The following is a 71,599-nucleotide window of genomic DNA, read 5'->3' as shown; positions in this document are numbered from 1 at the left end:
AATATAACGATATCTTTATATGTCTAAGTCATTGGTGCTCTTTACATTTACCTTTCTTGACTCGTTGTCCCTGTCCCTAGTTATTAATTTCAATTTTTGTGTTAATATATCTTTATGACTGTTTGATCCACATAAAAGCAGCTGTAGATTATAAACCGGTTGATTAACAGCAAAGAGCAATCACTTTTTGCAACGACGGGAGGAGCTGTTCTTGTTACAGACGCAATACATGATTTCCAAAAAAAAATTAAAAATTTCATGACCAAGTGGAGTGAAGAGGCACAGTGGAGAACTGACGGTGCTCCTTTAAATAAAGATGTAAAAAAAATAACAGCAATTCAACAGCGATATTTTATAAACTTGAGGATGTTTTCAAAATGATATATTCCGACATGATCTCACTATGAATATTCAGAATATTAGGTTAACCTAATATAGATTGTGTCTCAAAACTCACATTCTTTTTGTCTTCCATCTTTTGTAGTTCGGAGGGGGTTTGAACATTGCTGCTGAGCTGCTTTAAAAAAAGAAAAGATAATGTTAGTTTTTGGACTGTAAAATGACGAGGGTCCAATGCTGCTTTCTGAAAAAGAGCGAGTAAAAAACGCCGTGGCTTGCACCCCTTTTCTCTCCCCCTAACAGTGAATAAATAGAATCTGCTTTCTGTCCACAGCCAGACCTCACTTGGAAAAAGACTTTAGCACGAGAGATGCCAGAAAAAAACAAAACTGTGGTAGAATTAGAGATAGAGAGGCTATGTTTGGGTGAATGACAGACAAGTTCTGCAGGAGAAAGTTCCTGGCACTGCTCCCGAAAAGTCACACTATTTTGACGTGGGTGTGGAGGGCAGCCAGACATCATGAGAGCCTTCGAGAGCCCTGTCATAGGTGATGAAAGTGATGGCGATTACTACAATGTGTGTGTAAAGAGTTATGTGGAAGAAGTGTAGCTGTTCAGATGTGTGTGTGTGTTAGTCAGTAGGTCAGGGTGGTACCCTTGGCCTTGTAAGGCAGGGTTATCTGGGGTTATATATTTGATCCCCGTCTGCCCTGTTACAGTCTCAGCAGCAGCTTCCTCTTCACCTGGCCTCCGTAAGTCTGCACAACTGGCTGTATTTTTCTATTCATGCTGTATTTTTCTGTTGTTTAAACCGAACGTAAATATATACGTGATGGAAGGTACTTTTCTTTTGGAAGTATATCTAACACTGATAAAATCAGATACACTTTTAAACCTTTTCACTAACTAGTTTGAACTAATGATCCAAAATACTAAATAATGATGTTAGTAAGCTACTGGAATTCAGACTTAATTCATGTTGCAATATCTTATTCATCGTTTTCTCTGCCCACTTCAGGTCACTGAGGTATTCTGAAGTCTCACCTGTCATCTGAGCTGAATCCACCGGTAAATTCTCCTTTCCTAATGCTTACATAGCATTTCATATCGTAGACTTAGACACTGGTCTGACTATGTACTTCTATCCAAATCCAAAAAATGATTTTCCTTGAAACCAAAGGCTGAAAAGTAAAGTCAAAATTTATGAGGTTGAAGTATGGGATACGGACAGAGTGAACCTCATCTCTACCTGTGTGTAAATCAGTGCAGCCATGGGGGATTCAGTGACGTCTGTGTTTGGGATGGCTGCCTCGTACCTGAGGAAGTCGGACAAGGAGCGCATGGAGGCCTCCACGCGGCCCTTCGACATAAAGAAGGAATGCTTCATCCCCGATTCAGTGGAAGAGTTTGTGAAGGCGACCATCGCTAGCCGAGATGGCGACAAGGTCACCGTGGAGACGCAGCACGGGAAGGTCAGAGGTTACATTTTATTGTTCAGGCACGTTTATATTATTAACATCGCATACTTTTTTTTATCATTGCTGCAATGATAGAATTACAACCTGAAGCCTGACCTTAACATGTATAAAACCTATACAAAACCTGTATAAAAATAAGTGTTGGCACGTTGCTCAAATACAGTCATTTTAATAATGTGGGGGTAACCAGAAGAAAGGCTGGAGACAGAGTTTGTAAATTGGTGGTGAATATAAAAGTTATGTCTGACCCACAAACATCAGTGTGAAGGCAATTACCTCACATTGAATACATTTTTTCTGTCTCCAGTAAGAATAAATAAGAATAAATTGTATAAAGATAAAGCTGTCAACAATGTGCGGCAGGCTTTGTGTTACACACACAGGGTGGTACATGCAGGAAGCAAAATCAGCAACAGAAACCTTCTGAACGGCTTACTTGCTCATAAAAATACGACAACACACACACACACACACACACACACACACACACACACACACACACACACACACACACACACACACACACACACACACACACACACACACACACACACACACACACACACACACACACACACACACACACACACACACACACACACACACACACACACACACACACGTTGCTTTTTGTCCAGTTGGTGTTTTTGTTTTGTTTTATTTCAGATTTTACTTTATATATGTTGTTTTGGCTGATGTGTCACTGTAATTGACTTCACTTGTTCTGTAAACACTTTTTCACTCCAAAAAAATAAAAATGAATCCAAGAAGTGCATTAATGTTCCTTAGACTGTGGTGGTCAAAGCATCCGAGGTTCTGCAACAGAATCCTCCAAAGTTTGACAAGATCGAGGACATGGCCATGTTGACCTTCCTCCATGAACCAGCTGTGCTATTTAACCTCAAAGAGCGTTATGCGGCATGGATGATCTATGTGAGTAACCCACAACCCAAGAAACAAGTTTTATGTATGCTGTCACTCATTAAAGATGTGTCCGTGGTTAATTTTGCACCTATACTTAAATAAATATTGTTGCAATGGCATTAGTTCTCTCTATAAGTTGTGGACAAAAACAAAATAATGGCAAATGGTTGATGTGGTGTAATTTACGGGATACAGAGCTTAAATATAACAACAAAAACGATGTGCTTTGTAAAGATACAGTGGAGTAAAGTCTACCTCAGCAGAGTATGAAGTGTGTGTCGTTATCCAAGCTTCTCCTTACTTTGCCTTTTTTTTTTACTTACTTTGCATGTTCGTTTTCTCCACTAGAGATCTGAGGTTTCACTCTTTTTACTGACTCAAGTCTGTAAAAAGTCACTTGAGTCACGTAGCGGAGCAGTGAACAACTTAACCCAACTCTGAGATATAGAAAATAACTCTAATTTAACACTGATTGAAAATCGATCGAGTAGTAGTAAACTATTAAAAAGGGATACATTAAAATGCATGGACAGTTGAGTGTCGGCAGAGTGTGGCATGGGACTTGTGGGTGAGTGAGTGAGTGATTTGTGCATTGAGTCAGACCCTCAGCTCAGGGCAGAGGCCGGCTCCTGTCTGTGAGAAAGATTACTGAGTTAAAAACCATTGCCAAAGTTGACGGCATTGTCGAGGAAGTGTAGCGCCCGCCCTCCAGAACCCCCTCAGGTAAACACTTGCCATTGTTTGCACCGTTAGCATTGTTAGCTGTTAGCTGTTGCTGTCAGCCATGGCCATGTTGAGAGCAGCTGAGAGGCAACATAAATGCTCAGAATCCTGTATATTGCACCTATAAAAAAGTAATCTTTTTTTCTGTGTCTCACAGACCTACTCTGGACTCTTCTGTGTGACTGTCAACCCCTACAAGGGGCTGCCAGTCTACAACCAAGAGGTGGTTGTTGCCTATAGAGGAAAGAAGAGGGCTGAAGCTCCTCCTCACATATTCTCCATCTCTGACAATGGCTACCAGTACATGCTGGCAGGTAAAACCTAATAACACAAATACCGTTAACTTCTGTTACATGTAATGATGCTGAGTCTTTATACTAACAAAGTTGTACTCTATGCTTGTTTTTGTAGACCGCGAAAACCAGTCAATTTTGATCACGTATGTAATGTCTTATACTTGAAACGCATAAATGACACTATATGCTCGAAATAAAAAAAAATATTCTTCATTACGTCACTGTAGGTTTTTATCATTGACTTTCCAATTTCAGTGGAGAATCTGGTGCAGGAAAGACTGTCAACACAAAGCGAGTCATCCAGTATTTTGCAAGTATTGCAGCTGGAACCGTAAAGAAAGACCCCAATGCCAAGGACAAGGTAAATAAGCTCTGTCAAAGGTGTGAGTTGTCAGAGGGGTTCTGGTTAGTCTTAAACTGGCTAAAACTACAGATGACGCTACTACACCTTTTCACTGAAATACAATATACTTGTCTTACTTGCTTAGTTAAATTCCTGGTGTAAAGTAACAACAGTGCACTGGCGACAAATCAAACTTATGTCAAATAACAAATTCACCAACAACGGCTTAAACTCTCTTCAGGATTTCCACTTTTAACAGCTTCTGTGTTGCATAAGTTGGAGGTTAAGAAGTTCCTCAAAATTTCATAAACTGCCGCTAGAGGTTGCTGAAGTCTTCTATGTGTAGCGTGAAACATTAATAACAGACTAGTGCGGTGCACGTCCGGAATGGGCTGCTTTAGTCGTTTGTCGAGAACCGGGGTAGTGTAATGGGAAAATATGTCATAGTCTCATGTGAAGGTTTACAGAATGTAAGTCCTAAAAGAGCAGACACCAAACTGTAGTTTCAGTAATGACTTTAATTAGTTTAGTATCCAGGTGTCTTGTTATCTGTTATCATTGTGCACTGTTTCTTTCTTCTTCGTAAGACAGAGACACAGAGAGGCCTTGACTAACAGAGATCCTCTGTTTGAAATACTTTTGACTTCCTTTGCTGACGCGTTATCTGAAGTTGTAAAGGCGTAAACCTTTGCATGCAGATATGATGTGTGAGGGTAAAGAATGTCTATTCTGTCTCTGCAATGGTCATTTTAACGATGTCACAGTGGCTTCAAAGGAAGCATCTGTTGTGAGTTTAAACTGTTTATTGTAAGGCAAACTGTGAACAAAGGGATTTGCAAACACGAGATAAAGCATCTTCCTGACTGTCTTAAATGAAGTATACTAAGGCTCGAAGGATGACCTGCCTTTTATTGTGTTCTTTGTGTATTCTTGTTAGCTAAGCAGATAACAGGAAGCTGTCTGAGTATAAATGTTCATGCATTGTGACTGTTAGGCAGAGCACTCATACAGATCACTGCAATGTGTCTGTGAGACTGTTCTCTTTGCTTGCAAGCAAATAAATTGACTTTACAAACCTTGATCGTTCATCAAAACTCTGTTTTACTTTATATTGATAGAAAACCTCCACTTTCTTCTCCCGACTAGTCATAAGAAATATTCCACAACAGTAGCTGCTTGCATCCGCCAAGTGTGAAGTTGATTGGATGAACAGTTCTCTAGATATGCGAAGGACAGTCATATATACAAACACAGACAGACAGACAGAGAGACAGTCAGAGATTCCTTCCTTTATAGTTAGATGATGCTGGTACAGCACAACCATCTGGCCAAGTTGCACCACATTCGACACTGCACTCTTTTGTATCTTGAGCAATCCAACTGCCTAGTGTTACATTGATTGGATAAATAGTTCTCTAGATATGGGGAGGACAAAGACACACAGACAGATAGAGATTCCTCTCTTTATAGTTTGATTGAGCATATGCAATGTTCCTTTTTGACAGGGTACCCTGGAGGATCAAATCATTCAGGCCAACCCTGCTCTGGAGGCCTTTGGTAATGCCAAGACCATCAGGAATGACAACTCTTCCAGATTTGTGAGTGTCTAACCTTTATGTGACTAAATTGTGAATATTATATATTCAGTTTCCATAAAAACACAATCAGTGGAAGGAGCAGATATTAAGGTTTTCTTTCCAAAAACTGTATCCTTTCAGGGTAAATTCATCCGAATTCATTTTGATGCCAGGGGAAAGGTAGCCTCTGCTGATATTGAAACATGTAAGAACAAACACCCTCATCCTACATTCACTAATCCTGTAAATGTCATCTTATTCATGTTTTATGGCATACAGTAGTAATATAGTTGACATGACAATGACAATGACATGACAATTTTTCTGTCTTGTTTTTGTCACAGACCTTCTGGAGAAGTCCCGTGTGACCTTCCAGCTCAAGGCTGAGAGAGATTACCACATTTTCTACCAGATTCTGTCCAACAAGAAGCCTGAACTCCTGGGTTAGTGGCTCAGCGGTGGTTGGCCACCACTGAAAGAAAAAGTGGAAAACAAATGGAAAACCATAGCTGTCATTTGCTTTTCATTGTTCCACTCTCTCTCTGTCCTCCAGAGATGCTGTTGATCACAAATAATCCCTATGACTACGCCTTCATCTCTCAGGGGGAAACCCAAGTGAACTCCATTGATGATTCAGAGGAACTGATGGCAACAGATGTCAGGCTCTCACTCGTTCCCTTTTTTTTCACAATCATACATTGAACTCTAATCATAATGACACAATGAGTTACATGGGACTCATATCGAAACAACCCTGTGTAAAAAAAAAATGCAGGGGGGCTGTGATGGTTTAGTGACCGTCATAACAATGACATACAATCCACAAAGTCCAGGAGGAGTAACAGATTAATGTGTTTAAAGACTTATTAGATGCCAAAAGACTGCAAACAGGTTTATAATAAAGTTTTTTCCATCTCTAGAAAGCTATCACGGCAGCAACTATTTCATCTTTTCTCACAACGATCGCGAGGAATACTGTATGGTTAAAATACGGTATGGTAGAAATACGGTATGGTAGAAATACGGTATGGTAGAAATACGGTATGGTCAAAATACGGTGCAGTAGAAATACGGTATGGTAAAAAGAAGGCGTTCAGGTTAGAATGTGATCTACCAGGAATGTGCACTTGCATGTATTTGATTGGACAACAATCTTGCTGGGGGTTTAACCAGGTTAAAATTTTTTAGGACGACCGTGTTCTTTTGCAGGACCTTTCTGCGTTCTGGCAATATTAATGAAGGAGGGTGCTGCATGTTTTTAAGTCACAAATTTATAATTTTGGTCAAAATTATATTACCGGCACAAATGTTTAGAAGTTATCATGTGCTCCTCCAAAGGAAGCCTTTGACGTTTTGGGATTTACTCAAGAGGAAAAGAACTCTGTATACAAGCTGACTGGTGCCATCATGCATCACGGCAACATGAAGTTCAAGACCAAGCAGCGTGAGGAGCAGGCAGAGGCTGATGGCACTGAAGGTGAGACAAGCTCTGTTTGTCAGGTTGGCTCAGAACCAACCAAGCGAGACACTGTTAACAGCCTTCACTTTTCCTTTTCAGATGTTGACAAAGTCGCATATCTGATGGGCCTGAACTCTGCCGACCTCATCAAAGGTCTTTGTCATCCAAGAGTCAAAGTAGGAAATGAGTGGGTCACCAAGGGACAAAATGTCGCTCAAGTAAGAAGCAAAAAAGTCAACTTAAATTGTTGTTATACACAAGGTTCTATATCCAGGAAAACTTTATGCTTTCTATATGACTACTTCTGAAGAGACTGAAAAGTTGCATGAAAAAAACGTTTTATTAATTAGTATGCTTGATATTAAATATGTTGCCTGTCCCCAAGGTGACCTATGCCGTTGGAGCTCTATCCAAGGCTATTTATGAAAAGATGTTTTTTTGGATGGTTGTTAGAATCAACCAGTCACTGGAGACCAGGCAGCCTCGTCAGTACTTCATTGGTGTACTGGACATTGCTGGATTTGAAATCTTTGATGTAAGTTAACTCATTAGCACACAATAAACCAGCGCACTCTTTCAACAGCTAACAAACATTAGCAACATGTTGCTTAACATTTTCATGCCTGATTTAATTTCTGTTCAATATCGATGTCATTCCAGTTCAACACCTTTGAGCAGATGTGCATCAACTTCACCAATGAAAAGCTGCAACAGTTTTTCAACCACCACATGTTTGTGCTGGAGCAGGAAGAGTACAAGAAAGAGGGCATTGAATGGACTTTCATAGATTTTGGTATGGACTTGCAGGCCTGTATTGACCTGATTGAAAAGGTAAGAGACTTGACTATTACATGTTCAGACATACATGAAGATTGATTGATTTATTTTCTTCAAACCGCTCATGTTTTTGTCCCTTCAGCCCATGGGTATCATGTCCATCCTTGAAGAGGAGTGCATGTTCCCCAAAGCCTCTGATGCCACCTTTAAATCAAAGCTCTATGACAACCATCTGGGGAAATCTGCCAACTTCCAGAAGCCCAGAATTGTCAAAGGAAAACCAGAGGCTCATTTTGCCCTGATGCACTATGCTGGAACTGTTGATTATAATATTGTCAACTGGCTGGTGAAGAACAAGGATCCTCTGAACGAGACCGTTGTAGGACTCTACCAGAAGTCTAATCTCAGGGTGTTATCTGTCATCTTTGCAAATTATGCTGGAGCTGAATCAGGTACCTTGGCATGAATATCTTGTTTGGAAATTGCATGTTTTTCTTGTCTTGCTACACTTACTTACACTTTCAGGTTATCTTTCTGAACAGCTGGGGTTGACAAAAAAGAGAAGAAGAAGAAGGGATCATCGTTTCAAACTGTGTCCGCTCTTCATAGGGTATTGTGATTTACTTTTTAAATTCTTGGATATGGTATTTTGTTTGATGCTAAATAATAATAATAATATATGCTTTATTATATTAATATCATCAGGAGAACCTGAACAAGCTGATGACCAACTTGAGGTCCACTCATCCTCACTTTGTCCGCTGCATCATCCCCAATGAGACCAAGACTCCTGGGGCCATGGAGAACCCTCTGGTGATGCACCAGCTGCGCTGTAACGGTGTGCTGGAAGGCATCAGGATCTGCAGAAAGGGCTTCCCCAACAGGATCCTCTATGGAGATTTCAAACAGAGGTATTATTTAATTTAAGTCAGATACTGTACAATTCCAAACAAATGTTAAATAATGTCCTCCAAGATTTATTTTCTTTCTTTTCCAGATATCGCATCTTGAATCCTGCCGCCATCCCTGACGGCCAGTTCATTGACAGCAGGAAGGGAGCTGAGAAACTTCTTGGGTCTCTGGATATTGATCACAATCAGTACAAGTTTGGACATACAAAGGTATCATCTGAAGTTGTTCTGACATTGGGGAAAAGTGAAACATTTTATTTGAAGATGAAGAGGATGGCAAAAAATTAAAACACCTATTGGGGTTGTTAGGTGTTCTTCAAGGCTGGTTTGCTGGGTCTACTTGAGGAGCTAAGAGACGAGCGCCTCTCCAAAATCATCACTGCTATTCAAGCCAGATCCCGTGGTCTGTTGTCTCGTATTGAGTATCAGAAGATGGTGGAACGCAGGTAACCTTTGTGTCCAGCTGATGTCCAACGATTCAAAGATTAATGGTTTGTGATTTGTACAGCTAACTAAAGCATTCTATTATATTTAAAATGTGTATTTTAGAGAAGCATTACTAGTGATCCAATGGAATGTCCGTTCATTCATGGGGGTCAAGAATTGGCCCTGGATGAAGCTCTTCTTCAAGATCAAACCTCTGTTGAGATCTGCTGAATCAGAAAAGGAGATGGCCAACATGAAGGAAGAATTCCTGAAGCTGAAAGAGGCTTACGCAAAATCTGAGGCTCGTAGAAAGGAACTCGAGGAGAAAATGGTCTCTCTTCTTCAAGAGAAGAACGACTTGCAACTCCAAGTCCAAGCGGTGAGAATCCCACTCTACTGCCATTTTCTTTTGAACCTGTCATGAAGGTATGTGCTAATGAGATCAAATGTTTGTCAGGAGCAAGATAATCTTTGTGATGCTGAGGAAAGATGCGAGGGGCTGATCAAAAGCAAGATTCAGCTGGAGGGTAAATCCAAAGAGCTGTCTGAGAGACTGGAGGATGAGGAGGAGATGAATGCTGAACTGACTGCTAAGAAGAGGAAGCTGGAGGATGAGTGCTCTGAGCTGAAGAAAGACATTGATGACTTAGAGTTGACTCTGGCTAAAGTGGAGAAAGAGAAGCACGCCACTGAGAACAAGGTATGACATCTAACTTAACCATTTGCTTCATATCAGCAGCTTAATGCGGCATCCAGTAACCCATCTTTTCTTGGTTCATAGGTGAAGAACCTGGTGGAAGAGATGGCTGCTCAGGATGAAATCATTGCCAAGTTGACCAAGGAAAAGAAAGCCTTACAGGAAGCTCATCAGCAAACGCTGGATGATCTGCAGAGTGAAGAAGACAAAGTCAACACTCTGACCAAGGCCAAGACTAAGCTGGAGCAGCAAGTGGATGATGTAAGAATCCATATCAAAATTGTACTACTTAGATGATATTGTAAGTATTGATAATCAAGCAATTCACAAATGTTGTAATTACATTTATTTGCATTAAGCTTGAAGGATCTCTTGAGCAAGAGAAGAAGGTTCGAATGGACCTTGAGAGAGCCAAGAGAAAGCTGGAGGGCGACTTAAAGTTGACCCAGGAGACTGTGATGGATTTAGAAAATGACAAGCAACAACTCGAGGAGCGCCTGAAAAAGTACTAATTCATCATGACATTGTTAATTAACTTTGGTCATTTAATACAGTGTACATGGTTTCAATTAGCTAACACTGGTTTAAAAAAATGCTCCAGGAAAGACTTTGAGATCAGCCAGCTGAACAGCAAAATTGAAGATGAACAGGCCCTGATTATTCAACTCCAGAAGAAGCTGAAAGAGCTGCAGGTACAAACGTGCATTCGTGGGTCTTAAGGGAACGTTAATGTTTTCCCAAAGTATTGCTACATTTTGACACGTTCTGACACTAGGCACGTGTCGAGGAGCTGGAGGAAGAGCTGGAGGCAGAGCGAGCTGCCCGAGCCAAGGTGGAGAAGCAGAGAGCAGACTTGGCCAGAGAGCTGGAGGAGATCAGTGAGAGGCTGGAGGAGGCCGGTGGAGCAACATCCGCCCAGATTGAGATGAACAAGAAGAGGGAGGCCGAGTTCCAGAAACTCCGCAGAGACCTCGAAGAGGCCACTCTGCAGCATGAAGCCACTGCTGCCACACTCAGGAAGAAACAAGCCGACAGTGTGGCCGACCTGGGAGAGCAGATTGACAACCTGCAGAGAGTCAAGCAGAAACTGGAGAAGGAGAAGAGTGAGTTCAGACTGGAGCTGGATGACGTGGTCTCCAGTATGGAACAAATAGTAAAGTCTAAGGTATGTGCTCATGACGATGCTCAAGGTAAATTTCCACACTGGTGGAACTAACTGACAACCGTGTAGTAAACTGAATGATGACTGTTTAATACCTAGAGGTGATGCAACATCAGTAAACTGTGACCAAGAACACTTCCAACTTAAATCTGTTGTTCTTATCAGGCTAGGTCTGCGATAGGCAAAATGACGAACTAGCAATAAGTGTGCCAGAAATGTTGAAGTGCCCTTTCATCAGCATGCCAAATAACCTCTTTCACAGCCATTGGCAGTTGTGCAGCCTGTAGTTATGGTAGTTCAATTGATCTTTTTCCCCACCCGCATTCAGCAAAGACCCGTCCTACTCTGCCTCTGATTGGCTAGTTGATTGGCATATTTTTCAAAAATGTATAATGCATATAATGCACATTATATGGATGCAATACAATTACAAATCCAACAATTACATTTTGATGCAGTGTCATTTTTAAAAAGAATGTTAATCTTAATGTTGAAACAGGCACACATATTAACAAGAGAATTGAATTGGAACTTTATATTAAAAGCGTTGCCAAACTCTGGGCTAGTTGGACCAGACAAATCATAAACTCTTCTATCCCTCTAGGCTGGAACTGGGAGTGCAAGGTAGTATATACATGTCTAATGTTGAAAAGTAGTAAACAATGCCTGTGAACTATGGTTCATTTCTTTTGCAGACTAACTTAGAGAAGGCCTGCAGAACTTTGGAGGATCAAATGAATGAATACAGGAACAGGTATGATGAAAGTCAGAGATCTCTTAATGACTTCACCACCCAGAAAGCCAAGCTTCAATCTGAGAACGGTCAGTGTTACTCTTTTCACTTGAAAAAATAAAGTTTAAACATTTAACGTAGAACAATGTAATTATAAAACCAAAATTTTGCCTTTCTAGATGAGTTTTCAAGGCAGCTGGAGGAGAAAGAATCTCTTGTTTCTCAGCTTACCAGAGGAAAAAATTCCTACAATCAACAACTTGAAGATTTAAAAAGACAACTAGAGGAGGAAATAAAGGTATGAAAATGACAAAAATATATAAATTATTTTTACGTTTCAAAAATAAGTGAATGTCCGAGAGAAATACCCACATTATCAATATTCATCCAGGCCAAGAATGCTTTAGCCCATGCAGTGCAGTCAGCTCGTCATGACTGTGACCTCCTCAGGGAGCAGTATGAGGAGGAGCAGGAGGCCAAGGCTGAACTGCAGCGCGGCATGTCCAAGGCCAACTCTGAGGTGGCTCAGTGGAGAACTAAGTACGAAACTGATGCCATCCAGAGAACCGAGGAACTGGAGGAGGCCAAGTGAGTAAAACATATTTTGACCGGAACAATTCAACAAAGTTTAAAAGCAATCAACCCTGAATCAATTTTATCATAATGCAGGAAGAAGCTGACTCAGCGTCTGCAGGATGCTGAGGAGGCTGTTGAAGCAGTGAACGCTAAATGTTCGTCTCTGGAGAAGACCAAACACAGGCTGCAGAATGAGATTGAAGATCTCATGGTGGATGTGGAGAGGTCTAATGCTGCTGCTGCTGTTCTGGACAAGAAGCAAAGAAACTTTGACAAGGTTGAACTTAGAATACATCTGGCACCTTGGCTCCTTTAGCCGGACAATTAGAGTAGAACTGACCTTTAAGCATACATATTTCAGGTGTTGGCAGAATGGAAACAGAAGTATGAAGAGTCTCAGTGTGAGTTGGAGAGCTCTCAGAAGGAAGCCAGGTCTCTGAGCACTGAGCTCTTCAAACTCAAGAACTCCTATGAAGAATCTCTTGAACATCTGGAGACCATGAAGAGGGAGAACAAGAATCTGCAGGGTAATATATCGGCGATTGTGTCTAAACAGGTAATAGATGCTAATTGTGTGTGCCAACTTAAATACAACTACTTTCATACACAGAGGAGATTTCTGACGTCACTGAGCAACTTGGTGAGGGAGGAAAAACCGTTCATGAGTTGGAGAAACTCCGTAAGCAGCTGGAGCAGGAAAAGAGCGAGATTCAGTCTGCCCTTGAGGAAGCTGAGGTAAGACTAAAATCTCAAATCCTCAGTTTCTCAAAAGGAAGCCGTGAGTTGGAAAATGTATAAAGTTTGACAAATTCCTGATGTCTATCTCAGGGTTCTCTGGAGCATGAGGAGGGCAAGATTCTCAGAGCCCAGCTTGAGTTCAACCAGATTAAGGCAGACATGGATCGTAAAGTAGCTGAGAAAGACGAGGAGATGGAGCAGTCCAAGAGGAACCTGCAGAGGATGATTGACACCCTACAGAGCTCTCTTGAGGCAGAGACTCGCAGCAGGAATGAGGCTCTCCGTTTGAAGAAGAAAATGGAGGGAGACCTCAATGAGATGGAGATCCAGCTGAGCCAGGCCAACAGGCAGGCAGCTGAGGCCCAGAAACAACTTAAGGCTGTTCATGCACATCTGAAGGTAAACTAAGGACACACATTTTATTTTTTCAAGCACCTTACTATGGAATCGTTGTAACCGGAGGTTCTGAACTTCTTCCAGGATGCTCAGCTCCAGCTTGATGACTCTCTGCGATGCAATGATGATCTGAAGGAAAACAATGCCATGGTCGAGAGACGCAACAACTTGCTTCAGACTGAGCTGGAGGAGCTCAGGGCTGCTCTGGAGCAAACGGAGAGAGGTCGCAAACTTGCTGAGCAAGAGCTGCTGGACGTTAGTGAAAGGGTGCAGCTACTGCACTCACAGGTAAGATGCCGTGGATATCAATATGTCCTAGCATGTTTGTTTTACACGCACTGTTACAATGCAAATTCAACTACTTATTTAAAACTAGAACACCAGCCTGATAAACCAAAAGAAGAAGCTGGAAGCTGATACATCCCAGCTTCAGACAGAAGTAGAAGAAGCGGTGCAGGAGTGCAGAAATGCTGAAGAGAAGGCCAAGAAGGCCATTACTGATGCTGCCATGATGGCAGAGGAGCTGAAGAAAGAGCAGGACACCAGCGCTCACCTGGAGCGCATGAAGAAGAACATGGAGCAAACCATCAAAGACCTGCAGCACCGTCTGGATGAAGCTGAACAGATCGCCTTGAAGGGAGGCAAGAAACAGTTGCAGAAGCTCGAGGCCAGGGTGAGTGTTTCTCGTGATGTGTTATTTTTGGCAATTATGGCGAAGGAGTTATTAGGTGGGTTATCCAAAACATATTTTCCCTGACCAGGTGAGGGAGCTGGAAAGTGAAGTGGAAATGGAGCAGAAGAAAAGTGGTGACACTGTGAAGGGCATCCGTAAATACGAGCGCCGCATCAAGGAACTGACCTATCAGGTTCGTAGCATGAAGCTAGCTTCATTAATTGGCATGTGTGGTTAAAGTTATTCAAAAAGAAAAATAACGTAATAACCTTATTCACAAAGACTGAGGAGGACCGCAAGAATATTGCCAGACTCCAAGATCTGGTGGATAAGCTGCAGCTGAAAGTGAAAGCCTACAAGAGAGCTGCTGAAGAGGCTGTAAGTGTAGAGATGTAAGTTTTGATCCGGCTTCTTCCTCTTTCAATGTGTAACTACATATTTATTTTGTTCATCCTAAACAGGAGGAGCAAGCTAATGTTCATCTTGGCAAGTTACGCAAGCAGCAGCACGAGCTGGATGAGGCTGAGGAGAGAGCCGACATCTCTGAGTCTCAGGTCAACAAGCTGCGTGCCAAGACCCGTGACGCTGGCTCCAAGGTTTGAAGCATGCACTCTGCAGCAGGTGCACAGCGCCTCACCCTACCACATGCTGCTCTCTGCTGGCTGCATTTAACACCTTGCACTGCTCTTCAAGCATTAGCACAAATACATGTTTGGTACATTGCAGAGTTTCGGTTTGTATTAGTCTGTTAATGAATACGTTGCTTTGTGGCATTCAAGCATTACTAATCTGAAGCCCTAACAGCTGTTTCTCTTTTTCTTTCTTTCCAATTTCCCCGGCTGTAACAGAAAGGGTTTGATGAGGAGTGAAGCTTTGGAACCTGGAGAAATCCTTTTGCCGGCTGTGTGATGTAGATTTACAACCAAGTGCTCGGCCCACATTGAGTTTCCTGAAATTTCGAGAATATAGTTTTAATACGTTGAGAAAAAAGACATAAATTGCGATAATTCATTTTTAATTCAATTAGACTAAAGTCTTAATAATCCCCCCCAAAAAACTTGTATTAGAAAAATGAAGACGTAACTTTAAGTCGAGATTTTCATACTCGTGGTAGCAAACAGATGAGAGCGGTGTCGTCAAATGATTGATGTTTCACCAATCTTATTATGAGAGTAAGATGAAAGCAGTTACATGATGGATGAGCCAATAACCAGATGGGTTTTGTAGCAGCAGCTGGAGCTCAGCAGTGTTCTGATTTTCTCCAGACAGCTGAGAACAGAGTTCCGTCATGGTGCTGATGTGAATGATGTGATGGCAGCCAAACTCTACCTGTCCTACAGTCTACTGTGCATTATGTTATTACTCTGCACTCTGCTGATATGATAGCACCTCATCTCACCCTGGGACTCTCTCTGGATGAGACTAGGTTTAGGGAAGTGTCTGTGCACTGCTCTTCACTGGAGGTGGAAAACTGAAACTAACTGTTTAAAAACATCATAAATCTCACCATTGTGTGGCTAATTGTCCACAAAAATGTAAACTTCACCACCTCCGATAAAGTGCTGCACACAGCTGGATTCCTCAGCTTTTCAATGGGAAGCGTCCTGGAGTAGAGAGACCCAAACATAGCAAGGGTGACTGAAAGGGAGGGAGGAGCAGAGGAGACGTGACAATACGGTCCAAACATCAGTCCAAATAACTGTAGGCCACAGTAGCCTATGGACTGTCAAGAAATGCTAAAACATGCCCCTGCAATCCAACTATAAGCATAACATACTGTATGCGTAGAAGCAACCTTTTCTGTTTTGACTTTATTCTCAAAATATTGAGAATTTTTTTCATGAAATATTTCAACTTCTTTCTTGTAATATGATGACTTAATTCTCGAAATCTCAGATCTTTTTTTTTTCTAACAGTGGTTTTAAGACTCCATCATATATATCCCTAAACTATTAACTATTCACAGCCTGTAGTGCTTAATAAAATCTCATCAAGCTGTTGCACAACATTGTTTTCTTTCATTTAATACAAAACAGCAACAACGATTGTGTTCATGGAACTTTGTAGAGGAAATACTGTATTTAAAGTAACTTAAAGCTGCAGTTGGTTATTTTCATAAAAATAACTTTTAGTCATATTTGCTTAAACTCAATATCCTGACAGTAGTACAGGAGACTGATAATCTGTGCTAAAATCAGCATCCTCTTGGTGCTCCTAATGGCATTTGCAAGATTCCACCACGCCCAAAGGAAAACAGCCAATCAGAGCCGAGGAGTCTCTTGACTTTGTCAATCACTGTCAATCACACTGTCACTAGGCAGGGCTGATTTAATATAAATCAAGATTATGATACTGCATTGCCTATTTCTTGCCTCAAATGATTTCAGAAACATATTTTCGTGTACTGTTTAAAATGAAAAAACATGTTGAAAACAGTCGAGCCAAAACCAAGCACCGCCCACCGACTGGAACAAACTTTCTCGTTTTACAGCTAAACAGTACGCTTAAACAGGGTTTCTGAACACATTCAAGACAAGAAATAGACAATACGGTAACAGAATCTTCATTCATATTTGATCAGCGCTGCCTCCTTTGACAGTTTGATCTGAACTTTTTCTTTGGCCGGCGGTGGAATCTTCTAAATGCCATTAGGAGGCAGAGGAACCTAATTGTATCACAGATTATCTGTCTCATGTACTGCTGTCAGGATATATTGACAGTTTGAGCAAACATGACAAAAAGCTATTTTCCTAAAAGTTACCAACTGCAGCTTTAATACATATATTATATTGACTGGTCAGTAGCAACATAGAAGTTACAGTAGTTATATTTTGGATTATAAAAAGAACAATAAGGGGTGAAATACATAATTCTACATATGAATTGGTATACAGTTTAGTGTTACAATTTAGTGAACCAATAAAATTGCCATCATCAATTCCTGTAAAGTAAACAGGATTTGATGGTGGCCATACTCCCTTTTCTATGAGGATAAGTGGAGTGAGATTGATCAAAATGTTTATTTGTAAATTATCATGTAAGCCAGGCGTCAATGTGGGAATGAGCAGAAAGACCGTAAGTAGGAAAACTCAGGAGGGGCAATAAACCGTGGTGGCAGAGGGCCTAAAAAGTGGCAAGTGGAGGTGAAGTGATTGCTAAAAGAGAGCGAGATAAAACAAATCCCCTTTATCTTTAAATAGAGTTAAAGAAAGCCCGAGAGCCCAGGCCTCAAGGTCAACGATAGCCCAATGCTCGTACTCAGGCCCACCATAATACCATGCATAATCACTTGCAGCTGCTCAGTAAATACTTGTCCATGCCTGCCTGCTCCTCCAAATGGCTAGGGAGGACTGCAAAGAATCAATAACCAAATATCTGGTTCATATACTGAAAAGAAACAACAAGCAAAAACAACAAATTATATTTATCAATGTTCTCTTTAACACTGAACCAAGAGTGCTACCCTTACCTGTCAGTCTAGAGCTTTGCCTGGCTGCCAGGTCTCAGTCATTGTTACTGCTGCTGGAGACTAAATAATGATTTGGGGCAGGAGGAGGGAGGCCCCAGACCCCCATTGTGTGAAATTCAGGGAGTCCTGTCACGTCTCTTATTACGTGTCATGTACTTAACTCCCTGAGCGACCACGCAGGTAACTGTTAGCTAATGAAAGCACATTCGCAGTATGTGTTGAGGATTATCAGCACGATTAACAGGACATCTGAGCCCACGGTCAGAATGACGAGGAGGACTGACCGAAGATGGAACAGTTCACCACCTCTATAATTAGACCATCTTTAACATGGTTGATGATGCTTGTGGTCTTAACTCAGGAGTTTAACACTTTCATAGTTTTTACAAAAAACGCGGTTTGCTACACTGACTGGCTTAGCACGATGGTGATATATTTATAGGCTGTGTATGAAAGACAAGGTCTCTCTCAGGGTATTCCCTCTGCTACTCATTTTCTTCTCCAGCAGCAGCAGCAACATCAGCGGTAGTTTGGGAAAAGTAAAATTGGTTTGTTACCATGCATTGGGTTGGACAAATAAAGAAAAAAACGCCATGTCCAGGAAGGATGATGTCACCCCTCAAGATGATATTTGATGCAAAAGCACCAGAGCAATGACCAGAATGCACCAAAGACGGGGAGTAAAGGTTAAATAAAGACAAAGACCAGGGGCCACATACATAATGATTCACTAGTTAATGGACCGGTGTGTAGCATTTTGGGGAATCTATCAGCACAAATGGAGTATAATATTCATGCCTATGTTTCCATTGGTGCATAAACACCTGAAACTAAGAGTCGTCATGTTTTCATTCATATATCTACAAAGGGAGCTGGTCCTCTTCATGCAGCCACTGCTAGATGCTAGCTCCTACACGCTGTCCCTTTAATTGCAGAAATGAACAGAACCATAAATACCTGCTGTACTCTATGTACCAACCTGGATCAACAACTTAGAGACTAAAACAATATTAATAAACTGTATTTATAAAGCACTCGTATAAGAAAACAATAAAACAATTATAAAGTTATTGGTAAAATCTGAGGAAAACTTTCTGGCAAAATTGAGTTTCAAATAAAAAGAAAAAAGGTTACTATGAAGACCAGTTTAAAGGCCAGAGACACGTATCTAAATGCCCCATCTATTTCTCCTTCTCCAGGTTGTATGTAATTAACTATATGTGGCGACAATATTCTCTGGTTGTGACATAAACAAATCATGTCAATCATGTTTCCTTTAATGAATACAAGTTTGAACTGTGAGGTCAGTGTTGTCTTCACTTGGTCTTTAGCAGGGGCATGGCATCTCTCACTTCCATTTGGCACCCTGACGCCAGCTGTCAGTAACGGGGCCGGGAGCCGACCTATCAGAATGGAAATAATCTCAGCACTTGTCACCAGCTGTTGACCCTCCTTTTGTCTCTTGACCTCTGAAGGGGCCGTGATTACTGGTGCTAGTGACAGGTTGTGCATTATAGTTCCTAACAGGGGAGTCGAGACCATCGGGAAGTTCCAGAAGAGTCCCGAATGGCCGATCTATTCTAGGCCAGTGGTCATTGAGTTTTTATCTTTCCATTTCTAATGTCAGTAGTTACTGTATGGTCCTCAGTCGTGGCGTGTGGGCCCACGGAGCCACAGAAGGCACAGAGCGGATCGCTGACTGTCAGACTTGGCCAATCTAATACTTTCAATACTGAGGGGGGTTACAAGCAGCCCCTCCCAGTTTGAGATCTGACTGATTCCATCTTAAAGTCCCAGACTAAATTACAGTCTCAGTAGCCTATGTCCCTGGTTGCTATACATAATAACTAATGTATGTTGAATAAGCTGTATGGGTTATACATGATTAAAGGTGCTACATACAAAACTAGGAGCATTTTGATTTGACTCTCAATGGCTCTGAACATGGTGACGGTTGAGCCGGCGGCTTGTAGCTAATAGTGCTAACAGCACTAACAGGGCAAACTTTGGCAACAGTGCTGACTAAGCTAACTGTGTTTACTTGAGGGGTAACCAGCGCGTGGGTGGGGGAGTGACTTCATCCTCTGCTCAGGTAGACATTACTCCTCTATGTCTTAGATAATACTTGTTAACTGCTTTATCAATACTCTGAATATCATATATTCTGCCTTTAAATATTTATGCGAGACAGAACCCAGCTGGAGGCCATCATCTGCTACAAGTGATCCCAGAAGCAGGCAAAAGGCAGGGTCCCGAAAGCCTCTGAGGCTGTTCTCCTCAATCAGTGCCGTGTGCTAAACAGGAATTTCACACAGTTATCTTTGTCCTCCAAAGACACGACGCCATGTCAACGGCACTGTAACTGCGAGGGCCGGCTCGCACCCGCCGCTGACTGATAATGGGAGAAGGCTTCCACGGTGACCTCGGCATCGCATCGGAGCATGTCGCGCTGACATAGCCCTCCATTGTGTATCATCATTACCGCCTTTCAGTGAATCTCAAGCATGTCACCTGTGGCAGACCTCTGTCTGTGTTGCCTCGCACTTGTCGCCTGGTTAATCTCACAGAGTCCTGTTCTTTATTTAGACCGCCCCATGCGGTATCTGGTGGCTGTTTATATTACCCCAAAGTCCATTCTATGATAACTTAACGCAATATGTTACCAATGCCTCACTGCGACTCCACCTAAGCCTTCTGGGTAATTGAGACCCATACATGACATGCTTATCTAGAATATCCCGCCAAATATTTTCTGCGTCTTCCGTTGTGTTTAGAAAACAATACCAGTACTTTGCATTTACGGAATACTCTGGATTCATTTTCATTATGCAAAGAATGTTAACTCTCCTTTTTAGTTTTTTTGCTGCTTATTTCTTTGTCAATCTCCAACATTTATTATTTAAAAGTTTATCTTTTGTAAATTTAGAAATATATTGAATTAGAATGTAATGTGATGATTTCTAATTTTCAAAACAGATATATAATACCTGACTATTTTCACTCTAGATTCTAGCGATATGCTAAAATGCTTGCTTACATTTTTTATTGGATGATTTTTTTTTACTTTGCGTGAAAGTGCAGATCATCAAGGAAACATTATATAATAGTATATAAACATATTTTTAACATGTTTTCTCTCATTTTCATTTATATTGGTAATATTTCCATTTGTCCTCTAATAGCAAACAGCTGTTTGTCCACATTTCAATTACATCAATGATCATCTTTGATCGACCTGCCTGACAAAAAAAGAAAAGGTCTGACCAATAAATATTTAATGATAGAATTTTAAAGATAAAATTAGAAAGATTTTAACATCCTAAAGTTTATCATGTCACCATCTGTTTAAATATCACCACATCTATTTTAATCATAGACCATTCAAATCCATTAAAACAGTTTTTGATAGGTATCCGTCTTGCCTGTCCGAAGTGAGGATGCTTCTGCTCATGTATTGTTCCTGTAACAGAAGCTCACTTAAGGGATGATGAGAAAGGAATTCCTCCCTGTGTCTATTTAAAGAGTGAGTTGTGGTCCCCCGGCTGCTTGAGGATACCTATGATTAATCACTGCACTGCATGGAGCTCCTAATATGGCCTCGTCAGGAGACCCCATCGCTGATAACACTCTGACCTGCTGATTTCTATATTGCTCTCCGCCACTCATTAACCCCCTCCCCTCACGCACCCCCCGACCCCACGCAGACACAATAACATTCCTGGACCCTGAACGCTCCTCCATATTTGGCAGAGAGGCTTTGTTTATAAGGGGAACTCATGGTGAAACCCCCAACAGGTCACCATTCTATCTCAAGGTAAGGTGCGGGGACAATGGCTCACACAACACTTTGAGCATTACCTGTGTTGGTGTGGACTTCAGACTGCTCTCATCAATTTCCATTATTTACTTCCTCAGGACCATTACACCTCAGTCTCCTCGGTAGGGATTGGTAAGGTAAGAGCAACTGAAAAATGAAAATGCGTTTGATTGGAAAAGCAATAAAATCGAACACCAATATGTGATAAATTAACTAATACAAAACTGACAATATTGGCATATGCCGTGTTTTTATTCTGAATTTCAATCATTTTTTCCTGTAGACAAGGTGAAAAATGGGCGATGCTGTCATGAGAGATTTCGGGGCAGCAGCCCCTTACCTGAGGAAGTCAGACAGGGAGCGTCTGGAGGCCCAGACCCGTCCCTTCGACATGAAGAAGGAGTGCTTCGTTCCGGATACGGACGAGGAGTTCGTGAAGGCTTCTGTCACCAGCCGTGAGGGGGACAAAGTCACTGCTCAGACTGCAAAAGGGAAGGTCAGTGAGCTGGCAGGCACAGCTGCTCTGGATGCAACTGGTTTCATAACTAAGACACAATGGTACAATGCAAGGGATGATTCAGGTCCATTTGTCCTTTAGTTCTACAGAGCAATGAAACAATAGGAGACTGATGCTCCTACTGCGGGATCACACAGAAAAGCATTACATTAACATTCACTATCTCCATTTTCAGACTGTCACAGTGAAGGAGTGCGATGTCCACCCTCAGAACCCGCCGAAGTTTGATAAAATTGAAGACATGGCGATGCTCACCTTCCTCCATGAGCCAGCTGTGCTGTTTAACCTCAAAGAGCGTTACGCAGCGTGGATGATCTATGTGAGTTGAGGCAAAGACTGTATCCCTCACCTATAGTACAACTACAGCATAATAGTATCTTTTAAAATCATTAACTTCCTCTATTTCATTCTCACAGACCTACTCTGGACTCTTCTGTGTGACTATCAACCCCTACAAGGGGCTGCCAGTCTACAACCAAGAGGTGGTTGTTGCCTATAGAGGAAAGAAGAGGACTGAAGCTCCTCCTCACATCTTCTCCATCTCTGACAATGCATACCAGTACATGCTGACTGGTAATTCCCCTTCAGTTATTATAACGTTCACAGAGAGGTGAATCCTAGAATCCTCCAGTGATACTTTCTTCTCTTTTCCAGACAGAGAAAATCAGTCAATTCTCATCACGTAAGTTGTGTTTTCGTGTTATCCAGTTGAGAATGATATATATCTGTGAGAAATAGTTTGTTTTGTGAGTTTTTGCTGATATGCTTCAGTTACTCCCGGTAATGTATATTGTTATTTTAAGTGGTATGTTATCAGTGAACAGTTGCGTTTGTTGATGCCACAGTGGAATAAAGCACCTAAATATGAACATTAACATTATATTATAGATTTACTGGCAAGAAACGAAATAGCCAAACAATAATCAGGGTGTATTCTCAGCCTGTTCTCATACCAATGACGTCAAAGAACTGCGCTTTGTCACATCCCTCAGCATCTGATAACGACACACATCCCCTTTACCATCTGCATGAGATGCACCGGGCTCCCAAGTAACTACAATGTTAACCCATCCACTACATTATTAGACCTTCAGGATGTAAGGATGTAGTACGTTGACAGAAAACACTCTTTCAACCGGTGTTAGAGACAGGTGCTGCTGTCCTAAAGTGTTGTTGAGTCATTTTGAAGTTATGTTAGTTATGTTTGTGACTTAAGTTCACGTACCTATTCTAAACCCACCCATGATGTTTTTCCTAAACCTGAGTAATTGGTTGTGTTGCCTAAACTAAGTTTACATACTTATTTTAAACCCAACCATGATGTTTTTCCTAAACCTAACTAAGTTCTTTTGTTGCCTAAACCTAAGCAAGTGTTTTTGTTTAAATTAACAACGTTAACCACGTAAGTTAACCACGTGTTTATTGCGACCAGTACTTGGCTGCCATGTGTGTAAGAAAATGATGCTAAAGCATCAATATTGTCTTTAATCAAACAACCTGAATAGTTGGAGAGGCTGCACTGTGTGTTGTCAACTTATCAAACACATTTGTGTCTTCAGGGGAGAATCTGGTGCTGGTAAAACTGTCAACACCAAGAAAGTCATCCAGTACTTTGCCAGCATCGCAGCTGCAGGCGGGAAGAAGGACGCAGGCTCTGACAAAAAGGTTATAATGCTGAAACATTTAACGGCACATTGAATAATGTTCTTTAGATTTGAACTATTTGAACAAATGTTGCACTCCTCAATTCTTTCAGGGAACCCTGGAGGATCAAATCATTCAGGCTAATCCTGCTTTGGAGGCCTTTGGGAATGCCAAGACCATCAGGAATGACAACTCTTCTAGATTTGTAAGTTTCTGTCTGTAATGAAATACCCCTTTGTGCCAATTCTATTTTAACACATTTTCATTGGCATCATTTTTAGGGCAAATTCATCCGAATCCACTTTGCAGCCAGTGGAAAGCTGGCCTCAGCTGATATTGAGACATGTAAGCAGTCTTTTCTCTTTGCTTTTCATTTTGTCTGTTCACATGTTCTTAATGATCACCAAACCCACTCACATAATGCAAATGTCTTTACAGATCTGCTGGAAAAGTCCCGTGTCACCTTTCAGCTTAAGAATGAGAGAGATTACCACATCTTCTATCAGATTCTGTCTCAGAAGAAACCTGAGCTGCTTGGTAAATGAAAAACTGATCTGTGACCAGTAGCAACAAGTAGTTGTAATGTTGCTACATCCCAACTGGCATACAGAATCTAACACTTCTGTGTTGCTTCTCAGAGATGCTGCTCATCACCAACAACCCCTATGACTACGCCTTCATCTCCCAAGGAGAGACGACAGTAGCCTCCATCAATGACTCTGAGGAGCTGATGGCAACTGATGTGAGTAGGGATGAACCATGATGTCTAATGGTTAAAATAAAGTAAATTAAAGCATCACTAATAATTAGTAAACATTATTCATTATTATTGTATTGTTTGTTAACAGGATAATAACTATTAACTAAAGTTGAACTAACTATCAATTTACCATTTATTAATGATGGCTAGTATAAAGGGTGAGGGTTGTTGAAAAATGCTCTGGCTTCCTGCATGTTATTTCGCATCTAGCTGTTGATCTAGCATTATGAAACTTGATGTCACTTATAACCCAGTATCATTGTGTCTCTAGCCAAAGATTTAAATAGACTCGATTAGATTCCAACTATGGTTATAACGTGGGATCATGGTGGCTCAGAGAGCACATTCTATCTTATCCCCCGGATCTCTCCTGCCACTCTACTGTGTACCCGAATACAATCCAAAAAGTCAATGACATATCAAATATAATATCCCTCTTCCCAATTTAGGATGCCAAAACTAGCACAAATGTTGAGAACTTATCCTGTGCTCGTCCACAGGATGCCTTTGACGTACTGGGCTTCACTCAAGAAGAGAAGAACGGCATTTACAAGCTGACTGGTGCCATCATGCATCACGGCAACATGAAGTTCAAGAACAAGCAGCGTGAGGAGCAGGCAGAGGCTGATGGCACTGAAGGTGAGACAAGCTCTCTGATCAGGGACATGAAACATGTCAGAATTGAATGAGTTTATTAAGAGATTATGCATTTTCTCAGGTATTGACAAAGTCGCATATCTGATGTGCCTGAACTCTGCCGACCTCATCAAAGGTCTCTGTCACCCACGAGTCAAAGTAGGAAATGAGTGGGTCACCAAGGGACAAACTGTCCAGCAGGTAATAATGCAACTTATTGTAAGGTGTTCCTAAAGTACAATAGATAAAGGAAGAAACACTGACTGCAAAACAAAGGCTATTTACTGTAGCTTTCAACGGTTGGATTTTCCTTTAGGTGTACTATGCTGTTGGCGCACTGTCTAAATCAGTGTATGAGAAGATGTTTCTGTGGATGGTGGTGAGGATCAACCAATCCCTGGACACCAGGCAGCCCCGCCAGTACTTCATTGGTGTACTGGACATTGCTGGATTTGAGATCTTTGAAGTGAGCTTCTTCTATATAATATATATTATACAGGCAACTTTATTTAATCAACTCCATCTTTTTCAATTTAATGCAGGTAACACATATATGAGTATGAAAATGACTACTTACTTATAAATACTTTTGTCACATTTCATTCCAGTTCAACACCTTTGAGCAGATGTGCATCAACTTCACCAATGAAAAGCTGCAACAGTTTTTCAACCACCACATGTTTGTGCTGGAGCAGGAAGAGTACAAGAAAGAGGGCATTGAATGGACTTTCATAGATTTTGGTATGGACTTGCAGGCCTGTATTGACCTGATTGAAAAGGTGAGAGACTGGACGATTACATGTTCATGAATTAAAAAGTAAAAATGTGTGGTCATTTAAAACCACTTTTATTGTTGTCCCTTCAGCCCATGGGTATCATGTCCATCCTTGAAGAGGAGTGCATGTTCCCCAAAGCCTCTGATGCCACCTTTAAAGCAAAGCTCTATGACAACCATCTGGGGAAATCTGCCAACTTCCAGAAGCCCAGAGTTGTCAAAGGAAAACCAGAGGCTCATTTTGCCCTGATGCACTACGCTGGAACTGTTGATTATAATATCAACAACTGGCTGGGGAAGAACAAGGATCCTCTGAACGAGACCGTTGTAGGACTCTACCAGAAGTCTAGTCTCAAGCTGCTATCTTTCCTCTTTGTAAATTATGCTGCATCTGAAGGTAGGAATGAACTGAATGTACTGCATTTGTCACAGTAAGAACTGCAATAAAACGTATGGCTGTGTCTGTAAATGAAATCTAATGAGTTGTACAATGGTTCATTAGGTGAAGGGGGAAAGGCCGGCAAAGGAAGCAAGAAGAAAGGTTCATCCTTCCAAACTGTGTCTGCCTTGCACAGGGTTAGTAAAAATACATAAATATGTGTCAACGGCTACTTCACATATAAATGAATGACTGAGACTTCATTTTACATTGATAACGGGGAGATATATATCACAACAATCATATAAAATGGGTGTTAAGCACAGGATTTAATGCCATCCACAGGAGAACCTGCACAAGCTGATGACCAACTTGAGGTCTACTCATCCTCACTTTGTCCGCTGCATCATCCCCAATGAGACCAAGACTCCTGGGGCCATGGAGAACCCTCTGGTAATGCACCAGCTGCGCTGTAACGGTGTGCTGGAAGGCATCAGGATCTGCAGAAAGGGCTTCCCCAACAGGATCCTCTATGGAGATTTCAAACAGAGGTATTATTTTGTATGTCAAATATGTTTGTTTTATTGAGATGTTTCCATTTCATATTTATGTTTCTCAACTTTTTGTAGTACTTTCCTGATTCTTTTTTTGTCTATGTCTATTGTATGCCCCAAATACCAAAGCAAATTCCTTGTATGTGAAAACCACCTTCTCAATAAACCTGATTATTATTATGAAATGCTTAGTCACATAGTTTATAATTCTAAAATAAGGTGTTATGTAATTTTAAAATGTATTTTCACCGTTCCATTTTCCAGATATCGCATCCTGAATCCTGCTGCCATTCCTGATGGCCAGTTTATTGACAGCAGGAAGGGAGCTGAGAAACTTCTTGGGTCTCTGGATATTGATCACAATCAGTACAAGTTTGGACATACAAAGGTAATTAATCAACAAGACGAGTCCAAAGCACATCTGTTACAAATGTTTAAGCAATAACAAACTACAGAATGATGGTAAATGCAAAATGTGGCAGAAAAGTAGAAGAAGAAAATAATCAAGAAGTCTCATCAAGTCAGTAAACCAGTCAGAGAAACAGATGAAGAAGAAGATTTGAACTGTTTTCACTGGTCATTTGACTAATATAAAAGAAAATGCTGATAGTTGTTAGTTGTTATGGTGACAAGACACGTCAGTGGGGTCGTAAAGTGTTGTCGCAGCTCGCAGGGAAGAGAATGGATGCTGCTCCTGAGATGGATGGCTGGCTAGTTAAATAGTTAGCTTGTCCTTCTCCAGGGCAACATTGGTTGAGGCAGAGGGACCATTAGACCCAGCGCTACCACTGGCTACCAGCCCACTGTTCAGCTCATTTACTGTAACAAGTGTAGCATTAAAGCATGGTGGAATTAGCAAGCTAGCTAATTAGTCAACTGTCAGCTAGTTAGTTAGCTAGCTTGTAAATTCCACACTGGTAAAAGAAAATGAGCCAAACAAAGTTGTATCGCATCTGCCGATAGCAATGAGTTTTCCTATGGTGTGACATGAGCGTGTGGCCGAAGCGTTGAGTTGTTTAAATTTACTCATTTACTCTGACTCTCTACGCTTCATAACGTTACTACTCCACTTTTTAGTCGTTACTGCAAAACCTCACCTCAGTAAGTCCGCAACTAGTCGTAAGTGGGTTTAATTTATATGGAAGTTTGGCCACTACAACGGCTACATTGATTTGAATGGGAATGTCCATTCTACTCCTATTCTATTGCTATGACACCAACTCAATAATGCCATTTATAGAGTATTCTTATATTAAATACAATTTGCCACCATAAGCTACTGGTTACACCAGACCAAATAGGACTGTAGCAGCAAAATCCACAAGTGTATTGGATTGAGCAAGGGACCATTTAAGTTGAACTTTGAATTTCTAAGAGGAACATATGTTTTCATGTACTTAAAGGTGTTCTTCAAGGCTGGTCTTCTTGGGACACTGGAGGAGATGAGGGATGACCGTTTGTCACTCATCATCACTGGAATCCAGGCAAGAACAAGAGGCCTACTGGCAAGACTGGAATTCAACAAGATTTGTGAGAGGAGGTCAGAGAAATCAGGAATTAAAAAAATTAACTAAAACCAAGAAAATTATAACGATCATTCATTGAGATTTAACTCTGGTTGATCTTCCGACAGAGATGCACTATTGGTGATCCAGTGGAACATCCGTGCCTTCATGGGGGTCAAGAATTGGCCCTGGATGAAGCTCTTCTTCAAGATCAAACCTCTGTTGAGATCTGCAGAGGCAGAAAAGGAGATGGCCAACATGAAGGAAGAATTCCTGAAGCTGAAAGAGGCTTACGCAAAATCTGAAGCTCGTAGAAAGGAACTAGAGGAGAAAATGATCTCTCTTCTTCAAGAGAAGAATGACCTGCAGCTCCATGTCCAGTCTGTGAGTCTAATGACATTATTCTTAATATCAAAGTGGTAATATAACCATACAGTATATAAAGCACAATCTCAGTCCCAACTTGTCAAATATGGATGCTTTGTCAGGACCCATTGGTATCCCTTCTTAATTCTTAAACGGGTTGTCCCATTGACTTCAACATGTTAACGTTACGTAGGTGACATAAGTTAAGTACGTTATGTTACTTCTTGTTAAACGTCGACTTTTACTTTCATTTGTACCAACCATCGAACCAAATTTGTGCATAAATGAACGTACCTAACCATCTTTACTGCCATTTCCACATCACCTTATATTATCTTCAATAGGTAAACCAGCCAAAAAAAACATTTGGAAATGATAAATCACAACTCTTTTTTATTGAAACAGAGTACTCATCAGTAAAACAAAGAAAATGTACGCAAGCCTTTTCTAACTGCTGTAGACTTCTGTGGCTCTGGTGTACTACCGATATAAATGTTAATTAAAAGAAATTCTGCAAATTTGATTAGCGATCCACCTGTGGGTTCCGACCCAGTCTTTGAGAATGATTGGTATATACCATATGAATATATAATATAATGTATATATATATATTTTTTTTTTCTTCTTAATTAATCATGTATCTTGCAACTTACCATATGATAACAAAGTAATGACCATTTCAATTTAGGAGCAAGATAATCTTGCAGATGCTGAGGAAAGATGCGAGGGGCTGATCAAGAGCAAGATTCAGCTGGAGGCTAAATCCAAAGAGCTGTCTGAGAGACTGGAGGATGAGGAGGAGATGAATGCTGAACTAACTGCTAAGAAGAGGAAGCTGGAGGATGAGTGCTCTGAGCTGAAGAAAGACATTGATGACTTGGAGTTGACTCTGGCTAAAGTGGAGAAAGAGAAGCACGCCACTGAGAACAAGGTATGATGTACACTAATCACTGTAAAGTGTTCCAAATAACATCTGCATTGAAGTCCTTGATATATAAATGTCCTTTGGCCATAGGTGAAGAACCTGGTGGAAGAGATGGCTGCTTTGGATGAAATCATTGCCAAGTTGACCAAGGAAAAGAAAGCCTTACAGGAAGCTCATCAGCAAACGCTGGATGATCTGCAGAGTGAAGAAGACAAAGTCAACACTCTGACCAAGGCCAAGACTAAGCTGGAGCAGCAAGTGGATGATGTAAGAATTCTACTACGTATTGTCGCAATCCCTAAGTGTTCAGTAATACCATATGCTCCTTGCATATTGGGATACATAGTTTGACTTTCTGCAATAATATTGTTCAGCTTGAAGGTTCACTGGAACAAGAGAAGAAGATTCGGATGGATCTGGAGAGAGCTAAGAGGAAACTAGAGGGAGACTTGAAATTGACCCTGGAGAGCTTGATGGACCTGGAGAATGACAAGCAGCAACTTGAACAGCATCTGAAAAAGTAAGCACATTATACTACTGTATGTACAGTATGCCTGGAACTCACACAAGACATTAAAGCTCTACAGATAAAAGCAGAGCCGATGACCAGTTGTTCTAATCCTCACTACTGTATTTCATCACAGGAAAGATTTTGAAGTCAGTCAGCTCAACAGCAAAATAGAAGATGAGCAGGCCATAACAATTCAGCTTCAAAAGAAATTGAAGGAGCTCCAGGTAATAGATGATTACAGTAATGTGTAATGGTTAAAAATGGTTAAAACCCCTGATGGTAATAGTGACCAACTAGTTCTGCATTTACAGGCCCGCATTGAAGAGCTGGAAGAAGAGCTGGAGGCAGAGCGAGCTGCCCGAGCCAAGGTGGAAAAGCAGAGAGCAGACTTGGCCAGAGAGCTGGAGGAGATCAGTGAGAGGCTGGAGGAGGCTGGTGGAGCAACATCCGTCCAGATTGAGATGAACAAGAAGAGAGAGGCCGAGTTCCAGAAACTCCGCAGAGACCTTGAAGAGGCCACTCTGCAGCATGAAGCCACTGCTGCCACACTCAGGAAGAAACAAGCCGACAGTGTGGCCGACCTGGGAGAGCAGATTGACAACCTGCAGAGAGTCAAGCAGAAACTGGAGAAGGAGAAGAGTGAGTTCAGACTGGAGCTGGATGACGTGGTCTCCAATATGGAACATATTGTGAAGACAAAGGTTGGCTGAAATGATTTCTTGCTAATGTTGAAATTGTATGGATATGGGGTATAATTCGGGGTACAATGGTAATATTCAAAATGTTTATTTTTAAAATCTAGACAAATCTAGAGAAGACATGCAGGACTCTGGAAGATCAGATGAATGAATACAAGACTAAGTTTGAAGAGGCTCAACGCTGCATAAACGACTTCAATATGCAAAAAGCAAAACTTCAAACGGAAAATGGTATATTGATATCTGCTCCATGTATTTGATAGCTGACAATTTTCAAGTTTCCTTGAATACAGAGAAAACCAGACAAAATATCTCTAAAAAAGGTTCGTTGGGACACTGACAATATGATTCTGCATTTGCCGATACAAGGTGATCTCACAAGGCAGCTGGAGGAGAAGGAATCCCTGGTGTCTCAACTGACAAGAGGAAAAATATCCTACACTCAACAGGTTGAAGATCTAAAGCGACAACTGGAGGAGGAGACCAAGGTGTAATGAAGTTTCAGTGCACAATAACATCACAGGACATTAACTTCTAATCAAAGTGTTTTACAGTGTTACTCATTCATATGATTTTGTTTTGACAGGCAAAGAGTGCCCTGGCCCATGCAGTGCAGTCAGCTCGTCATGACTGTGACCTCCTCAGGGAGCAGTATGAGGAGGAGCAGGAGGCCAAGGCTGAACTGCAGCGCGGCATGTCCAAGGCCAACTCTGAGGTGGCTCAGTGGAGAACTAAGTACGAAACTGATGCCATCCAGAGAACCGAGGAACTGGAGGAGGCCAAGTGAGTAAAACGTATTTTGACCGGAACAATTCAACAATTCAACAAAGTTTAAAAGCAATCAACCCTGAATCAATTTTATCATAATGCAGGAAGAAGCTGACTCAGCGTCTGCAGGATGCTGAGGAGGCTGTTGAAGCAGTGAACGCTAAATGTTCGTCTCTGGAGAAGACCAAACACAGGCTGCAGAATGAGATTGAAGATCTCATGGTGGATGTGGAGAGGTCTAATGCTGCTGCTGCTGTTCTGGACAAGAAGCAAAGAAACTTTGACAAGGTGAAATACTGCTAAGTATCTGTGAGCACCAAAACTATCAATTGGCAGGGTCTGAGGCTCTGAGCCTTTGAAGAACTAATATTAGGAAATTATTATATTTTTACTTTTAAAACTGCTATTTCCAGTCGTGCCACATCTCTACGGCCATTATCTCCAACACTCAGCAATTTACACCAAACAATCTAGATTGATAAATAACACTACAGGTAAGAGGGAAAATATGTATTTTTGATATTGGGGTGAATTGTCCCTTGAAGTTCATTGGCCAATGGAACACTAACATGGGTTATTAAAGCCAAAGTGTGTAAAATTAGACAAAGTCTAACTTTGTCGCTCCCTAGTGGTAGTATGAAAGAGACACTCTGGCATACAAATGATTGGGCTAAAACATTGCATAAATTTAAACCTGCACTCAATATTTTCCACAAAAAGCCTATACCATCTGTAAAAGATATAAAATAGTGGCTTTACAAGACAGGAGTGACTCTCCATCGGTCCAAATGTGTCTATAACACCTATTGAGCAAATTTGTTCGGCTGCATTTACACCAAATCTGGCGTTCGGCAAATAATGCCAGTCCTCCCATTCATTTGGATCTGGGTAAAAAAACAACCGTATTTTGGCGAAAGATTGAAACCCAATAAACTTTTGGAGAAACGCAACATGACCTCACATTGGGGTAACCGGTGATCAGACCAGAAGACGCCAACCAGAAGAAGAACCTTGGTTACTATGTAGCATTCCGCTGTTTACCAAGCTCTAAAGATGGAGGGGAGACTGATCGCTGCCACGACGACTTTTCCAGAACTGTACAAACATGAGCAATTTAAGTGACACTCCCACACCGTTCAACAACCCTGCGGTAATTGCTGCAACGCCTTATTTGGTGTAAATGCAGCCTTTGTGTTATCTTTAACTCCACCTTGGAGTGTTTTTTTCAATAATAGGACAAATTGTTTCACATAAAGTGAATTCCCAAACACGTCATCTGGCGCATATACACTTATTGCTGGCCTTACTATCCACTGTAGGTCCTGTCTGAGTGGAAGCAGAAATACGAAGAGTCCCAGTGTGAGCTGGAGAGCTCCCAGAAGGAGGCCCGGGCTCTGAGCACTGAGCTCTTCAAACTGAAGAACTCTTACGAGGAGTCTTTGGATCATCTGGAGACCATGAAGAGAGAGAACAAGAACTTACAAGGTAAGATCTACTGCCGGGGTTTGTGTCCGAGTTTTTGCAGACATACTTCATGAATTAAATTATAAAGCCATCTTAATCACTCTGCCTGCCATTCCACAGAGGAGATTTCCGACCTCACTGAGCAACTTGGTGAGAGTGGGAAGAGCATCCATGAACTGGAGAAATTACGGAAACAATTGGAGCAGGAAAAAAACGAGATCCAGTCTGCTCTTGAGGAAGCTGAGGTACAGGCCCTCTGAATTAAACATTTTAGAATTCAAACTGTCTGCTGCAGTGTATAACTCTGTACCCCCCTGTCCACCAGGCCTCCCTGGAGCATGAAGAGGGTAAGATTCTAAGAGCCCAGTTAGAGTTCAATCAAATCAAAGCTGATATTGAACGCAAGCTAGCTGAGAAAGACGAGGAGATGGAGCAGTCCAAGAGGAACCTGCAGAGGACGATTGACACCCTACAGAGCTCTCTTGAGGCAGAGACTCGCAGCAGGAATGAGGCTCTTCGTTTAAAGAAGAAGATGGAGGGAGACCTGAATGAGATGGAGATCCAGCTGAGCCAATCCAACAGGCAGGCAGCAGAGGCCCAGAAACAACTTAAGGCTGTTCATGCACATCTGAAGGTAAACTAGAAAAAGAAAGGCGGACTTTCTTATGTTTCAAATTCAAACTGATTCTAAACATTCATGTGGTTGATATCATCCCATAAAGGATTGCCAAATTCAGCTCGATGAGGCTGTTCGGGCCAATGATGATCTCAAAGAGAACATTGCCATTGTTGAGAGGCGCAACAACTTGCTTCAGGCTGAGCTGGAGGAGCTCAGGGCTGCTCTGGAGCAAACGGAGAGAGGTCGCAAACTTGCTGAGCAAGAGCTGCTGGACGTTAGTGAAAGGGTGCAGCTACTGCACTCACAGGTAAGATCTAATAATCAATTGCAACAACCACGGATGACTGACTGTTTTTTTTGGACATTATGAAGAAATCAAAGGCATTACTATTTCTAACTGCAGTAACAATCTCTCAAATCTCACATATCAGAACACCAGCCTTATAAACCAGAAGAAGAAACTTGAAGTTGATGCTTCCCAGCTTCAAATTGAAGTAGAGGAAGCGGTGCAGGAGTGCAGAAATGCTGACGAGAAGGCCAAGAAGGCCATTACTGATGCTGCCATGATGGCAGAGGAGCTGAAGAAAGAGCAGGACACCAGCGCTCACCTGGAGCGCATGAAGAAGAACATGGAGCAAACCATCAAAGACCTGCAGCACCGTCTGGATGAAGCTGAACAGATCGCCTTGAAGGGAGGCAAGAAACAGTTGCAGAAGCTCGAGGCCAGGGTAAGAGAAATTAGCCAATATACAAATTTTACACACTTCTGCAAGTACAATTCTCAGGTTCTGAAAAGTGAAGCCAATGCAAAAGGGCCTTAAATCTGCATTCTCTCTAATGTCCATCAGGGGGCGACTCCTCTGGTTGTATAGAAGTCTATGAGAAAATGACTCTACTTCTCTCTTGATTTATTACCTTAGTAAACATTGTAAACATGAGTTTATGGTCTCAATCTCTAGTTTCAAGTCTTCTTCAATACAGCATGATGTTCATTTAGTGAATTATGGTCCATTTAGAGTCAAATAGACCATAAAGAGGAGTATTAGTTAGGGCGGGTCTACCTTGGGATTGACAGGGTGCTACCACGGTGTTGTCCAGTCTGGAAGTTTTCTGGGTTTTCATTTTAGAACTTTAACCCTTTCAGTGTGTTTTCAGATCATGAAAGTTAATTGTAATCATTTTGGTCGCCTAAAAATGTCTTATTCAGTATTAATTGTACTTAGCTCCACCCTCTTGTGTCACTGCAAAAAAAACAACATGCCGTTGGCCAAAATCCAAGATGGTGACGTCTAACATGCCCCACTAGAGACTTCTAAATAGTCCACAAACCAATGGGTGAAGTCACAGTGACTACGTCCACTTCTTATATACAGTCTATGGACCAACATTCATTTAATATTCATGAAGCTTTAGTATCACAGTTTGAACTCGTAAGCAGACAACATGATCATCCCACCATGCAGAATCTTTCAAATGGAAAAAGGAAAATGCTTATTTTCAGTTTGCTAGATAATCATATTCCTTCACCAGGTTGTCGCTAACTTTCTTTCTGCTGTTTGATTATGGGCAAGTAGTGTACAGTGTATCAGACCTTTGAGACTGTGCCATGCCATTGAATGTAAAAAAAACGGTGAGCTGAAATTGGTTAAAAAGCTCAGCTGTGCCGCAGAGTGGACTGATAATTATCTTGGGAGTTAAATGTTAAAATATATTCTTGTGGAACAGTGCATTTTCAATAAGTCATTTTCTGATGTTTTTCAGGTGAGAGAGCTGGAGAGTGAGGTGGAGTCAGAGCAGAAGAAGAGCACTGAAGCTGTGAAGGGAATCCGTAAATATGAGAGACGCATTAAAGAGCTCACATACCAGGTGATTGTTTTTTTATGAATGGATCAACACATTTTTATGAATATTCTCTATATTCTCCTTATCAAACTTGAGAGGCTTATACCTATTCCCTCCATTTATTTAGACTGACGAGGACCGCAAGAATATGGTGCGTCTGCAGGATCTGGTTGACAAACTGCAGCTGAAAGTCAAAGCCTATAAGAGAGTTGCTGAGGAGGCTGTAAGTGTGAAAAGTTGTCCTTTATTTGTGCTGTGTGCTACTTCACTTTTGTCAATTGTGTCTTTTTATATTGTACAATTTATTACATTTGGTAGTTGCTAAAATACTATTAAAACAGCAGTTTTAAGTTTGAGGCAGAAAACATCTCAGCCTCCACTATGACTTGTTTTAGACTTAATTGGTAAACTACAATGTTGAAGCTGTGAAAACCCTTACAACTGAAGAGCATGTGGCCCCAGGTTCATTGCTTCTTGCAGTAATAGTATATTGTGGCCTTTGTTTTTGTTGAATCCTGTAGGAAGAGCAGGCCAATACTAATCTGGGCAAGTTCCGTAAACTGCAGCACGAGCTGGACGAGGCTGAAGAACGAGCTGACATCGCAGAGTCTCAGGTCAACAAGCTGCGTGCCAAAAGTCGTGATGTGGGCTCAAAGGTAAGAAGCCTCTCTCCACTTCATGTACTGTCCTACTGCCTTCACAATACTGCACACTACTATTCAATGATCCATTAACCATTTCAATGTAATCCATTTAAGATGTGTGTTAATCCCTTTTAATTAGTAATTATAGAAATGTTCATCATTTTAAATAGAAGTATTAAGGAGTAAATAAGCCAAACCAGTTTTTGTATAGATCAATTTTATTTACATTTCTTTGAATTAATTTAGTTAGTTGTATTAGTGAAATTTAATGTTAGTAGTACTGCTTTTTTTGTTACACAGAAGGTACCATGGTAATTTAAAAGCCAACTATGACTACAAAAAGATTCAAATTGTTAATTAAAAAAAAAAAAAAGTATATTCTTTATAATAATAACTATCAGTGTTTTTTTGTGAATGCAGAGAAACCAATAAACATTCAACCAATCAAATGGATGTAAACTAAATAATTTATATAGATAAATAGTAATAATTAGTGTTGACAGTTCCAACTGTATTATTAGCCCTTATGCAGTGAGTGGGATATGCTGATGTTGTGGCAGTGTTGGTATACTTACCCACATTTTTGTTAAAGTCCGGGAAATCTGAGGTTTGTGTCTAAACACACATAGCATTAGCGTTTCTGCTGATCAAATTTCCAGTTACTACCATTACTTACCACAGCTGTGGTGTACTGGCCATCTGACATACCGGGACAAACTCCAGTGGGTCATCCGCCCTGTCTGTCTCCTTACCTGCCCTCTCTGTGTGCCTGTACGTGAGAGCGTGCTGCATGTCTGTTCCGGTTTAATTTCTGCTTAGGTCATAGGCTCCGCCGTAGCCTGCTCCATCGCTATTATTGTCACTGTTAAACGGAGTATAAATTGTGTCACAACCTCCACAAAATGTGTCGATTCACTATCAGAACTTTAGCAATTTGGTCCAAGAACGTTCAGAAAGTCAAGCCGGAAGCCTCTGTTGCCCCTGCTCTGCCCATAGAACATGAGGTTAACATTCAGCAAAAGTAGCATGCAGTAGTGAGGTGTACAATATGTGGTATTTACAGTAACTGTACATTTGAAATCAACCCTCATCCATCACACTGCCTTTTTTATGATTTTGAAACCTAATTTGTATACTTACGGATTTTATAATCATTCAAATGTGGCTGGGCGGTTATTAACACATTGTTTTGTGTTGTGACAAACTCAGAAGACATGTTTACTTTTGGTTTATCCTGACTTTAACCTTCTATCTTGAAAAATAAATGTTTTAACTAAATTATTTCAACAGAACTCAGTTTTTTAAACATTTTAGCTCTCCTCCAAATTCATTCATTGCTACATTCTTTAGATTCATCTCATCCCACAAATTACACAATAATACTCAAGCATTTCAAATGATTTGTGCCAAGCCAACATACTACGGTAAAGGTAACCTGACAGTAAAATAAACCTCCTTCATGTTGAATCACGAGTAACATCTTCAAGTTACCTTTGGTAACACTTGTTGGGTCTTGTTGCTCCGCTGTCACTAATCCGTGTCTCTTTGTCTACTCTCTTATCATTCTTCATCACAGAAAGGGCTAGATGAGGAGTGAAACTCTCAGACGACCACCTAAGACCTTTGGGATCTCCTTTGCTGTGGTCCCCTTTGTCTTCAAAGTAATTCTGTAGAATAAAGAAAAAGTGCATTCAAATTAACGTGTAGAGTCCTCATTCATTTCAATCAGGCAGAATTCTCCATGTTAATTAACCAAGATAAGTCATATCACGTGTATGTATTCACCAGCTTTCACTTCATGACCCATGACAACTATCACCCAGCTGGTAAATGAATTTCAGTAGATGAAGACATCAGAAGGGTTAGCATTAGAAAGCACAAAAGAAACCTGACACAAAACTACTAAATTCTCCTCCTGTGGAGGGTCACAAATGGACTAGGGTTACTAAAGGTCACTCCTGCCACCTTGTGCTGACACTCTGAACGGACTTTCTTTTGTTGCAGAGAGGTTTATTTTTTCACTGTTTTTACTGACACCCCTAAATCCTAAAAAGTTCATACATTTATGACTAGATTGTGACTAAATGATCACATTGACAATATAGGGGAACAATCTTGGCTTAATGTGAATATATTATATATCAGTTAGTAAAGGTCCTTTCCTGACCACACCAATAAAACTGTAAATATATCTGTAAATAGAATCAAAACAGGAAAGAACAGCTAGCCCTCTGGAGAATATGCTTCAGTGGAAAGTTACTCATGGTGGTCGAAATGTAATTTCAGAGGTTTCTTCACCTTCTCCCTAATACACCTACATACAGGGGAAACATGGATTGTAAACATAATTATATGGCAGTTAAATATCTATTTAAAGGAGACCAGCTTTTTATTGGCATTTAAAAACTTACATTGACCCAAATTTAAAAATCACTGTCGAACAAGAGAATCCTAATAAAGGGCGGTTTCTAGGTATATTCTTTAGTGCCATACACCTGTTACCCCTCGTCCATCATGAAACGAGAGACAGCACTTCAGCTATATCACTGCCCTCAATCACAGAGAGAAAAAATCCAGACAAGAATTTCACAGGTTTATCTTTGTCCTCAAGGCCTCAAGGAAAAGGGAACAATGCCATGACGACACCACGGGACAAAGGGTGATGACCAGAACGGTGATGAGTGATAATTCAGTGTGCCTAACCTTATCTCTCACTCTGCAACAGCTGCAACGCTCAAAGAGCATCATTGGAGAGAGAGAGTGGATCATGTTGTTTTAATTCACTTATTTTTTTTTTTCCCTTACATATTTATGAGAACCTCTTGAGCACGACGCCCCCAAATTTGGGGGCACTCGGGCTCAGAACCCCTCAAACTCACATGCGGAAAATAGCATGATTGTTAGCCGGTAGTGTGGACACGGCCACTTTTTATTTTCGATGAACCAGCAACGTCTGGACAACAACATCATATAAGTCACTTATTATAAACTCCAAAGACAACTATAGGCTACTCATATAAGCACAAAAATATCGTGGCATAAAAGCACCAAATCCTGGCCCGAAATCGGCGTTATGAGTACAGTAAATCAATGTTTGTACCCTCATGCTAACGGCTACCAAGTCATGCAATGCATTTATTAGCATTAGCACACGTGGCGGAACACGTAACTAACTTCTGTTTTACGATCCGTAGAAGCACTAAACCGTTGTGTGTGATCAAACGTACCTTCATGCTGAACTTCGCCGACAAAAATCGTAGGTATGTGCCCAAGTTTTCTCAAAATATGGATAATAACGTCGCGGAATTTCCGTTCCAAAGCTGTAGTCATTGCTGCCAACTGCATACTGTTGACTTCCGACTTGTTTCCAGAATAAGAGCGGTCAAGGGGGCTTGGGCGAGTGGTCAGACTGCCTGCGACCGGAAATTTCCGCCGGGGTACACGCCTCACTTCTGGCAACTTTATTGGACGAAATCTTTTGACGATCACCACCAAATTTGGCATGAGTCTTCCTAAGCCTGTGACGCGTCTAAGGAGGGGTTGTTTTTGGAAATCGACCGAGGATAGGCTGAGATCCAGCCACACACACACACATGAAATGAGAAAATCCTACAGATGACAGCCAAAACTGGCTCTGATGATGTTATGAATATGAATATGATTCCTATTATCTGTATTTGGATGTATTGAATCATATGAGTGATAAAGAAAGTGAAATATATAGTTATATAGTGTATAAAAGTACAATGTAAGAGCTGCAACAGCTGGTTCGAAAATGATGCCTCGCCTGACTAAAACCTCTTATTCTTAACTTTATTCCACTTTATTCCACTTTAACCTTTTTTTAATAACTACTGATCAGTTATGCTATGACTTGGGAAAGATTCAGGGAGCTAGCTGCATTATTTCAATAACCTTTTATCACTGAAAGTGCATTTTTCCCAGGCGAGGCTGAATATTTTCACTTTCAGCTGTGTTAATGTCTTATTTTCTATATTAACCAGCAACATATTCACAATATGACCAATGTAAACTATGTCACAGGTGTTGTGATCTGATTATATCAACAAAAACTATTAAAATCGACCTTGTAGTTACAGAGCTATGGTCAGTTTTGTAGGGCTATGTTTTTTCGCTCAGAGACCTCAAAAACGGCTCCGAGAATAAGAGGTTATGAGAATTCAAATGGATTGTTTGAAATCATTTTTTTGATGTTTTAAGTCTAACAGTTTTTTAGTTGTGGTTATCAAAATGAAAGTGAATCATAAACCTCTTACCCAAATCAAAATATACGGTGTGACCATAACAGTTAATGTAGCTATGAGTTCATTACATCCATCATGGCAAAATAATAAAGTTTACTTTACAACACAAGACAGGGTTTACACATTTATGTTTAACATTAAAATGCCCTTTAAAAGTCTATATGTAAAATACCAAATAAAAGTACTATATCTAAAATCAAACAAAGCTAAAAATGAAACGATGACATCACACTCACCAGAGCTAACTGAATCAAGTCAGCACCTTGTATGACCTGACATTAAATGATAAATTCTTATTTATTTATCTGAATAAAACAAAAGCCGAGCCTGTCCCTGATCCACACCTCTGCCCCTCCCCTCTCTTTGTACCGTGTATTGTCCTCGCCTTGTTTGTCACAAGGTGAAAGCAACAAATAGCAGCAGTATATTCTGCCCAATTAGGAGAATGCTTTCTTTTGTATATGCAACCTTATTCCAAAAATGCATCCCATATTTGGTGGATAAACATCCTTTATTAATGGCTGCTGTCAGCTACGGGGCTCATCACTTCTCTTGATTAAAGGTTGAGAGTCAAAGGTAAGAAAACGTGTAGAATCAGTGATATGGGATCGGACATTTTAGTGTAAAGTTTTAGTAATCCTCGTGTCTCACAGGTATATCATGTTATTTGCTGGTGGTAACACATGATGATGGTATGGCAATTTTAATGAAATCATGTTTTGCCATGTTATCTGGTTTGAATAGCAAGTCCTTGACTGACCCTGTCTGTCACGATTCTGGGGCAGAGCAAAGACTCAAGAGCAGAGATCGACACTGGAGACGAGGTTGAAAACAAGGGATTTTACTGGTCCACAAAAAGGTAATAAACAAGAACTTAAAGCGACTCCAACAGGGAGCGAGCAAAAAACCCAGAAAAAAGGCAAAGTCAAAAACCATTGAACAAACACGAGGGATCAGCACGAGCGACACGAAGAGCACAAGGGGATGAACAGGCACAACCAGAACAGGGAAAGCAGGGGAGTATATATATATGTGTGGGGTGATGAGAAGATTGAAGGCAGCTGGGTGGACTGGGCAGGTGAGTTGGATGAGTGCAATCAGAGACACAGATGAAACTAACGGGACGTTACATGGTCTCCTTTGAACACCAACCAACAGTAAAAAACACTTTTTATTCTGTGTAAAAAGTATTCCATCATGACAACAATATGACTTATAGTACATTTTGTTTGTTTATGTATAGTTGTTGACATTTAGTTGATACATAATTAAGATAGGGTTGGGCAGTCCTATAAAGGTACGATCATTTGAACTGATTGAACTGGGATGATGCATTCGAAACTAGCACGCTGCTTGACTGCACAAGTCGTCCGAACTAGGGCTGTTCCTCAACCAAAGAAATTCTTAGTCGACTAATGGAGGACTTTACACTTTAAATCTTGTGTTTACCAGAGATGTGCGCGTAAGTTTTTTGGAAATAAGTCATTCAGCATGAAAAAAGCATAAAACACAACTAATTGACTTAAGAAATCTTAGTGGACTAAGACCAAAAGGACCGATTAGTTGTCAACTAATCGACTAAGAGGGGCATTATTGTGAGAGCCCAAGTGTCCACTGTGGCAAACCAGGGGGAAAAGCCAAGCAGACACAGCACAGGAGGCGGATCCCCAAGCTCAGGTTGGGGAGGTGATAGAGAGAGTCTACTATCCAGTGCAGGTGCTGCAGCCACTAGGCACGTGGCGTGGCAGTGGTCACACCTGCAGCCCATGAGCTAATTAGAATGAGCATATGTTCCCAGGGCTGTAAAGCAGCACCGGCAGACAGACTGGGCAGAAGAATACGAGGATCTCCTGAACCTCTGGAGAGGAGCTGCAGCAGACCGGAGGTTATTCAGCGGACTCACCTCTCTCCTCTGCTCTGCCCAAACAGGACGGAGGAATCATCTCACGCTGGGTGTAGACCGAAGACCCCGACCGGGAGGAATCTTTTGTTGAGTTTAACCCCCCCCTTTACCCTACCCTGTTTATTAAAGGACACTTTTTGTTATATGGTTACTGTCTCTGAGTCACCTGTTTTATCTCTGAATCTTGCCTCCATGTCCCCCGGGTTGCCACACCACAGCACTCGCAAAATGTGCAACCTTTGGTAAATGAGCATTGTTACTTTTTAACAAGCTGCATCCCGGTGTTTGTTGGCTTTTAAATCACAATGTTGGACATCATTGTTCATCGGCATGACCCAAGAGCTCAAGGTCATTTGTATACTAAAGAGGCAGTTTGCACAGATAGTACTGTGATGGTACTATCTACCTTGTTATTATTGGACTTGTGGTATGCTGATGGCTAATGTAGTGCATGAAAAGTTGTGAGTACTGTTGTACACACATTCAGAATGCATGATGCTGCTTCATGTTTATACCATCATGAATAATGTCTAAAACTTTGTAAATCTGTAACAGGTTAAAAGTTGGGCGACGCTGCCATGAAAGAGATTGGGGCTGCTGCTTCTTTTCTGAGAAAGTCAGACAAGGAGCGTCTGGAGGCCCAGACCCGTATATTTGACATGGAGTGCTTCGTTCCTGACCCTGAGGTTGAGTACGTCAAAGCTTCCATCATCAGTCGCGGTGGTGACAAAGTCACCGCTGAAACTGAACTTGGAAAGGTAGATGCATTTTAGCTGATGTACATATTACTGCAACCCATTTGGATAGGCTTTGGTCGGTGTGACTTTAAATTATTGTTCTTTGTAGACTGTGACAGTGAAGGATTGTGACGTCCACCCACAAAACCCGCCAAAGTTTGATAAAATTGAAGACATGGCGATGCTCACCTTCCTCCTAACCTCAAAGAGCGTTACGCAGCGTGGATGATCTATGTGAGTTGAGGCAAAGATTGTACCACTCATCGAAAGTACAACTACATGCTCCATTCATATAGCAATGTGTAATATAATAGCATCTTTGAAAAATGTTTGCTTGCTCTTTATCATTCTAACAGACCTACTCTGGACTCTTCTGTGTGACTGTCAACCCCTACAAGGGGCTGCCAGTCTACAACCAAGAGGTGGTTGTTGCCTAGAGAGGAAAGAAGAGGACTGAAGCTCCTCCTCACATCTTCTCCATCTCTGACAATGCATACCAGTATGCTGGCAGGTGAATAATCTATTCTAGGATTAAATTGCTACAAATAGTCAACTCTGATTTCATTCCATTTTTTACTGATGATTTGAATATCCATCTTGCTGACAGAGAAAACCAGTCTATCCTTATCACGTAAGTCACACAGGCCCAAATAAAATGACCTCAGTAGTTAAAGGGTCTTGGGTTTTGCACTAAAAACGTTCTGTCTCTCTCCCACTCAGTGGAGAATCCGGTGCTGGAAAGATTGTCAACACCAAGCGTGTCATTCAGTACTTTGCCAGCATCGCTGCCGCCCCGAGTGGCCCCAAGAAAGATCCAGCAGCTGAAAAGGTCTGTTCAATGATAAATATTTCTGAATATTTTGCAAAGTATCGGTTGCAAAGCACAATTACACTTCCATTGAAAATAATTTCTAATAACTGAGACACATTTGGTATTTTTAGTTGGCACTGGACCAGAAATCATTCAGGCTGACCCTGCATTGGAGGCTTTTGGGAATGCCAAGACCATCAGGAATGACAACTCTTCTAGATTTGTGAGTGTCTGCATGAGTGCAAATGGTAATTTCTAAATTGAAATGAGTGCCTCTATTCCTGGTAGGGTAAATTCATCCGCATTAATTTTGACAACCATGGAAAGCTGGCCTCTGCTGATATTGAAACTTAAGTAACACAAGATTTGAAGGTAATACCTATCACCTTATTGGTGTACCAAAATAGCAATTGATTTATCTTACAGACCTTCTGGAAAAGTCTTGTGTGACCTTCCAGCTTAAAGCTGAGAGGGATTACCACATTTTCTACCAAATCTTGTCTCAGGCTAAGCCTGAACTTCTGGGTATATATCCAACAAAAATGCTAACATTCTCAAGAGCCATCTAAAGGGAGTTATTACTGTATCTTGACTACAGTGAGATATCTAATAACGCATTTCTTTCATTCTCTCTTCAGAAATGTTGCTCATCACCAACAACCCCTATGACTATGCCTTTATCTCCCAAGGAGAGACAACAGTAGCCTCCATCAATGACTCTGAGGAGCTGATGTGAGCTGAATCTTCAAATCCAAGTCAAAAATAAATTTATAAATCCAACTTTTGCTTGGCCAGAAATGCATTTTTGATCTTATATCTTTTTCAGGATGCCTTTGACGTGCTGGGCTTCACTGAAGAAGAGAAGAACGGCATTTACAAGCTGACTGGTGCCATCATGCATCACGGCAACATGAAGTTCAAGAACCAGCAGCGTGAGGAGCAGGCAGAGGCTGATGGCACTGAAGGTGAGACATTTTTTATTTAAATGAACTACAACTGGGGATGAAAAAATGATGAGGACCTTGAATGGCAGCAATGACTATGATACATTTCTCAACAGATGCTGACAAAGTCGCATATCTGATGGGCCTGAACTCTGCCGACCTCATCAAAGGTCTTTGTCACCCACGAGTCAAAATGGGAAATGAGTGGGTCACCAAGGGACAAACTGTCCAGCAGGTAATGACTTAAATGGAACCCCTTTGAAGAACGTTTGATTGAATAAAATGGGAAGTTTTACAAATATTACTGATTATTTTTCCCAAGGTGTCCTATTCTGTTAGTGCACTGTCTAAGTCAGTGTATGAGGATCAACCAATCCCTGGAGACCAAGCAGCCCTGCCAGTACTTCATTGGTGTACTGGACATTGCTGGATTTGAGATCTTTGATGTGAGATTGAAAAGATTACATTATCTATCTATCTCTATATCTCTCTACCATGTGATATTTCAGTTTGGGGATTCTCGCTCTCGCTCTGGAGAAATTATTATGCCTGCTCATATGGACCAGTTCAACACCTTTGAGCAGATGTGCATCAACTTCACCAATGAAAAGCTGCAACAGTTTTTCAACCACCACATGTTTGTGCTGGAGCAGGAAGAGTACAAGAAAGAGGGCATTGAATGGACTTTCATAGATTTTGGTATGGACTTGCAGGCCTGTATTGACCTGATTGAAAAGGTAAGAGACTTGACTATTACATGTTCAGACATACATGAAGATTGATTGATTTTATTTTCTTCAAACCGCTCATGTTGTTGTCCCTTCAGCCCATGGGTATCATGTCCATCCTTGAAGAGGAGTGCATGTTCCCCAAAGCCTCTGATGCCACCTTTAAATCAAAGCTCTATGACAACCATCTGGGGAAATCTGCCAACTTCCAGAAGCCCAGAATTGTCAAAGGAAAACCAGAGGCTCATTTTGCCCTGATGCACTATGCTGGAACTGTTGATTATAATATTGTCAACTGGCTGGTGAAGAACAAGGATCCACTGAACGAGACCGTTGTAGGACTCTACCAGAAGTCTAATCTCAGGGTGTTATCTGTCATCTTTGCAAATTATGCTGGAGCTGAATCAGGTACCTTGGCATGAATATCTTGTTTGGAAATTGCATGTTTTTCTTGTCTTGCTACTCATTAGCACACAATAAACCAGCCCACTCTTTCAACAGCTAACAAACATTAGCAACATGTTGCTTAACATTTTCATGCCTGATTTATTTTCTGCTCAATATCGATGTCATTCCAGTTCAACACCTTTGAGCAGATGTGCATCAACTTCACCAATGAAAAGCTGCAACAGTTTTTCAACCACCACATGTTTGTGCTGGAGCAGGAATAGTACAAGAAAGAGGGCATTGAATGGACTTTCATAGATTTTGGTATGGACTTGCAGGCCTGTATTGACCTGATTGAAAAGGTGAGAGACTGGACGATTACATGTTCAGACATGCATGAAGATTGATTTATTTAGGTGATTGAAAGACAAACTTCTTTCCTCAATGTTTCAGTATTGTAGGACTCACTCGGTACTATTGAATAGTTTTTTTCCCACCACACTAACAACTGCAATATTGAATAACTTATGGCTGTATCTGTTAATGAAATCGAATGAGTTGTACAATGGTTCGTTAGGTGAAAGGGCGGCAAAGGAGGAGGAATCAAGAAGAAAGGTTCATCCTTCCAAACTGTGTCTGCCTTGCACAGGGTTAGTAGAAATACATAAATATGTCATTGGCTACTTCATATGTAAATTAATGACTGACTTCATTTTACATTGATAAATAATTACCGAACATGGGTATGGGTCCTGTTCATTGAGCCCGCCACCATGTTCTGACAGTAGCCCAGAATGGGGGAAAAACCAAACACTGGCTCTAGATAGGACCATTCGCTTTGTTTTTGTAGATGGGACGATTCGCTTTTTTGTGTCGGCCACTGTAGTTCTCCTACACGCTTGGCACACAGGAGAAGTTGCATTCTGCAACCTCACAACTAGATGAAAGCAAATCCTACACACTGTACCTTTAACTAGAGATTACTTTGTTAAGCTACACCGGCTTTAGTTCATAATATTACTACCTTTGTGATGACATACAGAAATTTGGCTGTGCTGGGCTGGAGCCATTGTCTTTAACACACACAACCTAAATGTGGACACATTTGACTATTGTGAAGTGGCCTTCTATGAGCCCTGATCTAAATCCTATTGAACATCTGTGGAAGGAGCTGAAACATGCAGTCTGGAGAAGGCACCCTTCAAACCTGAGACAGCTGGAGCAGTTTGCTCACGAGGAGTGGGCCAATATACCTGTTGACAGGTGCAGAAGTCTCATTGAGAGTTACAGAAATCACTTGATTGCACTGATTGCCTCAAAAGGTTGTGCAGCAAAATATTAAGTTAAGGATACATCATTATTGTCCAGGCCATTTTCATTAGTTTTTTTTTTTTTAATTCTTCTGTTGAACCACAATTCAAAAGCAATGTCTGATTTTCATTAGTTAATTTTCAGTACATTTTTATTTATTATTACTTTTGTCAGTTTCAAGTTATTTCAGTGACCATTGTGGGTTTTTCTTTCTCTAACGGAAGGGTACCAACTATTTTGTCCACATGTGTACCTGTCTGGTAACTAATGAGGACCTAAATCTGCTTATGCTATGGAAATTGAATACAGAATCAAAATGTACATACAATTTAATGCTGTTTTTGCACAATTTAGACAGAAGAAGACTGTAAGAATCTAGCACGTCTTCAAGATTTGGTGGACAAGCTGCAGTTTAAGGTCAAATCCTACAAGAAGGCTTCTGAAGTATGGGAAATTAGAATGCAAAACTTGCATCTTGCTCGTGAAACTAAGTATAATCTGAGAAGACGTAATAAGTCATTTATGTGGTGGGTTCGTTCTACAGGAGGAACAGGCCAGCAATAATCTTGGAAAGTTTTGGAAGCTTCAACATGAGCTTGATGAAGCTGAAGAGAGAGCGGACATCGCTGAGTCTCAGGTCAACAAGCTACGGGCCAAGAGCAGACATGTGGGGTCAAAGGTCAGTATTGAGAGAAATGCCTTGCACCTTGTTCTTATACTTTGCAACAATGAGGTCTTCCACTGATTTGTCAGTGGTTCAATCCATTACGACACAAGAGTTTGAAATAATACTATTAAATTAAATAAAAACCTCACTAATGACCTTATATTTTATTTATTTTCTTTCAGAGAGGACTTGATGAAGAGTGAACTCTCCACAAATGATTGTTTCTGAGGCACCCTTTGTCTGGTGTCTCCCTAAGCATGTCGTTTGTTCAGTAGAATAAATTCAATTTGCATCTGAAACTGTTTCTTGACTATTTGACAAATTCTCTTGTAGTTCATTGTTACAGGGAACTAAACTTGACTTATTTCTACAATGAATAAAAAAACTTTTTTTTAAATAAATTGAGAAATTCAATAACTGTTTGCACAACAAACAAATGGATGAAAAATACAAAATGTGCAAAATATGATTATGCCACTCATACTCCTCAAGGTTGGAATTCAAAATCAATGGACCTTATGATTCCTCAGTGAAAATCCGAAAACAAAGCTGTGAAACCTGTAATGGTTTTATTCACATAATTACCCTCCCTTCAGGAAAATAAACTATGCTGAAGGAAAAAACACTAATCAAAATTTAAAGTGTCTACATGTATAAAATTAAGTTTTCATTTCTATATTTAATCTGACAATGTAAAACCATGTTCATTCAGGCTGATATCATTATATGAGTATCTAAAAAGTAAAGACATATTTGTGGTTTCAAACTATGTGTTCTAGGAGGGAATATAACCTACTCTATGTTCACATACTTCATGTGTTAGCCAAGTGAATATACGACCTCATTCGTCTGATGTTGCTTGAGTAATTCAGCATCATGATCAGCAGAGTGCGCTGAAACATTCTATTTCCTCATTTTTTTGTCTTAAAGTAAAAACAATTAAACCCTTTTATACTGAACATCTATTGTGCTATTTAATACCAATAACACTACACAGCTGGTAAATAATTTGAAAGGTGTTTATGGTTTTTCATTTTCTTTAAAATCCAAAGATTGACAATGTATTTTTCTTGCAATATTCCAAATAAAAAAAAAACATAAATATAGTATTTACCCACATTAAGTATTAATGTTTAATGCTTTACAAGGTTTCTGGAGTTAAATCAGATTCTCTTTCCAGAAGAAGCCTCACATAAGTGACAATGTGATGAGAACAGACTGCAGAATGCTGTTGCCTCAATCCCTCATTGAGAAAGGTGACTGACGGTGGAGTTTGCTAGTACAACTGAGAAGAAATTCCACATTCTCACTATTAAACATGGACCCACTGACCAAGAAACTAAAAGTATTTTGAAAGAATTTACTTGACTAGTTCACTACTTCCCACTTGATAAAAGCTTTTCTATGGGAACTGTCCACTGCTCAGATAACATAGTATTATGAGTTTGCAGTAGCTCTTTAACAAAAGCGGAACGTTTAGGATTATTAGAGAATCTGGGTAGCTAGTAAAACCAATATGGATGCCTACAGAACAGTAGTGGACACACTTTTTTGGCATGTGAACTATGAGTTCGTACTAATCTTTTTTTAGTGCAATGGAAATATTATGTAATAAAACAAAGGTATAAAAGCTGCTGTAGTTTGAACTATTGATAGATGAAATGTTCTATTATCGTATAACTATTATGTAATTACAACTCAAAAAATAACTTTACTCATTTATTTATTTTTACAAACCATTGCTTTTTACATAAATGTAACTCATGTTTCCCTACGTTTGGATAAGATTACAGACTAAACTGTCAAAAGATCAAGACTAGTAAAGTCAAAACTACCAACCTGCATGTCAGTAGTTGAGGTCGGTCTTTCTCTGGTAACAAACATCTTCTTTTCAAAGCCAGACAAAGGAAGGTAATGTAAGCTGTTGACCGACATCAGGTAGTCTGGACTCGGTGTATTCTGGGGTAGAGTACTCCAAGAGAGACCTCGTGAAATCCAGCAATACCGCTTCAGCAATCAAAATAGAACATTGCTAGTAAGAGAATATTGTTGCAAAATGAACTATTTATCAGCTTTCCTTATTAGCAGATTCACCAACAGATTAAAAGTTCTGCATCCAAAAAAAGTACACAATAAAAGTTTTATATCATCAACAGTACCTTTCTATTATTTGTCCATGTCCTGCACTAGCAGTGCTCAGGATATGAGTCCACGCAGAGGTCCACAGTCTGAAAGAGTGGGAAGAAGACAAGAGAACAATCACCTCCTTGCCTCCACCAGAGCTCAACAACCCATTAGAGGTGACCTTTCACAACAACAAAGAACAAATACTGACAATAGCTTTGCTGGTCTAGTTTCAAACTTAAGTGAAGCAAGGTGCCTCACACCTTCCCATGTTCATGTGATTGTAAAAGTAAGAGACACAAGGACTGTGGATAGCTGGCAATAAGACCTTTAATGGACGGCTGAGGGCTCTGCTAGAGCCTGGAATAGACAGGGATAAGTAAAGGAGATGAGAATTCTAGTTTGAAGGCAAGCAAGCAGGGAAGAGACCTGGTCAGACCTAATGTAATGGTTCCCATTGCATTGCTGGCCAGCATGCTTTGTATGATTTCATTTGTACCAGAGTTTCACTACCTGGTTCTAAATTCCGTGTCAGGCCAACAAAATCATATTATATATTTCAGAAAGCTCCTGCCATTATTCATAGTTCAGGTCGATATGTCTCTTTGTAGTATGACACGCTTGAGTTGTTCGACATATTGTACATACAGTACATAATTGGGTTTCTCGTGGGCTTATCACTTGTTACTGCTGATCAAAGAAAAATGAAAACCTGTCCTGACCACCTACGTCACAAGCTGTCCCCAAGCCCCCCAAAGGCAGCCAGCAGGAATTTCACAAGTTATCTTTGTGCCCAAGGACAGAGAGAAGAAAACAATGCCATGTCAGCAGAAGCAGGCCAAGGGCACTCGCAGCATTCCCAACGTTTGGATTGAAGCCTGGAGTAGAGGTTACAACAACACGAATGTGTCACAGACATATGTTGGGTATTTAAGTTTTTATAAAACAAATTATGGGAATTTGTCTGAATTAGTATACTGTGAGAAAAAAAAAAATATATATTGAAAATGTAAAAATCTAATTAAAAAAATCTCCAAACCCAGGAGCCGAATTTTGTTTTTTCTGTCTTTAATGTCTATATATCTTTTATTATTAATTTGTGCCATTGGAAAACACAGCAACTTTGGACCACTTTTAAAAAGCGCTTTGTTTGATCTGATCATGAACTCAACTATTCCTCAAATCCAGGAATTCTTTGCTTAAAACCAGTAAAAAACAAAATCAGTGAGCATTATATGTTTGTCATGATAATAATTATAGCCTGTAAAAAGAAGACTGCACATAGAAAGAAAAGAGTATAATCTAGAAAACCTGGAATGTGCATATCTAGCCTGCAGCCTTAAGGTCTTTCCAGACCAAATGCAAATAATTTGCGCATATAAATCACACAACAATTCAGAAATTGTAACACATTTATCTCTACGAACCTATCAATGCCACATCTGAAACTTTCTTATTTTGTTCTGCAGTATACGTTTGATTTTTGCAGCTTTTTCATTGTTTCGCATGCCGATAAAAACAAGTTAACCAACAATCACACAATCAGTAGATTATCCCGGACATCAATGTCAGAATTCTGTTAATGCCTTCACACTCACACACAAAAAAAAGAACCTGAAACGTAACATTTTACTGGATGGATGAATAGCAGTTGAACTCGCTTGTGATGGTGAGTAGCCAACAAAAGAGCGGTAAAAGTACTTTGTTGTGAAGTACAGTGAGAGCCATTCATTTCCAAATGCATTAGCGAATGTATGCTATGGACATTTCACCTCTCAGAAATAACATGTTTTTTTGAAAGTCAGTCTCTACTATAAACCTGACCATATAGGATAAGTTATAGTGTTACGTATATTACCATTAGAGCTGTACTAAATGTAATTCTTTACATTCTAAGCTTCGATTGAGGTTTTCCAATGAAGCTTAGAACGTCTGTCTTAAATTTTTTGGTCATCATCCTTAAAAATGGGAAAGATATGATTTTGCGGTATTCTACTTATGAATATAAATGTAGTAAGACGGCAAACAGCTTTTTGAAAATATTGATTTTGAAAGGCTAACTGCCAACAAATATGGATTGAAGCAGAATATATTGATAAAAACATGTTGTCAATTTTGGAAATGATTATATATCTTTCTGAATTTTGGCTTTTGGACTAAGACAATTACAGAGAGGCAGACTCGCTGTGTGTAAGATAAGATGGGAGGTGGACCATTGCAAGCCATGTTTCTGTAAGTTATTAATAATAATAATTTGAATGTCAAAGTTATGGATGAAGCTTGTTATAAATTGACCATTATAAACTGAACATTAGGCCTTGTATTAAAGACCATGTATCACATAATAATACACATAGATGACATATGATTCAGTCCAGTCATGAATGATGAAAACCAGTGCAATGAAGCTCAGCTTTACACGTGTTACAAAAACATGTTTCTTTGGCGCCACCTATAGAAAATACGCCCACAACTTATCTTTTCTACACAGTCTCTAGTTTGTAGAGTTGAGTGTGGGTTTCTTATTGAAAAAACAACTTATGAATTGATGACTGTGTGACAGTGCAAACTTTAATTTTCATTAGAATGCACGGATTGCCAATATTTGTGTAAGCCTTGGTGTGAAAAGCTTGAATGCAAAAAACAACAAATATTACGCATTTTCCTTTAGTTCTTTGTTTTTGTCACCGCTGTGAAAAGGCCTTTATCCTGATGGTTGTTTAATAATTGTACATGTAGCAATTACAGCAATAAAATAAAGGCTCTGCCAAACTAATGTAAATACAATTTCTATTTAAGTTATTTCAATTTGTAACACTTTTTATGTCTTATTAGCATGATAACTTTAAAAGAAAAACCTGACGCAATAATGCAACCAACCGTTTTCACACTTGTCGTTCTATTAATGTTTTCTTCTGATGTTCAGTATGAGGCTATCGTACTGATTACAGTGATGATAACATTAGAACACAAGACTATATCCATATCTATCTGTATACATAGGCAATCGCGTGGTTCTGTGTTAACAAACCATTTGGCACGTCAGGTTACCGTGTTAGGGTATAATTCCACATCTTACACCTCCATCAATTACACATCAAATACTGTATAATAATAAACGGCCACATGATTATTCAGCTTTCTCTTGGCTTTGCAGATGGTATCTGTATTGGCATCCAGGGAGGCATCCACTGTCAGTGACAGTTCCTACAGATTTATGCTTTTTAATTTTGTGTCTCACTGCCAATTACTATTAGGTTTGTTGTAAGCCCATGTGTTTGCCAGCCCTGGTCCAGGTCATTGAGAAGTGTCTGTCTCAAAAGGCCAGCCCAAGTAACTTCAGCTTCATGTAAGATGAACACTAGTTGGACTGCACAGTGTCAGAACATTTCTATTGCTGGTAAGGAAAATAAAATGATGCCAAGGGATCATTGTTAGATGGGCGAATATCTGTGAAGAGTCATGAGTGATGAAAAGGGGATTTCACAGCTGTGACCTTGGCGTTGTCTTGCCTATCTGTCGACAACAGCTGCAGCTCTTTATACTCCCTCTTGAAATGTATTTCACACCATATCACTTGACAGACTATTGTTGAACATGAATGACAGACATGGATTATTACAAAAGCACAGTGGATCTAACTTGTAAGCAACACATACCAATAATGAGTGCTGTTTTGGGGCATACAGTAGAGTAAGTCCTATCATGTCTTGGTCATGGATTGATACAGACGAATGATTCATTGAAGATTATCAGTGTTGTAGATGGATGGGGACTTGTATTCCCTTTACAACAAGCATGCCCTTAAATAAAGGCACTGATTCATGTAGTATAATCAACAAGCATAGAAACTTAAAATAATGAAATGTCCCGCATTTACTTAATTTGGATTTATTTTATCATTTACTTTTGAAGCCACTCTGATGTTGATTATTATTCCCAAACTGCTTGATATAAAGGGGACAAAAGAGAATACATTGATAGATTGCAGCTTGTCCCTGCGCCCCCACCTCCTGCCTTTCCCTTTTCATCTGCCATCACAAGTATCGTATGAGTCTATTGTTCACAAGGTGAGAGCAACAAATAGCAGCCCTGGGCTCTACCCAATTTGGAGAATGCTTTTTGCGATAGGCAACCTGGATGCCATTTCTCTGATGATGCATCCCCATATTTGGTTGACTAACAACCTTTATTAGTGGAGAGGCAGCCTGGTGTCAGCCACTGGATCCGTTTTACTAGACAAAGGTTGACGGTCAAAGGTAAGAACAACATCCACTCAAGTGAGACACTGTTATGTTGTCTGTTCAAATTAGTCCCAGCTATATGTAGACAGTTGTTGGTGCTAGCTACATTTTGTATGTAGTTAGTAAAACATTTTAGTTGAGAAGATGCATTGTGTTACTGTAAACCTTTTTTGTTTTTTACTTGTCATTTGATTTGTCTCATTAAATAATGACGTAATATAATATTTTGGTTTTCTTCTGCCTATTAAATATAAATAACACAGATTCCAAATTCCTGTGGAGTGAAACACCTCAGGTAAATGTGACAGTGCAATTTTTACAGTGCAATAGTTAAGCCAATGATTCAGCATCTTGCTGTCCTGTTGATACGTGTCAGCAACAAACAACAAACAAATGTCTTTTCTGATTCTGCCATTTTGGGGTTGTTTTCATTGCATATCAAAAGCCCTGGCACATCTTATCATGTCTGTAACTGGCACGTCTTATCATGTCTGTAACTCTAATGTTAGAGGTGCATCCATTTATAAAAAGTTTTAAATAATACAGGTATGTTAACAACACAATGACTGTAAACATTTTCATTATTTACATTTTTGTACATTTTCATTATAGAGTCATTATGTCAAATGCATTTTGAACGATGTTTGTCTTATGTGAATGCTCTACGGGTCATTCACGTGTGTGCAAAATCACAGGACGTTAAAGATGTTCTATTCTTAATAGGTTGAAAAATGGGCGATGCCGCAATGGCAGCGTTTGGGGCCGCTGCTTCTTTTCTTAGGAAGTCAGATATGGAGCGTCTAGAGGCCCAAACTCGTCAATTTGACATGAAGAAGGAGTGCTTCATTCCTGACCCCGAGGTTGAGTACGTCAAGGCATCCATCACGAGTCGGGACGGCGACAAAGTCACTGTTCAGACTGAGTTTGGAAAGGTATGCACATCATATCAATGGAGCTCAGTTCAAATGTTTCTCAATACAAGTCTTGACCTTTGTTTGAGACTGTGCTATCTCTTTTTTCAGACTGTCACAGTGAAGGATTGTGATGTCCACCCTCAGAACCCGCCAAAGTTTGATAAAATTGAAGACATGGCGATGTTCACCTTCCTCCATGAGCCAGCTGTGCTATTTAACCTCAAAGAGCGTTACGCAGCGTGGATGATCTATGTAAGACAATTTCCTAATACGTAACTCTCCTTCGTTAGTTAGACACTCAGCATCTGAAGCCACTATCCTCTACTCCTCTCTTACTACGACAGACCTACTCTGGACTCTTCTGTGTGACTGTCAACCCCTACAAGGGGCTGCCAGTCTACAACCAAGAGGTGGTTGTTGCCTATAGAGGAAAGAAGAGGGCTGAAGCTCCTCCTCACATCTTCTCCATCTCTGACAATGGCTACCAGTACATGCTGTCAGGTGAATAATCTATTTTACCCTTCATTTTGATTTAAATTTTCAACTTTGATGTAATTCCATTTTTTACTGATGATTTGAATATCCATCTTGCTGACAGACAGAGAAAACCAGTCTATCCTTATTACGTAAGTCACACAGGCCCAAATAAAATGACCTCAGTAGTTAAAGGGTCTTGGGTTTTGCACTAAAACGTTCTGTCTCTCTCCCACTCAGTGGAGAATCCGGTGCTGGAAAGACTGTCAACACCAAGCGTGTCATTCAGTACTTTGCCAGCATCGCTGCCGCCCCGGGTGGGAAGAAAGATCCAGCAGCTGAAAAGAAGGTCTGTTCAATGATAAATATTTCTGAATATTTTGCAAAGTATCAGTTGCAAAGCACAATTTCACTTCCATTGAAAATAATTTCTAATAACTGAGACACATTTGGTATTTTTACTTGGCACTGGACCAATTCAGGGAACCCTGGAGGATCAAATCATTCAGGCTAACCCTGCTTTGGAGGCCTTTGGGAATGCCAAGACCATCAGGAATGACAACTCTTCTAGATTTGTGAGTGTCTGCGTGACTGCAGTTGGGCTTCTTGATTATCACTAATATGGTAATTATTTTTGTTTTAGAAATAGATGAACATTTTTTTTCCGCTTAGGGTAAATTCATCAGAATTCATTTTGACAACCGAGGAAAGCTGGCTTCTGCTGATATTGAGACTTGTAAGTAAAACTAAATCCATTCAATCATCCGTTTCCTAGTGCATTTGTTATTTGGAGCCAATCCCTGCATGTGAGAGGCAGGATGGACAGGAACACACTCATTTCCAACTTACATTTAAACCTATGTGCCACTTAGTCTCCAGTTGTCTAATCTGCGCATAGTACTAAATCAGAGCGACCCAAGGAACCACTGATACTAGAGCCAACATACAGACGCCTTACACAAAGAACCCAGGAGCTCATTGCTGTCATCACTGAACCAATGTGCCACACATGTAAACTAAAAATGAATTCATAAAAAGTAATTAAATAATGTTTGTTCACACTTAATTCACAGTTCGCAGTTCTGACCGTTTTGTTTTAGTAAATGTGTTATCTGTTTACAAACCTGTTGATGTTGTATTGTTGCATCAATGAGCGGTAGAATGCCAGTAGTTATAGCTAAGCCTACACCGATAGCAACTTATTTATTCCGGAACAAAATAACATAACATATTAAACCTCTAACAGACCTTTTGGAAAAGTCTCGTGTGACCTACCAGCTCAAAGCTGAGAGGGATTACCACATCTTCTACCAGATCCTGTCTCAGGCAAAGCCCGAACTTCTGGGTAAGTGCACAATATACATGTGATGTACGTTTATTAATGTACTGTATCATGCGTTGTATCATAAAATAAATATTTTCTATTTTGTGAATATATATTTTTTAGAAATGTTGCTCATCACCAACAACCCCTATGACTACGCCTTCATCTCCCAAGGAGAGACAACAGTAGCCTCCATCAATGACTCTGAGGAGCTGACAGCCACTGATGTGAGCTGAATCTTTGATTGACAGCAGCAAAGATTTTTTTAATCAAACATCAATTAAGAACAATATTAGGAAATGCAAGATTTTTTTCTTCTTATTATTTCATTCAGGATGCCTTTGATGTGCTGGGCTTCACTCAAGAAGAGAAGAATAGTATTTATAAGCTGACTGGTGCCATCATGCATTATGGTAACATGAAGTTCAAGCAGAAGCAGCGAGAAGAGCAGGCGGAGGCTGATGGCACTGAAGGTGAGAGAAGTTATCATATGTAGATAGGTATTATCATTGTTATTATTACATATTTGGCGTAGTGGAGATCCAACATTCTTAACCATCTTAAAACATAATAACAATTTGATGATGTAAAGTCATCTATGCTTTTTTCATACACGCTCCAGCTTGTTAGGTCCACTTAGTGAGGTGTTGATTCAACTTTATGGTCATTTTGGAGGATGTAGTTTGTGTTGGTGTTGAACCCAATTGCATTATACAATGTTTCTGTTATTTAACCTACCCTCTTTGGTGAAATGGTGTGGACAAAATAATAGAAAGACGTTAGTGTAATGAAATACAATTAAACTGTTTCAATAAAGATTTTACGTTATAATGATGATTACGTAATGATGGTAGGATTTATTGCAGGACGTTTGTATTAGACTGCATTAGTTTTAGCTAGCTGCACCTAATAAACTGACAACTGAATGTATTTATAAGATATAGTCAAGAAGCAAGCCTTTTTCAGCACTTCCTGTCAGTATTGAGGCTTTGCCTAACATTTTGCATTTGTTGCATTGAAACAAAAGACTTAAACAAATGCAAATGAATGAGAATGAAATTGTGAGGGCAGTTGGCAGAGCGTGCCCTCCCGAATCCTTGTGCTCCACATGACAACCACAGCTGAGCCACTGCATCAACTCAATCTGAAGTTATTTTAAAGCTGCACTAACAAGCTTGTAAAAAAGAATCCGTTGGAATAGCCACTTGTAAAAAATTAATTAAATTGAGACGGTATCAAAGAAAAGCATTATTTACATGACACTATGTTTCCACCTTGGCATGTTCAACCACGTTTGTTCGACCACCGGTCCATACTTTAAGTGTCAAAGAACCCTAAAGAGAAAGATAGGGGAGCTGAAAGAGCATGCCCAGTGCCAGGGTAAAGAAAAAACACTTATGTATATCTTTACTTTCTCAGTTGCTGACAAAATTTCATATCTGATGTGCCTGAACTCTGCCGACCTCATCAAAGGTCTTTGTCACCCACGAGTCAAAGTAGGAAATGAGTGGGTCACCAAGGGACAAAATGTCGCTCAGGTAATGACTTGAAGGAACCCCTTTGAAGAAAGTTTGATTGAATAAAACGGGACATTTTACAAATATTACTGATTATTTTTTCCCAAGGTGTCCTATTCTGTTAGTGCACTGGCTAAATCAGTGTATGAGAAGATGTTTATGTGGATGGTGGTGAGGATCAACCAATCCCTGGAGACCAAGCAGCCCCGCCAGTACTTCATTGGTGTATTGGACATTGCTGGATTTGAGATCTTTGATGTGAGTTTGGAATGGAATATAACACTAATAAACAGTAGTAACATTTTCATGCCTGAGTTAATTTCTGCTCAATATCGATGTCATTACAGTTCAACACCTTTGAGCAGATGTGCATCAACTTCACCAATGAAAAGCTGCAACAGTTTTTCAACCACCACATGTTTGTGCTGGAGCAGGAAGAGTACAAGAAAGAGGGCATTGAATGGACTTTCATAGATTTTGGTATGGACTTGCAGGCCTGTATTGACCTGATTGAAAAGGTGAGAGACTGGACGATTACATGTTCAGAGTGACATACATGAAGATTGATTGATTTATTTTCTTCAAACCGCTCATGTTGTTGTCCCTTCAGCCCATGGGTATCATGTCCATCCTTGAAGAGGAGTGCATGTTCCCCAAAGCCTCTGATGCCACCTTTAAAGCAAAGCTCTATGACAACCATCTGGGGAAATCTGCCAACTTCCAGAAGCCCAGAGTTATCAAAGGAAAACCAGAGCCTCATTTCTCCCTGGTTCACTACGCTGGAACTGTTGATTATAATATCAACAACTGGCTGGTGAAGAACAAGGATCCTCTGAACGAGACCGTTGTCGGACTCTTCCAGAAGTCTACCCTTAAGCTTTTGTCTACTCTTTTTGTTGGGTATGCAGGAGCTGATGCAGGTATGTGGACACTCACTAGTTGACGTTAATACAAATACATTAAAGCCTACAGAAATATTTAACAATGACTAACATTACAGTTTTCTGTCTGCTCAATTTAATTTCTATTTTATATTATATTTAGATTCTGGTGGGAAAGGGAAAGGTACAAAGAAGAAAGGTTCTTCCTTCCAAACTGTATCAGCTTTGCACAGGGTAAAATATAAATGTTTGTTTTTTTCATTGACATTTTCAAATGTTGGTCAAATATTGCAAGGCTATTGTAAAACAGCATTGATGAAAAGAGGATGTAAGCTAACCAACAAAGAAATTTCTTCAGGTTAATCGTTTACCAAAAGTACTGTGTACATATTTTCCCACGGTTATGACACAATAACTGATTCCTGATAACGTATCGAGTTTAATTATTTAGGCACACATTTCATTGCGTTAAACAAAATGAAAACACAAAATGTCTTTAAGGTTTTGTGTTGAAAACTTGCAGGAGAACCTGAACAAGCTGATGACCAACTTGAGGTCCACTCACCCTCACTTTGTCCGCTGCATCATCCCCAATGAGACCAAGACTCCTGGGGCCATGGAGAACCCTCTGGTAATGCACCAGCTGCGCTGTAACGGCGTGCTGGAAGGCATCAGGATCTGCAGAAAGGGCTTCCCCAACAGGATCCTCTATGGAGATTTCAAACAGAGGTTTGCATGTGATGGACAAAACCACATTTAAAACTACCATTGAAAACAAATGATTGTCTTGTCAGAATTGCTGTGCTGTTTACAACTTATTTCCCAACATGCAAAACAATTTATGTGTTGGTTTTGAAGATACCGTATTCTGAATCCTAATGCCATTCCTGAGGGACAGTTCATCGACAACAAGAAGGCTGCCGAGAAACTGTTGGGTTCTCTGGATATTGACCACAGCCAGTACAAACTGGGGCATACCAAGGTCAGTAGTTTATATAGATGCACTTTGTATAACATCTATATGTTATTACTGACTATCTAATCTGACTCTATAAAAAAAGGTGTTCTTCAAAGCCGGATTGCTGGGTCTGCTAGAGGAGATGCGTGATGACCGTCTAGCACTAATCATCACTGGTATCCAAGCCCGGGCTCGAGGCCTTCTGGCAAGAATTGAGTTCCAGAAGATCGTTGAACGCAGGTAACTGCTCACAGCATGTCCAAACTCTGTCAGTAAATTAAGGCTATTTTTATTTAATATAGCCCAATATGACAAATCACACATTTGACTCAAGGGGTTTTACAATCCGTGCAGCATACAATCTCTCTCCTCTCTCTTAATTTGATATGGAAAAACTCTACCTATTAATACGAAGAAACCATAATCTATGACAAAAAGTTCCTCATAATGGAGATGTACTCTGCCTTACATACACAGACAAATCAACTGCCTTTGAAATAAATATTTTAAAATAGGAGAGCATCGTGAGGGATGGAAATCGATTTAGGTCGTAATTGAAATGGACATTTATCAGGTTAAAACTGGATTTTAGTTTTTTATATATGTGTTCATGCTGGACAGAAGTATAATAAGTATGTGTATTTCATTTGAGGATATGTGTACATAGCTTGTATGGTTGTTTCAAATTTAAAATAAAAGAAAGAAGAAAAAAACTCACAATGAACTGTTGTCTGCAGGGATTCACTACTTGTGATCCAGTGGAACATCCGTGCCTTCATGGGGGTCAAGAATTGGCCCTGGATGAAGATGTACTTCAAGATCAAACCTCTGCTGAAATCAGCAGAGAGTGAGAAGGAGATGGCCAACATGAAGGAAGAGTTCACCAAACTAAAAGAGGCTTACGCAAAATCTGAGGCCCGCAAGAAAGAACTTGAAGAAAAGATGGTGACTCTTCTCCAAGAGAAGAACGACTTGCAGCTCCTAGTTCAATCTGTATGTTTAAAATCTGTCAGCTTTACAAATGATATCAAAATCAAACAAAGTCTGCAAATGTTTAACGATGTGCCTTTCAAATAACAACAGGAGCAAGATAATCTGGGTGATGCTGAGGAAAGATGCGAGGGGCTGATCAAGAGCAAGATTCAGCTGGAGGCTAAATCCAAAGAGCTGTCTGAGAGACTGGAGGATGAGGAGGAGATGAATGCTGAACTAACTGCTAAGAAGAGGAAGCTGGAGGATGAGTGCTCTGAGCTGAAGAAAGACATTGATGACTTGGAGTTGACTCTGGCTAAAGTGGAGAAAGAGAAGCATGCCACTGAGAACAAGGTATGACGTACACTAATCACTGTAAAGTGTCCCAAATAACATCTGCATTGAAGTCCTTGATATATAAATGTCCTCTGGCCATAGGTGAAGAACCTGGTGGAAGAGATGGCTGCTTTGGATGAAATCATTGCCAAGTTGACCAAGGAAAAGAAAGCCTTACAGGAAGCTCATCAGCAAACGCTGGATGATCTGCAGAGTGAAGAAGACAAAGTCAACACTCTGACCAAGGCCAAGGCTAAGCTGGAGCAGCAAGTGGATGATGTAAGAATTTATGAGATACGGTGGATTTGTCTGTAACGTGAAATCATGACTGAATAACAAGTTATTTATTACGACTCACAGCTCGAAGGGTCCCTTGAGCAAGAGAAGAAAGTGCGTATGGACCTTGAGAGAGCAAAGCGGAAGCTTGAGGGAGACCTAAAGTTAGCGCAAGAGAGTATTATGGACCTGGAAAATGACAAGCAGCAAGTTGAAGAGAGGCTGAAAAAGTAAAATGAAAAGTGCCAATGTAAAACGCAAATAGATCTTCAACTAAGTGTAAGAAGTTATATTTTAGTTATTTTTTCTATCCACAGGAAAGATTTTGAAATCAGCCAACTCAATGGTAAAATAGAAGATGAACAATTGATGAGTGCCCAGCTCCAGAAGAAATTGAAGGAGTTACAGGTAATAATTTCCACAGGATAAAGACATTTTGGTAAACTGGTGCATGATCATGGCATTCTAAGTCCATCATTTTGGTCTAGGCCCGCATTGAGGAGCTGGAGGAAGAGCTGGAGGCAGAGCGAGCTGCCCGAGCCAAGGTGGAGAAGCAGAGAGCAGACTTGGCCAGAGAGCTGGAGGAGATCAGTGAGAGGTTGGAGGAGGCCGGTGGAGCAACATCCGTCCAGATTGAGATGAACAAGAAGAGAGAGGCCGAGTTCCAGAAACTCCGCAGAGACCTCGAAGAGGCCACTCTGCAGCATGAAACCACTGCTGCCACACTCAGGAAGAAACAAGCCGACAGTGTGGCCGACCTGGGAGAGCAGATTGACAACCTGCAGAGAGTCAAGCAGAAACTGGAGAAGGAGAAGAGTGAGTTCAGACTGGAGCTGGATGACGTGGTCTCCAATATGGAACATATTGTAAAGGCTAAGGTAAAATACTTTCATGTATATATTTTACTACCTATTTGTTGATTAACATGTTATTCTGTTAGTCTAAGACACCTTTCATTCCTTGTTAATGCCTTTTGTTTTCAGAATAATTTGGAGAAAATGTGCAGGTCTCTGGAGGACCAGATGAATGAATACAAAACAAAGGCAGAAGAGGGACAGCGGTCCATCAATGACTTCACCATGCAGAAAGCGAAGCTTCAAACTGAGAATGGTATGCATTTGATTTCAACAGTCTGTTTTGTTCAGGATATCATGAAATACTCATTTTATTCTTCTATCAAAATTAGGTGAACTTTCAAGGCGGCTTGAGGAAAAGGATTCCCTGGTGTCTCAACTTACCAGAGGAAAACAGTCCTACACTCAACAAATTGAAGACCTTAAAAGACAACTAGAGGAGGAAGTGAAGGTAGGTTCCAAATACCAGAGAGAACTTGTTACAGATGGTGGTACATGAAGATGCACACCAAGATATGCTTTCATTTCAGGCCAAGAATGCTTTAGCCCATGCAGTGCAGTCAGCTCGTCATGACTGTGACCTCCTCAGGGAGCAGTATGAGGAGGAGCAGGAGGCCAAGGCTGAACTGCAGCGCGGCATGTCCAAGGCCAACTCTGAGGTGGCTCAGTGGAGAACTAAGTACGAAACTGATGCCATCCAGAGAACCGAGGAACTGGAGGAGGCCAAGTGAGTAAAACGTATTTTGACCGGAACAATTCAACAAAGTTTAAAAGCAATCAACCCTGAATCAATTTTAGCATAATGCAGGAAGAAGCTGACTCAGCGTCTGCAGGATGCTGAGGAGGCTGTTGAAGCAGTGAACGCTAAATGTTCGTCTCTGGAGAAGACCAAACACAGGCTGCAGAATGAGATTGAAGATCTCATGGTGGATGTGGAGAGGTCTAATGCTGCTGCTGCTGCTCTGGACAAGAAGCAAAGAAACTTTGACAAGGTTGAACTTAGAATACATCTGGCACCTTGGCTCCTTTAGACGGACAATTAGAGTAGAACTGACCTTTAAGCATACATATTTCAGGTGTTGGCAGAATGGAAACAGAAGTATGAAGAGTCTCAGTGTGAGTTGGAGAGCTCTCAGAAGGAAGCCAGGTCTCTGAGCACTGAGCTCTTCAAACTCAAGAACTCATATGAAGAATCTCTTGAACATCTGGAGACCATGAAGAGGGAGAACAAGAATCTGCAGGGTAAGGGTAAAACCAGCTTACACCTCTGTGTAGAATTCGTTCTCATGACCAAACCATTGACAATGTTACATTTTGTTTCTCAGAGGAAATATCTGACCTCACTGAGCAAATTGGTGAGAGTGGAAAGAGTATTCACGAGCTTGAGAAGATTCGTAAACAGTTGGACCAAGAGAAGTGTGAGATACAGACAGCCCTGGAGGAAGCAGAAGTATGTTGAACGTTCTACTGGGGACCTCATGAACATTTCTTTGTTATTGCTAATAACTTGTCATATATTTCATTTTCATCCTTTATTTCATGATAGGCCTCACTGGAGCATGAGGAAGGGAAGATTCTCAGAGCCCAGCTCGAGTTCAACCAGATTAAGGCCGATATTGAGCGCAAGCTGGCCGAGAAAGATGAAGAGATGGAGCAAGCAAAGAGAAACCAACAGCGAATTGTGGATACTCTTCAGAGCTCTCTTGAGGCAGAGACTCGCAGCAGGAATGAGGCTCTCCGTTTGAAGAAGAAGATGGAGGGAGACCTCAATGAGATGGAGATCCAGCTGAGCCAGGCCAACAGGCAGGCAGCTGAGGCCCAGAAACAACTTAGGGCTGTTAATGCCCATCTGAAGGTATGAAGAACTCAGGAAAAATGATAATGATTATCTATCGCTTACGCGCAAATAACTCAAATTGAAATTCCTTTTGATTTCATCTTCCAGGATGCTCAGCTCCAGCTTGATGACTCTCTTCGAGCCAATGATGATCTGAAGGAAAACAATGCCATGGTCGAGAGACGCAACAACTTGCTTCAGGCCGAAGTGGAGGAGCTCAGGGCTGCTCTGGAGCAAACTGAGAGAGGTCGCAAACTTGCTGAGCAAGAGCTGCTGGATGTTAGTGAAAGGGTGCAGCTACTGCACTCACAGGTAAGATGCCGTGGATATCAATATGTCCTAGCATGTTTGTTTTACATGCACTGTTACAATGCAAATTCAACTACTTATTTAAAACTAGAACACCAGCCTGATAAACCAAAAGAAGAAGCTGGAAGCTGATACATCCCAGCTTCAGACAGAAGTAGAAGATGCGGTGCAGGAGTGCAGAAATGCTGAAGAGAAGGCCAAGAAGGCCATTACTGATGCTGCCATGATGGCAGAGGAGCTGAAGAAAGAGCAGGACACCAGCGCTCACCTGGAGCGCATGAAGAAGAACATGGAGCAAACCATCAAAGACCTGCAGCACCGTCTGGATGAAGCTGAACAGATCGCCTTGAAGGGAGGCAAGAAGCAGTTGCAGAAGCTTGAGGCCAGGGTGAGTATCAAATATTTGAAATGAACAATGTCATCCCTAAATTTGAAAAATCTGACGATAATTAACATTCTAGAATTATTATTTTTCACCATATTCAAAAAGCCAACAAACTAATATTAAAATAACTTCACATCATTCCCTCAACAGATCAGAGAACTGGAGAGTGAATTAGAGGCTGAACAAAGAAAGTCCAGTGATTCTGTCAAGGGAATACGAAAATATGAAAGACGAATCAAAGAGTTGACCTATCAGGCAAGTTTCTATCCATTTACCACATAGTGGAACACTGAGATTTTTATTTCTAATCTAAATTATAATTTTTTGGTTTGTTTTTTGTATCCAGACAGAAGAGGACCGTAAGAATCTTGCCCGTCTGCAAGATCTGGTAGACAAGCTGCAGCTTAAGGTCAAATCCTACAAGAGAGTTTCAGAGGAAGCTGTAAGTACTCTACTAATCTAGATCAAAAACATAGAAACTGTCCATGCCCCACAGCACATGTGTCAATGTGCTCAATACAGTAAAAAGCCATGTGGTAGAGCTGGGAAATATGGAAAATCAAAATTTAAATGTTTCATTATATAAGGAATGCTGTTAGTGCAGAAATATATGTGCTATTGTGTTTGTATTCTACAGGAGGAACAGGCCAACAATAATCTTGGCAAGTTTCGTAAGCTCCAACATGAGTTTGATGAAGCTGAAGAGAGAGCGGACATCGCTGAGACTCAGGTCAACAAGCTACGGGTCAAGAGCCGAGATGTGGGGTCAAAGGTCATTATATTTCTACCAGAATCCCTTAATGCCACCAGTTAAATTGTGTACAGTGTGCACATAACCCTCTAACTAATATGTAGGACAGTGAATCTACAACATTTAAAAGTTTCACGACTTATAATTCATTTTGAAAATAACATTTTAAATTGTTTACTTGTTGTTTTTCTTATTTCAGAAAGGACACGACGAAGAATGAAGCTCGTGGAATGAATTTGTGTTTCTGAGACACCTGATGTGTGAATAATGGTGTCTCCCTAAGCATGTTAGTTGTTCAGTAGAATTAAATTGATCTGCAGCTCAAACTGTGCCTTGGCTTTTTTTTTGTTAAATGTACTTTAAAATACATTAGAACTTAGAAAACAATCTAAGGATACTAGTGAAACTTAAGTTAACTGGGGTATTATAGCAGGTCTACTAGGATGTGGCCATTACTATTACATAATTACAATACATCTCCTTGTTTAAATTGCAAAAAGCATTAAAAAAGAAATCTGGATCTTTTCTTGTGCAAATGATTATCATCTCCGGCACAAATGTGTGTGGAAGTCTAAATAATTTAGATGCGTTGCCTGTGGGATGGAGCTGAGACGCACGCCTGCACAGAGCCGTTGCAGACACCTGCACAGAGCCGGTGCAGACACCTGCACAGAGCCGGTGCAGACACCTGCAGAGATTAAAATAAGAGCAAGTCTGTTGAGTGAGGCCTGAATTATGTGCAGTTCAGCCCTGATTGTGGGTCGTATTCATGCATTCAACAGTGGTCGTTGCAGACACATCTTGCAGAGATCTGCACCTTCTAGTTAAAACGTGGATTTTAGTTAAAAAACTTGACTAATATGTTAATGGTTTCAGTAATTCATCAAAACAGCTCTAGAAAGGCTTAATGTTCATTAGTTGAATGCATTTAATTTTTATTTCGGGTAAATCAAATCAACTAAATGTACGATACCACAAATATGTCAAATATTGAATTCATAGTTATTGTTATACATTAAGAATACAGTGATTAGTTATGGATATATTATTGTCATCTTTTTATTATTATGTATCACTAATCCTGTGAAGGACCTCTGATCATACCCCGCAACACCGATAGGGGGGTGGGGGGCTCGATGTGGTCAAAAGTGTACCCAGCAGTGAGGTCACAGAGGAGGGACACATCTGGGAGTACAATACATCACTGCAGCAGGGTAGTAATAAACAGTACTGTGATAAATAGAGAAATCTCTGTTATGTGACACTTCATTAATAGAGACAGTATTTACATCCACAGCATGATTCACACTGCCGTATAGTCAAGACCTCTTTACATATCTGTCATGGATACTTGTCTGATTATTTACATATTATGATCATGTTACAGTGTCATTAACATAACAGATACTATTTGCAATACAAAGCGGAAATTCTCTTATAGGCTCACCTGGTGTACTGACTCTTGTGTACCAGGTGTCTCATTCCGAAGCTTAGTGTTTCACAATAAAAGCCTTTTTTCAAAAAGACGAGCATGAAATGTTATAGAAATTGTGACCAAAGGCACTTCAGCTCTCTGTTAGGTAAGTGTAACTTCAAACATACAATATTATTACAGATTAAGTGAAATGTCTACATATCAGCAAATCATTTAAATGCATTGCAATAAACTATACACTTAAGTGTATCACAATATATTGAAGTAAGCTCACTTATATAAAATGCAATATCTGATAATTGTCCAACAATATTACAATATTTCATGAAAACTGTAATATTTAATGAGCACAAATTGCAGATTAAGCATATGTCACGAGAAACATTTCACATAATGACCAATGTATTACTGAAGGAATGAATGAAACAAAGTCATTAAAATATAATGTTATTCAAACCCTACCTTTCTCGCTCTCTGTTATGTGCAATGTTCAGTATTCATCAGCAGAAGAAACATTTAATCTTCCAGATCTGAGCACAACCTGCACCAACCACTCACTTTGTTGTCTGAATGGAGAAGGGTAAGACAAGAGAAGGACACATGGAGGCATGCCCAATACTCAACACCTCCTCAAGTGACCCTCAGTAAATAACAATTCTAACAATAGCAACCTCATCTGAAACCACAGCTGGCTCAGATTTCAAACTTAAGAGAGACAAGGTGCCTCACACCTTCCCTTGTGTGCGCACATGTGATGGCAGAACAAGTCAGAGGGTTAAGGACTGAGGACAGCTGGGAATGGGACCTTTGAGGGAGGACTGAGTGTCCCACCAACGCCTGGAATAGATAAGAGCGAAGTAAAGGAGTTCAGAATTGTGGTATGAAGGAAAACACATTGTCAACCTTTTTGTATGTCCACTGTATGGAGGACGTTCTAAATAAGTGACTGTTGTTACCTTATCATTAAGCGAGGTTCAATGACAGGGTATTGGTATATCAGGGCCTGGCCTAGTGTATGGCATCCTTCAGAAAGTCTATCATGGATGACATTGAGTCACAAATGATATGCTAGTTCCGGTTGAATGGTTACCTATTGAACATGTTTGCTTGATTTGCATGTCCGAAGTAATTTAGAGGTGCACCAATCGATCGGCAGCTGACAGCAACCGCCCAGTTTTAGGCTGATAGCTTCACAGACACACACACACAATATGTGTCGGCGAGTAAAGAAAACAGAGAGCTAATAATTTGTCACAACAGCAAGTCCTAAATAAGCTGTTGAGGAACAACCCTAAGCCTCAGAGACCCGAAGGAGACAACCTGATCAATCAAAGGTATCATAGGTACCAGCCATGTGAAAGGGGGCTGGATGACTATGTAAAGAAGGAAAACTGACATGGTAGTTTTCAGAGGGCTCCCTTGATCTCTCACCTCCAGATATCTGAATAAAAATGGGTTCTGTAGGTACCCACAAGTCTCCCCTTAACAGATATGCCATTATGATAATAACGTGCATTTGTGGACAATTTTTTGTTTGTTTTTTTGCATACAGTATAAATTAAGTTTTTTTTTGCCTACACATTTATGTACAATTGTCATAATTAATTTATTTGCTGTGGACATCACTGTAGATTTGGAATTGTAACATACATTTATGAGCAAGAACCATATGCACTAGTGTCTGTAGTGAAAAGCTCATTTACAACACTTGTCAGCAGGAGGCTTTCTTCAGAATATGACTTCTTGAGTAAGGCCAAAGACGCATTTTGTGAGGTCACAGTGACCTTGTGTAAAATTTGAAATATCGGGTTCACGGACATATGGACAACCCGAAAACATTATGCCTCCGGCCACAGTTGTCCCTGGCACAGAGGCATAAAAGTAGATCATTTGTAGGGGAGAGGCAGATCACAAAACAGGTTCTGATCTTCTCTTGGTTTTGAGTAAAGGATCCGATCAGCAAAAAGAGGAAAAAATGCGGAAGAAAGTATAACTTTTAAAGATGCCCTGATCATAGGGGTAGGGCATAAAAGTTATAGAAAACACACCGGTATGAATTTGCCCTATGTTATGAATTTGACTATACGTGGCTGCCGATCGAAACGGGCTGGATTTCAGATAATCAGCTTCAGAAGTACACACGTGAGCCGGCGCTGCATGATAGTTTTGTATGGGGGAGTGAAGAAGACATAAAACTCACTATCTGTCACAACTGCAAGTCAAAGATAAGCCATGGAGGAACCACCTTAAAACATTTGGAACAACTAACTGAATCAGACACTTATTATATTGTAATTCATTCCCATGCATGCAGCTGAGCTTAACAGCTAATGTTACCGGAAGTTGCGTTGACTTGCACTCTGCTCTACTCTGAAGTATATAACGAAATAATCAAGGAAATGTACTTAAAATATAAAAGTGAAGGTACTCATTGTGTAGGCCAAATGTTTATTAGAAATATGCTCAAGCCATATTCTAGCTTATTTTTAAAAATTCCCTGCGGGCCATTTAAAAACAGGCAGCAGGCCACGGACCATGGTGTGGCCACCCATGTGTTAGATACTTACATGGTTCACTTCATGGTTGGTTGGTCTGGTTCAAGAATATATTGCATATCGTTATAGAGTGGTTTCTGTAACTTAGGATGTAACATGGGGAAAATGTAATGGGATGTGTACTTGGATTTGGGCTGTCACACCTCACTGTGGCAGAAGTGGGAGAGGTCACTGTCCTTGGTACTGACCTTCCTTCCAGTTCACCCTTTCTTCCCAGTTGCTGCAAGAAATTCACAAATATGCTACAGTGTCTTACCCTACCTAAAAAAAACAAGTATCAATTTGAATTTAGTCTAATCAGCCCTGGGAGAAACAGAACCAGAGTTTGATCTGGTTTACATATCAGGATCAAAGATATGTAAATATGGGTGGGTGCAGAAGACGTTTACAGGATTGTGCATCTCACAGATGAAAATGAGCACAGATATTTCCTATCATAACAAGATGTTATTGAAATAAGACCCCTATCAATTTTCATTGGATAAAAACTGGTGGACTAAAAGCTAAAGTAACTAACATCAAAATACAAAATAATCTTGCCATGCATTGCATCCAAACGATGTCTGAGTAAGTTTAATAAACAACTCATATAATATTAAAAAATTTTTTTTTATAAGGCTAGTTTTGTGTCTTGATTTCTAGTAGGCTATACTGTTGTTGCCCGTTTCAAATGGCTGTACAGTAAATGATTGGCGGTCTATTGCTATATCACCTGTTGCTGCTCCTCTCCATGTAAAAACCTCCCTCCTCTGGCCTGTGTCACAAGCTGTCCACTAAATCATCGCTACCATGAAGGCAGCCTGTAGGAATTTCACAGGTTATCTTTGGGCTCAAGGATACAACGCCACGCCAGAAGGCAAGGACAAGAAGCAAGGGTACCGACCCGTTTTAAACGTGGTGGTATAATCCTGATATCATAACTTGTCTAATTTGACTACTCTATGTAACTTATAAAATACAGTAATAAACAGGTTTGCAAAATGATGCTGCTGCTGGCACATTGTGTCAAGTCCTAGTCTCTACATGATTTTGAATTTCAAAAAAGCCAGCTCAACAAAAAGGTCTTGGTACAGAAAATCATGAAGGTGATTGTAGCCAACTCACTGCTACTCGCGGATCCTCCTCAACACAAACAGAGTCTTGAGCAGTTAATTATCACACATACATACTTTATTTCTCTGTGTGTCACCGGCCACCAGAGCTCCAGCCTGCAACTGTTTAACAGGATGAAGAATAATTGGCAACAGGTTACAGATGTGCCAACTTAACTTGACACTGCACAGACCATGCCCACTACCACATACCCCCAACGCCCGACTTAGGCCGGGGAGCCGTCCGGCCTAGCCTAGGTTGTAATGTGGCTGGGGCACCGAACAGCGCGAGAGGAAGTGGGACGAATTAGTACAACCTGTACGAAGTGGAGAAAGCATTTTTTTCCCTGGACTCTGGAGACAAGGGAATGTGCCAGTAGCCCTTGGTCAGATCTAGTGTCATGAAAAATCGAGCAGTGCCGAGCCGGTGCAGGAGCTCGCCGACCCGGGCATTGGGTAGGCATCAAAGCTTGACATGTCATTCACCT

General features: G+C 40.5%; 3 protein-coding genes and 1 pseudogene across 3 annotated transcripts; all 4 read left to right on the top strand.

Annotated features, from left to right (window-relative positions):
• The first annotated feature begins 1,610 nt into the window (after window positions 1-1,610).
• Window positions 1,611-15,097, top strand: LOC142935151 (myosin-7-like). The gene is made up of 37 exons (XM_076079320.1): window positions 1,611-1,811; window positions 2,607-2,750; window positions 3,622-3,778; window positions 3,876-3,903; window positions 4,016-4,121; window positions 5,609-5,701; window positions 5,822-5,885; window positions 6,025-6,123; window positions 6,234-6,337; window positions 7,019-7,157; window positions 7,239-7,357; window positions 7,525-7,674; window positions 7,800-7,970; window positions 8,059-8,368; window positions 8,459-8,526; window positions 8,622-8,827; window positions 8,914-9,037; window positions 9,137-9,273; window positions 9,377-9,632; window positions 9,711-9,953; window positions 10,035-10,211; window positions 10,310-10,455; window positions 10,552-10,642; window positions 10,726-11,115; window positions 11,808-11,934; window positions 12,025-12,143; window positions 12,237-12,433; window positions 12,515-12,698; window positions 12,783-12,948; window positions 13,032-13,156; window positions 13,250-13,558; window positions 13,640-13,843; window positions 13,932-14,228; window positions 14,317-14,421; window positions 14,511-14,606; window positions 14,690-14,824; window positions 15,077-15,097. The coding sequence occupies exons 1-37, from the start codon at window positions 1,611-1,613 to the stop codon at window positions 15,095-15,097; spliced, it is 5,808 nt and encodes a 1,935-aa protein (XP_075935435.1).
• A 6,712-nt stretch (window positions 15,098-21,809) lies between these two features.
• Window positions 21,810-37,718, top strand: LOC142935146 (myosin-7-like). The gene is made up of 37 exons (XM_076079305.1): window positions 21,810-22,010; window positions 22,207-22,350; window positions 22,448-22,604; window positions 22,686-22,713; window positions 23,591-23,696; window positions 23,788-23,880; window positions 23,957-24,020; window positions 24,114-24,212; window positions 24,314-24,417; window positions 24,936-25,074; window positions 25,154-25,272; window positions 25,388-25,537; window positions 25,680-25,850; window positions 25,937-26,260; window positions 26,363-26,422; window positions 26,571-26,776; window positions 27,044-27,167; window positions 28,183-28,319; window positions 28,413-28,668; window positions 29,339-29,581; window positions 29,666-29,842; window positions 29,950-30,095; window positions 30,220-30,310; window positions 30,398-30,787; window positions 30,889-31,015; window positions 31,154-31,272; window positions 31,371-31,567; window positions 31,657-31,840; window positions 32,872-33,037; window positions 33,137-33,261; window positions 33,342-33,650; window positions 33,739-33,942; window positions 34,067-34,363; window positions 35,397-35,501; window positions 35,605-35,700; window positions 35,999-36,133; window positions 37,698-37,718. The coding sequence occupies exons 1-37, from the start codon at window positions 21,810-21,812 to the stop codon at window positions 37,716-37,718; spliced, it is 5,814 nt and encodes a 1,937-aa protein (XP_075935420.1).
• A 4,901-nt stretch (window positions 37,719-42,619) lies between these two features.
• On the top strand, window positions 42,620-46,673 carry LOC142934084 (myosin-7-like; annotated as a pseudogene).
• An 8,300-nt stretch (window positions 46,674-54,973) lies between these two features.
• On the top strand, window positions 54,974-66,250 carry LOC142935142 (myosin-7-like). The gene is made up of 37 exons (XM_076079292.1): window positions 54,974-55,174; window positions 55,265-55,408; window positions 55,501-55,657; window positions 55,755-55,782; window positions 55,871-55,979; window positions 56,113-56,205; window positions 56,303-56,366; window positions 56,877-56,975; window positions 57,078-57,181; window positions 57,289-57,427; window positions 58,374-58,492; window positions 58,580-58,729; window positions 58,819-58,989; window positions 59,082-59,391; window positions 59,516-59,586; window positions 59,876-60,081; window positions 60,211-60,334; window positions 60,414-60,550; window positions 61,048-61,303; window positions 61,394-61,636; window positions 61,721-61,897; window positions 61,979-62,124; window positions 62,212-62,302; window positions 62,383-62,772; window positions 62,878-63,004; window positions 63,081-63,199; window positions 63,279-63,475; window positions 63,557-63,740; window positions 63,825-63,990; window positions 64,074-64,198; window positions 64,295-64,603; window positions 64,694-64,897; window positions 64,986-65,282; window positions 65,430-65,534; window positions 65,626-65,721; window positions 65,917-66,051; window positions 66,230-66,250. The coding sequence occupies exons 1-37, from the start codon at window positions 54,974-54,976 to the stop codon at window positions 66,248-66,250; spliced, it is 5,814 nt and encodes a 1,937-aa protein (XP_075935407.1).
• Window positions 66,251-71,599: the final 5,349 nt, after the last annotated feature.

The sequence above is a fragment of the Anarhichas minor genome, unplaced genomic scaffold (genome assembly GCF_050575085.1).
Source record: "Anarhichas minor isolate MPS153535 unplaced genomic scaffold, ASM5057508v1 ptg000006l, whole genome shotgun sequence".
NCBI classification, from domain to species: Eukaryota; Metazoa; Chordata; class Actinopteri; order Perciformes; family Anarhichadidae; genus Anarhichas; species Anarhichas minor.
This window is presented reverse-complemented; position numbering and strand designations above follow the sequence as displayed.

Coding starts and splice junctions, on each gene's coding strand:
- LOC142935151 (XM_076079320.1), top strand. CDS start 1,611: ATGGGGGATTCAGTGACGTCTGTGTTTGGGATGGCTGCCTCGTACCTG. Junction 7,675..7,799: donor CTGGATTTGAAATCTTTGAT/GTAAGTTAACTC, acceptor ATGTCATTCCAG/TTCAACACCTTTGAGCAGAT. Junction 13,844..13,931: donor TGCAGCTACTGCACTCACAG/GTAAGATGCCGT, acceptor ATTTAAAACTAG/AACACCAGCCTGATAAACCA.
- LOC142935142 (XM_076079292.1), top strand. CDS start 54,974: ATGGGCGATGCCGCAATGGCAGCGTTTGGGGCCGCTGCTTCTTTTCTT. Junction 57,428..58,373: donor GGAGGCTGATGGCACTGAAG/GTGAGAGAAGTT, acceptor TTACTTTCTCAG/TTGCTGACAAAATTTCATAT. Junction 66,052..66,229: donor GCCGAGATGTGGGGTCAAAG/GTCATTATATTT, acceptor TTCTTATTTCAG/AAAGGACACGACGAAGAATG.
- LOC142935146 (XM_076079305.1), top strand. CDS start 21,810: ATGGGCGATGCTGTCATGAGAGATTTCGGGGCAGCAGCCCCTTACCTG. Junction 31,016..31,153: donor AAAACTTCAAACGGAAAATG/GTATATTGATAT, acceptor TGCCGATACAAG/GTGATCTCACAAGGCAGCTG. Junction 34,364..35,396: donor TGCAGAAGCTCGAGGCCAGG/GTAAGAGAAATT, acceptor GATGTTTTTCAG/GTGAGAGAGCTGGAGAGTGA.